At 35.6% G+C, this 72,089-nt stretch overlaps 4 protein-coding genes across 4 annotated transcripts; 1 reads left to right on the top strand and 3 right to left on the bottom strand.

The window, feature by feature from the left end:
- Positions 1–2,156: 2,156 nt before the first annotated feature.
- On the bottom strand, positions 2,157–4,813 carry LOC136777805 (uncharacterized). Its single transcript, XM_066734392.1, has one exon. It carries the CDS (start codon positions 4,420–4,422, stop codon positions 2,641–2,643), a length of 1,782 nt encoding a protein of 593 aa, XP_066590489.1. The 5' UTR covers positions 4,423–4,813; the 3' UTR covers positions 2,157–2,640.
- Positions 4,814–24,688: 19,875 nt separating this feature from the next.
- LOC136777878 (uncharacterized) lies at positions 24,689–25,558 on the bottom strand. The gene has a single exon (XM_066734459.1). It carries the CDS (start codon positions 25,556–25,558, stop codon positions 24,689–24,691), a length of 870 nt encoding a protein of 289 aa, XP_066590556.1.
- Positions 25,559–43,561: 18,003 nt separating this feature from the next.
- LOC136777877 (uncharacterized) lies at positions 43,562–44,783 on the bottom strand. Its single transcript, XM_066734458.1, has 2 exons — positions 44,408–44,783; positions 43,562–44,127 (listed from the first exon to the last, which is right to left on the bottom strand). Exons 1-2 carry the CDS (start codon positions 44,781–44,783, stop codon positions 43,562–43,564), a joined length of 942 nt encoding a protein of 313 aa, XP_066590555.1.
- A 2,202-nt stretch (positions 44,784–46,985) lies between these two features.
- Positions 46,986–50,727, top strand: LOC136777876 (uncharacterized protein MCAP_0864-like). Its single transcript, XM_066734457.1, has 3 exons — positions 46,986–47,188; positions 48,978–49,209; positions 49,387–50,727. Exons 1-3 carry the CDS (start codon positions 46,986–46,988, stop codon positions 50,725–50,727), a joined length of 1,776 nt encoding a protein of 591 aa, XP_066590554.1.
- The last annotated feature ends 21,362 nt before the right edge of the window (positions 50,728–72,089 follow it).

Raw genomic sequence — 72,089 nt, 5'->3', positions numbered from 1 at the left:
ATTTCCTAAATTTGAGTAGCTGGCAACGCTGGACTGTCAAACGTCAGTAAATAGAGTCAGAGGTTATGCACAGTAGAGAAAAATTCTGGATCTGTCAGATAAGTATTTTAAATGAATAAATAAAAATGAATGAATTACTTTATGGGTATTTCTTACATTTTACAGAAGAGCTACGAGAGGAAACATTTAAAATATTATGATGTCATGGAAGATCAGGAGGTATTCAAAGAATTTGCTAAGCAACATATTTTGAAATATTTAATAGCCGAACCACAATAGGATTATTAGTTATCCACACTGGACAGTCTTTGGATAAACGAGAGAGAGAGTGAGAGAGAGAAGGTTATGCTGCTCGAATAATGTTAGGATATTAACGGGAATCCGTATACCGACATTACAGGGCGAAAACTATTTCGCATGCAGCGTCGTCATTTGTTGACGGATTGTTAAGTTATTACAGGTTTTTGGAAATGCCAGAAGCTTATCTACTAAGTTACGTTAGGACAATTAACAAAAAATGAAAAAAAATGTTTGTTTAAACAAATAAATTAACATTATTGAGAAACAATTAAATCGCAAAATCCCCCAACGTACTTTACTAGATAATGTTCATACGTTTTCAAAAAGTCCACAAAAATGCAAATTTGTCAAGAAATGACGATGCTGCATGCGAAATAAATAATGGAAGAATTTCGTGTTCGGGAAGTCGTTAACATGAAATTCTTCCATTATTTATTTCGCATGCAGCATCGTCATTTCTTGACAGATTTGCATTTTTGTGGACTTTTTGGAAACGTATGAACATTATCTAGTAAAGTACGTTGGGGGATTTTGCGATTTAATTGTTGTTTCTCAATAATGTTAATATATTTATTTAAACAAAATTTTTTTTTCATTTTTTGTTAATTTTCCTAACGTAACTTAGTAGATAAGCTTCGGGCATTTCCAAAAACCTGTAATAACTTTACAATCCGTCAACAAATAACGAAGCTGCATGCGAAATAGTTTTTGCTCTGTAATGTCGGTATATGGATTCCCGTTAATACTGTGCCTGGATTGCATATTGCTGCCGAACAGTTTTTGCTTTAGCAGCCTTCGTGTTGAATAATGCCTATAAAGAAGGCATATTTTCAAGAGGTCTAGTATGTAGGGGAGATCGTTTTTCTCGTGTAATTTTGGTAGTGAGTATAAACTTAAAACTTTTCAATCTGGAACAAGCTTATGCAGGATTAACGCAAATTACTTGTATAGTTATTTGAGCAAATAAATTCTTTTTAGAAGCTCTAACAAACATATACCTTTTGCTTGGATATAATGTTATATGTTTTTTGTAGATTTGTTGAGAAGAAAAGATGTGAGATTACCTTTCGAACAGTCTTTGGAAACTGCAGAAGCTACCTGACAAATATGGTTGCAATCTCACTGAGGTAAAAGAATGAGATATCTTGGTGAATTTTGTAAAATACAATTCTACAGAAATGTCTCAGTTACTTTTGATAAGAAGAAAGACCAATTAATTTTATTGAAACAATCTGTGTGTGCTATAATATTTGTTACTTTTCTTAGATACAATGATGAAATAAATTTCTGATTGCCTGGCCTCTATTGTGGAGAACCTGATTCAGAAATTACTACTACTAGACTCGAGGAATCGAATATAAACCTTACTAGAAGAAATTGTAACATTAATGTAAAGCATTGCATGCTTTGCATTTCTCTCAAATATCAACTAATCATTCTATCATGATAAATACTTCATAATTTTAACTGAACTTTGTTAAATGACTGTTTCAATTTTTCATATTATTCTTTAGATTTCACAATTTACCTGATGGAAGAAAAATATGATTAGAGGAATTCTAAACTACTAATAGAAGCATTATAAATTTCCAGTGCTATTATTACACGAATTTCCTGAAATAGCTGCCTATAATGGAGGATATACAGAGTGTCCACATTTTAAATGTTGAAAAATCAGGAATTTTTGGTTCGAAAGTAATGATTTAAAGAGACCCTCGATCAAAAAATACATTTTGTGCATTAAGGGGTTATATCTAGTCAGGACGCTTAAAAAATCGATTTTTTTATAAACAATTCCTAAGAAGAGTTTTAAATTTATTTGCTCACAATTTTTTATACTTAAAATAGAGCTATTCTACATTGCAGACAAATTTTTTTTTAATAGAAATATTAAAAAATAGTGCCACAATCAGCGTTCTCCCAACCGTCCTCGAAAAAAAGGTGTTTTGCGGTGTACATCAGAACTCAGGACTGGATTATCTAAAATGCAAAAATCGAGAAGTTTTCGTTAGTATAATAGATTAGCTAGTAATTAATCGAAGGAATAATCAAAATATTGATTTTTAACAAAATGGCGGCTTCTCAAAAAAATTTTTTACTTTTCGCATGCAAATTTCGACCTTCAATTATTTATAAAATGACAAAAATAAATCAAAACTTCAAATCCTTCGATTAATCACTAGAAAATATATTCACAAAGGTTGTATAAAAATTTGAGAGCAATCGGTTGAGCCGTTTTTGAGTTATCGTGTACACCGACTTTGAAAACATAGTTTTGAGAAAAACGCGTTTGAAGTTTTGAAAAAGTTTGACACATAGTAAAATTCTTTATTCTTTAACTTACACTGAATCATCTATTCCAGGGCCATACAGTAAACCCTCAATTTCTTTGGCAGACTCCAAAACATCGATTTGGTGCTGTCTTCGAGCTATTCTTCCATCTCGAGTCGCTTCCTGCGCTCTATGGTCAGATATCGCGACACGCTCTTCATCCTCTTTTTGGGCATATTCATGTGCGCTCGGTCCAATACACACACCCATTGCATACATAAAATATAATAAAGATGAAGTACCCTCATTGAATATACCAGCCGCGACATTAGCTGCTATTTCAACGATTTTTGATCCGCAGGGAATGATTTTTGGTGAAATTTTCCAAATAAGCTGATTATAACTTTCGTTGTTATTTTGATTAAATCCACCGACACATCTTTCCAATAATTTTTCATTGCTAAGATCTGTATAAATTGGACGAATAGCTTCGATTACATCAGCAGGTAACGGTTCATAATCGTGGTGAAATGCAGCTAATTCATTTGAAGCTGCTGCTCGCTGCCAAGAGCACCAAGAGTCCGGTCCGATCGGGCAATTCTCGTGCAAAGGATTGTCATCGGTTGAGCAATAATGATGAAATGTAGCCCATATAGCATTATGCATTTTCTCAACAGAATCACAATTTCTTCTTATTGCCAAACCATAATAGACTGTGAGTTTGTCAATCATCTTGCCAGTAAGTCGACCTTTGCCACCAAGAGTTTTTCGTTGAACCTTTTTCTTGCCTTTGACAACGGTATCCACATATTTCTTAACAACTTCTCGAAGTCGCGTGCCCATTCGCTTCTGTACATGCCCAATGCACTCTTTTTTACAAATCTCTACAGATTCATATGGTGCAGCTTTTAATATCCCGGAGTATGTTTTGGAGTCACCGTCACCGATGTAGTTTTTATACATGATTCCAAAACTTTTCATTGAACGCTTGAACATTTCAATTATAGCATCCACCTCCATTTTTCCGGAAGAACCTGAATGATTGGCGGAACAACTTTTTTTGTGGTTTTCATACCAATCCTGATAATCTTCAGTATGCAATTTTTTATTCCAAACTTCGCACTGTTTGCAATACGAACTTTTCACACAAACATCCAATATTTTTCCGGAATAATAGCCAATCAATGATGCAACACCGTATAAAGAGCTAAATCCTCGTTTTTTCCAAGTTCCATCGCCAGATACAGTGAGTTCTGTTGAATGAGCTTCGCCTTGATTTGCAGATGTGAACTGTTTTTCTTCAGTACGAGCATTATCTAAAAGCTTATCGGTGGCAATTTGTACACAACCATGTATATTTTTCAGAATCATGTCATATGTACTCTGAGTTAAAAAAGCGGGCATGTCCATTAGACCACAAAACTTTTTTGCACCTTTCAGTCCTAATCCGAGTATTCTCATTACAAAAATAAAACGTCTATTTATTGCATATGAATGCCCAATAAACGGACAAGAATTGATAGTACGCGTTGCACATTCGTCGCACAGCAAAACAATCTTAAAACCAAGACCACGTTCAGATGAAGTTTGGAATTTTATATCTCCACCACAAGATTTGCATTTTACATATTCAGAAATTGCCGCAAAAACCGTGATAAAGTTCAAAATCCTGTATTCGACAGTTGCATCTCGAGGCACAATAACAGAATCTTGATTTGTTATTTTTTTCGCAGATGCACTAAAACTACCTTCGTTGGTTTCAGATGTTTTTGGATTAAAAACATGTCTTCTCTTTTTGTTTCTACCTTTATGTGCACTTGTAGATTTCCGCTTATCCCTATTTACTTTCATTTTAACACACACCAATCAAAAGCTAACTAAAATAAGTATGACAGAAGTGCTGTGAGTAGCAAACAGTTCTACAATATTTGTCAGCTGTGGGACGAAAACCGTTAAATCTAGCTGACAGATATAAGCAGGACAATAATATAAAATCAAATAATGTATAGATATACAAAACAAACATTCATATAAGGACCAACGGTCCAGGTAAACAGCTACCGATCGGGTCATTGCCCTACATGCGTGCCGCTACCTATGATCGCGCAGACGCATCTTCACAAATATACTTATAACTCAAAAGATATTGTTTGGATCGACTTGAAATTTTCTGTGTTCATTCTTGAATTATAGTACATTACGAAAATGAAATAAAAAAAAAATCGATTTTTTGAAAATTCTAACTAGATATAACCCCTTAAGTGGAACTTAGCAGAGTGTTTGCAGATTAAATTTAAAAACGCATGTTCCAATATTTATAATTGCGGTGTGGCAAATTTATGGTCAGATATATATGAAGGTAAAAGACACAAAGGTTCTTATAGCATCTGAATATGAATGCCGTTCTTGGATATATATATATATATATATATATATATAGACAGTAAAACATACCGATCACAAATAAGATGAGAGCGTTTTCCTCTAGTAAGCTGTCCATTTAGCAGTCTGGAAAGGTTCCTGATGCATATAAAATGTGCTGCTGCTCCTTGATGCTCGAGAAGAAGAAGATTACCGTGTCTGGTCCTCTTGAATTTTGTTAATTGTAGAGGTGCTATGATTGTATTCTCATTCCTTTCAGTCTCTTCCACCATAATAAGAATATTAATAGAGACATCATTATCTTCCTCAAATTTCAGAATCTGTTTTAATGTAGTCGGAAACGTTATACTTCTAACGTCGAAAACAGTTGTAAAATGAGGATATGAAGATTTTCGTTGGGGATGAGTATTCGGTTTTGCCGGATAGAATGCAGCCGTTACAGCCCATGCAAAACATGTATTATCAACACTTTGAATGTTTATCACAGCCTGTTTATTCTTAATAGATTCTGGAAGCTCGATTGCACAACCTATATGCAGCGGGTTATAATAATTTATATTTATAATTAAATTCAGAATTTTTTCCAACGCCCATCCACTATCACGCTCTTGAAACTCACTCAATTCTTTTAGAATTTTGTCTATTATATTTGTATTGTACCAATCACTAAAACTATCAGTTTTGTATAAAACTGCATTGCGGGTTGAGATATGATTAATATCACTTATCTCTTTACAAATAAATTGTCCGTGAAAGATTCAATTTATCTTAACTGCGTTCACGTTATTAAACACTTTTTCTGTGTAGGTCTGTATTAAGTCTTTTGCACCTGTTAGAAAATCACGTGGTTCTATATAATTATAATTTACAACCATTCCGCTACATATTCGAGATTTAAATGAGGACTCGAGATCTTTCCAAATAAGCTTTCTCACTCCAATTGATTTCTTATTTTTTGCCGCATGCAGAATTGGACGCTGGATAGTTGTTATTTTAGTCAGATTTTTGTGTACTGTATCGGGAGCTGCAGATCTATTAACATCTCTTAAACTTCAAATATAATCACGACACTTTCTTACCCACTCATGATAATTATGCTGATTTCCTAAATCAGGATTCTTGAGAGCATGATTCAAACAATAACTCTTATCCTTAGCTGCTCTAAGTAAAAGACACTGCATTTGTGCAATTTCTGCAAAATTTTTCTGCAGCGTGCCTATAGGTGCGTTGCGATTAGAGATTCTGAGTTTATGAATATATTCACGACACTCGCGTACCCACTCGCGAAATTCTTCTTGCGTTTTCAAAACTCTCTTTCGTAGAGACATCATTTATTCTTTTCTTCGAGAGGACTAATCAGGAACTGAGGAAAAGTGGGTGGGAAACTGAGCTCTTCAGATAAAGGATTTCTGAAACACTTCAGGGGGTAAGAGAACATTGAGGACAGGTAACGACATGTTAAAAAATAGATGCAAGCGTTTTTCAGTTATACACATATTCCAGATTTTTGCTCATACATATATTTCATATAATAGACATTTTTTAAGGCACATACACCTTCACGATTCAAACATGCTGGAAGATGTGAATTATGCAAGCTATCTTCTAAATCAAAATCCCCCCACATAAAATTATCTACATTAGTTATTTCTAAATTACAAATATCTCTTAACCAATTTGTATTTTCAATTCCTTTCACAAAAATCTCATCCTCATCATCATAAATATACTTCCTTATAATATCTTTATATTTATAGTAGGGTGAGTAGCCATCCGCCCAATTTAAGCCGTGATAATTTAGAAAGAACCAGCTAAGAAAGAAACATTATATTAAACAAAAATAACATATATTTTTTCTTTTTTATATACTTACTCTGTTCGCTTTCGCTCCTCTTCACTTAGCCACGAATATGAATAGGGCGGTGAAAATAAAATATGAAACACTTTTTGTTCGTGTATAACAGCAAATTCTTTGATTATAAATGACTTATCCGTCAAACGGAATCCTTGAAAATCAACGAATAATGGTGCCATTGTGCCTACGTTTTTTATACTAAAATAATTCTATTTAAATATGCATGTTTCATGAAAATTTCTCCCTCTCTTCAAGCTAATTGTTCTTCATCCCTCCTACTATCCTCACCATAGGTCAAAACTATCTCCCACTACACGTAGCATAGGTCATAAATATTTTCTTGAGGACCAATGACGTTTCCGTTCTTCCAAGAGTGGCAGGTCAGTCATTTCCCCACCGTAGGACAAAAGTTTTGTCAACCCTTAAAGCATCTTAGAATTACCGCCCACTACATGTAGCATAGGGCAGAAAACATTCTCTCTTAGAGCCAATGACGTTTCCATTCTTCTAAGAGTAGTATAGGCATCTTCCTACCGTAGATTAAAAAATTTGTTGACACCTCCTTAACAGTGCTTAAAAGCTCGAAGAAATCGTAGGACAGACCTCAGTATTGCTTGAACGTTTTGCTTCGTACGACAAATAACATTCCATTTTAAACATGTTTTCACTGTTACATATTACACATATAATTGATTTTGACGGGTTTATGATAAACAGAAAGTTTGTGTATAAAGAAGTGGCAATTAAAAACTTAACTACGGGAAATACAAAATACGGTGCATTTCGTGTTCATGAGCCGTATAAAAGTTTATCAATTAAGGACCAAAAAAGTGTAAATTTCGTCTTCAAAAATATTCACGGGATAAAATATTGCAACATAGGACATGAACATTATAATCAAGAAGATATTTACAAATTTGTGAATAGCATAACATTGGATTGTGAATACCCCCTAATAGCGTTGTGCGAAACAGTGCCCAAGTAATGTCCAGTCCTATGGTCAGAGAGGAAGGTTTGTTGTTCTTAAAATAAAGTTGGCAAAGACACAGTTAAAGATAAAACGAAGATTTATTCAATAAATAATATCGTACAAAATTTACAAAAAATATATACAAACTAACCGCTATACTTAATTATTGACTTCCTAGGGAATTTGTTCCCGTCAGATCCTAGGGAATTTCTGCGGAAGAAGATTCCCAAGAACCCTAGAAACTAAAATTCACTGGAAAGGAACGCGGAGCAATAAACCCCCGAGCTGAACAATTTCCCTGGGGTTTTCCCCAGATAAATCCCCAGTTACAGGAGGAAGCAAAGGTGGAGAAGCGGTTTTAGGGAAGGGGAAGACCCCTTACCCCGTAGCCTACCTCTCCGCAAGCTATAGTGGCTCCGAGCCATCCAACCCCTAGGGTGATTCTACCCCTCCCACTACCCGACTCTTACGAGAACCCTGGATGCGAGGTTCGGAACACTGGGTACAAGGTAGTCCTCGGAGGCAGTGTGGAGCAGAGATGTTAACTTGTGGGAGTTCGGTATCCCCACCACGCCGCCACTAGCTAGCACGCACACAGTGCCAGCGGTACATCGGTAAGCCAACCCCACTACTGTCGCCGCTCGCTGGTCACGCACACAGCTACATCGATACGTGCGTGTCTTGGCTTTCGCCGTTGAAGTTCGGTTAGCTCCGGTGAGGTATGAGTACGAGAGGGATGAATATACTTTTCTCGGACCTCTTTTTCGCTCTCTATTTCTCCCAAGTTTAGCCAACAACCCGCGCCAAACTCCTTTTCCACGGTATCAGCCGGCTCGATGCAATGGGAAAATAAATTTACATTTTGACAATTATAATTCATGAAAATTTTTAAATGTTATTACAATTTAACAATTATTCTGAAAATGGTAAAAAATTATAATGAAAAAAAAAATAAAAATAACAAATAAATAATATGGTCCGTGACAGTAATTGAAAGAAAAAATCCTTGTTGTATTGCACAAAATGATCACTGAAGTGTGACATTTAAAATTTATAAAATAAAAAAAAAATATACGAAAATACATTAAAGATTGATTAATTTGAAAAAATGGTTAAAAATTAGGTGAAAACTTGACCATTCTCTTACAATATCACTGCACCGATAACAATTCGGATTTGCAAATATGGCCAAATTCATTAATATGTACTATGAAATGTAAAAATCTGACCTAAATTTTATGTTGAGAGCCTAATAACAGAAAATGTGGGGCTTCTCGGAAATTTCTTCTGTTATTTTCCAGTATGGAACACCTAAGCGATCTGAAATATTCTAAAATATATGCAAAAATAATAATAGGAAATAAAAATAGGACTTAATATATCACAATGTGAAATAATGTGAAGATATAGCTCAAACCATCTATTTTAAAACTTTTTTTATGCAAAATTTGAGTGTAGAAGGTACTTCCGCCTTGAAACTTTTGCAAATTCATATATAATTGTTGATAACTAAATAATTATTGCTCCAGAATGTACTTAAAATAAAAGTTTATTGAAATTGAGTTTTACGCTATGATATTGATAAATCTGACTTTATCTCTACATTGAGAAGCAAATAACTCAATTTCTCATGCTTCTTGGATGTTTCTTCGGCTATAATCTGGTATAATATGTCCGAATGAACACAAATAGATGCTATTAATGATCAATAACTTATGTGGGAATAAAAATTGGGAATTCTAAGCTATGCTACAAAATAATAACCAGAAATGGCTAAAATTGTCCAATTTCAAATTGATTTTCTACAAAATTGGAGTATCGTAGGCGCTTTCGGTTTGAATTTTTTGCAATTTCAGTTATGTCCGAAGAATCATCCGAGAAATACGAGAAATTCAGTTATTTGTCTCTGAATATTTGCATAAAGTCAGATTTTTCAATATCATAGGGTAAAACTCAATTTCAATAAACTCACCATTTTATAGCTTTCAGAATTTCGGGCAACTTCAGCTTTAGAAGAAGAGCGACTACCGCTAACCAACCAACACATTTTTATATGTCATCCGTGTAAAGTGATGTAGCGTTTACCAAAAACTCTAAGCAAATCAAAATCCTTTTCCTCATTTAGTTTTTAATTTTTATAAAATGCTTATATGTAGCCATTAATTAATAAGATTTCGTAATAAATACATAAAATGCGTTCTTATTATATCAAATAATAAGTTGAGGTACAATAAATTCAATGTTTTTATATTAATCTGCTAACAAATACATTTTTTTATTTATTATTGAGTCCAATAAGTTAATGGTTATTAAAAAAAAAAATTCTTTGTAATGAAAAAAAAAATGAAAAAATTTTAAACTTCACCAAGACTCGAACACGAGCCCACCGCATGATAAACGGCAACCTTACCGCCTGCGCTACAGCGCTCACTTGATGTACCAAGAGCAAAACAGCCTTTTTAAAGACTGACTACAATTATTTTATTAATTCGTCATAAATGATCAAGAATTAGCTGTAATAATAATTACATTTATCTACATAGCATTATTGTACTAAATTTATTGTTTTTAATTTGAAGCATACATTTTGCATGAAGATATGATAATTTAAGGGTAACCATTCAGTACTCTATACACAAAACTATTCATATGCTCAACTATCATAAATTAATTCAGTAATATTATAATATTTGTTATATGTAGTCGAATAACTATGATAAACGAGCATATGAATAGTTTTGTATTTAGAGTATTGCATGAACACCCTTAAAGTATCGTATCTTCATGTAAAATGTATGCTTCAAATTAAAAACATAATAAATTTAGTGCAATAATGCTGTCGAGATAAATGTATTTATTATTGCAGCTAATTCTTGATCGTTTATGACAAGTTAGTGAAAGAATTGTAGTCAGTCTTTAAAAGGCTGTTTTGCTCTTGGTACATCAAGTGAGCGCTGTAGCGTAGGTGGTAAGGTTGCCGTTTATCATGCGGCGGGCTCGTGTTCGAGTCTTGGTGAAGTTTAAAATTTTTTCATTTTTTTTTTTTAATAACCATTAATTTATTGGACTCAATAAAAAATAAAAAAAGCATTTGTTAACAGATTGATATAAAAACATTGAGTTTATTTTACCTCAACTCATTTGTTATAATAAAACGCATTTTCTGTATTTATTACCAAATCTAATTAATTAATAGCTACATTTGACCATTTTATCAATATTAAAAATCAATTTAGGAAAAGCATTTTATTTGCTTTGAGTTTTTAGGTAAACGCAGCACCACTTCACACGGATGACACGTAAAAATGTCACGGTTAGCGGTAGTCGCTCTTCTTCTAAAGCCAATGTTGCCTGAAGTCCAAATCACCTATGCTCTCCAGGCATAGTTGTGTTTGTACCGCTTCCCTTTAAATTTTCTATACTGCTGCTGGCTAGCGCTTATCTTCATTTTTGTTGCTAAAAGCTTGATTCTGGCATCACTGCCGTGTGGAACTATTAGTTTGCTAATAAAAGCAGAGGCTTAATTTTAAGAGGTTGCAACATATAGTAATTAATATAGATACAATTGTAAAAAGAAAACAAAAATTTTATTTTACATATATTAACTTTAAATAAAATCCCACAAAGTACTGTAAAATATCTTACATGTTATATTATATATCTAATCTGTCAGCTTCTTTATTTTAATATTCATCTCAATTATCACAGTTTGATCCTCAGCGATGACACAGTAACCACATTATGGTGAATCTATTCCTTTTGTTTTAATGTTCAATCCACATAGCTCCATTCTCAGCATTGACATAGTAAACACTTTACTATAATTTAATCTGAAATAAAATCCCAGAAAGTACTATAAAATATCTTACATTTTATATTATATATCTAATTTGTCAGCTTCTTTATTTATTATTGTATTTACCCAGTTTTTTCACTCGTTTATTTTATTATCCGTCTCAATTAACATAGTTTGAATCTCAACGATGACACAATAACCACATTATGTTTAGTCTATTCCTTTATTTTAATTTTGAAAATCCGCATAGCTCCATCCTCAGCACAGTGACATAGTAAACACATTACTATAATTTAATCTGAAATAAAATCCCACAAAGTACCACAAAATATTTATATCTTACATTTTATATTATAAAATTTATTGTTATACTTATCTAAAATGTTCAGTCCTTTATATACTTTTAAAAATTATTTTTATGTACATTTTACAAATTTCGTCACTTTATTTATCCACTTATACCATCAGTATATCCACTGTCAGTAAGATTAAAACTGTCACTTTATTTCTTTATATTACTTTATAACTTGTGGTATGTATGTACGATACAATAAATACTAACATTTGTCTTGGCTCACGGACCATGCATTATGTATTTTGAAATTAGTAATTAGAAATATCTATATTGCGGTCTATCTACAGTCTCTACCCTCTGACGTATTTCCGCCGACCAGTAGTATCAGCAGCGACTATAGCGTAGTACCCAAAATAGTACTACGCTATAGGATATGTCGCTTTTGGGTACTACGGTAGTACCGAAAGTACTACACTTGGCAACCTTGGCTGCTGCGGGCGCTGGCCACCTAGTGGCCAAGCGCGCAAGGAGTGTCGCTGTCGCAGCCGCGACGCGCTAGGGTCTGAAGACGCGCAAGCGCGCCGCGGAGAGATAAAGAGAGATAGAGCGGCTAGACGCTGTAGGTCTAGCCGTCTACTGTGAGTGCAAGAGAGATGGGAGATATAACAGAAAAATGCGGAATCTAGTTCTCAACATTTTGTGCTCCTCCCAATCTCGAACAAGCGTATAAAGGGGGACATGTAGAACGGGATGTTCTATATTACTTGGATATCCCAAATATAAATTTGGAAAGGTTTGGTTGTCCAAAATTTGATAATTTGATAGTCACTATAAAACCTTGCAATACCCCGTGTAAACTACACGTAAAAATGTTTACCGATCATACGAAAAAACCTATACATTGTGAATATCAAGAGGTAAACGTTTTCGAACGATGGGTACAGCAACAAATAGATGTGAGTATCAAATGTTAAACTTACAATTTGTAAAAATATTAACTGGATTTCTCTGTTCCAGATGATGGAATAAAATATATATTAATTTAAGTTTAATTATTAGTTTAATTGTAAAACATTTAATTTTATATATTTGTATAAATTTATGTATATTTGCTTCATTTTTGTATATCCGAACAATTATGAGTTTTTATCATTTATATAAATTTTATGTATATTTGTTTAATTATAAGTTTAATTGTAAAAACATTTTATATATTTGTATATATAAAGAAATTACATCTGGCAGGGATATGCAACTCTTCTACTAATTGTTTCTTCTCCTCACTTCCCATGACTATTCCACTACGTATTATGTTTACACTAGCACATCAATCACTGGTGGTAATATATGTTTCTTTAGAGCATAATTCCAATAATTCTCTCTTTTCTTCTCATTGGCAGTCGTGAATTCCTCTTTTTGGTGCTCATTAGAGATATAATTTGCAACAATTTTCAATCTATCATACATATCTTTCCGTAATGCCTCAACTTTTCGATCCAATTTATTTTCAATATAATCGACTTTATCATTCAATTGATTAATTCTTTCACAAATATCATTAATTTTTTCATCAATTTCATCAGTTCTTTTCAACAGAGTTGTAACTTTTTCCTCAAGGCGGTTACATTTTAGGTATTAGTGAGTTAACTTTTCACTGTATTCAAACAATTCCCTCATTAAGCTATCACGTACAGTCATCGAATTACGTAACAGAGCAGTCATATTCACAGCACTTGTCTCATCAGTAACATCATATTCTAAGTTTGAAATTATTTTCTTCTTGGCATTAAATTCATTCCTTTTTTTATCAAACTTTAACGTATCATTGTCAATTTTGTGGGAATAATTTCTCACTTTACCTGTATTGAAACCAGATCCAAATTTGTTTATCGACATAGTGAAGTAGCACGTTGAACTGAGAAAATCTTGAAACTGCAATCTCTTTTATAAGATACCTAGGTTTAGTAAGAGCTAGGACTTAATAAGTTGCCCTATCAAAATATTAATACAATGGAAAGCCTCCATGCAAAGGGTAAACCTGCCCTGGGTGTAGTAAGAGCTAGGACTAAATAAGTTGTCCTAGCAAAAATGTTAATATTTCTGAAATTGATGTTAAATTGTTATTCTCCCCAATAGGGGAGATTATTAAAATTGTATCCTTTCATTTAAAGGATATTTAGTTATCCTCTGCATAGGTTTAGTTAAAAACCATGCAAAGTTATAATTCCATGCTCGATGGACAGTTAATTCCTTGCATGATATCAGCAACTTATCACAATAGCTATCTACAATTTAACTAACGAGAAAAGGGGAAATAGCGGTAGCCACCTAGCGGCAATTACTGGTACTATCAATTAAATTGAACTAGTTTACCCGTGTGTATAATTACGTAATATTAAAATACCATTAGCGCGAAAGAAGATTAAGGAAGGCAGTCACCTAGCGGTGACTACTGGAACTAGCAATTAACTCAAGCTAGTTTATCTGTGTAGCAGAGTCGGAAATAGTTAGGCTACGTAAGGTAACTAACTATCGACTTCGAAGGGTGAAAAAACCTTCCCTCAACTAGGGTCCCCGTATGATAACTAACCAACTGTGACATAGGGTAAAAAATACCCCCTCCCTAACCAAACTCGGTCCCACTATAAGACCTTCCAACTGTGACATAGGGTGAAAAATGCCCCTCCCTAACCAAACTCGGTCCCACTATAAGACCTTCCAATTGCTATATAGGGTGAAAAATACCCCCTCCCTCCCTAACCAAACTCGATCCCACTATAAGACCCTTTCCTTCCTCAACCCCACCACTACCATACTAAGAGAGTCTTATACCCACCCATCCCCCTTCCACACCACAAAACAGCTTCCCCCACTCCCTGTCATCGGAACCGCATTGCTACACTACTACCTTGGGTTAACCAATGCTTCTAAATTTGAAACATTTGGATCATTATTTTTCACTTCTTGTAGAAGACGACAAACAATACGTAATTTTTGTCTGATTATGTTGCTTTCTTTTTGCCTTGTACATTTATCACTAAAAAAATTTCCAAATAAAATGATTAGTGAATCATGTCTTATTGCATGGACAGTATCGTCGTATTTCATGTATGGCAATATTAATGTTTTCATAGATTGTTTGGCAAATACATGGACTCTTCCAGATTTACGGCGACCTAGTGGTTTGCTTACTCTCATATGATTACAATCTAAATTACTGCACTCTTTAAAATTATGCCACAGATAAGATTTAGTATAGTATCCTTTACAAATTGCACAACTTATATAATCACCGGCCCTTTTATTAAATTCTTTTTTGCATCGCCTTTGAACAACTATTATGATCAAAGTTTCCTATTTTACGAAGTTTGTCTAACTCTCTTTTACATTCCAAACTTTTTAAAGGCATATTCATTAGCCTTTTAACAGATACTTCTTCCATGTGTATAAAATATAGATGTCGAGCATATTTAGTTTGCGATTTTGCACAAAACGGAGAATAATTATATTTTTTTGTTTTATCATCGACGTGAGTGCCAATCATATTCCAGTCATCAGGAACGTTTGTGATGTTTGCGTTTAGATTATTATCAGAAATATTTAATAAAGCTGAGTTACTGCTGTTTTGACCAGACATATTTCCTCGTCCATATATTGTAAGATTTACGAGTTTTTTTGTTTTACTTTCTTCCAAATTATCAGACAAAGAATCATTAGATGGGGTATAAATACTTCCTGAATCATCGTGACCTTAAAAAAAACATATATTAATTAAAATGAATTACATATTTGCAAAAAGAAATAAAAAAATACTAACTATCCGAACTTGAATTTGAATCATTGTAATTATCTTCACGATTTTCTATTTCAGATTCAAGGAAACTTGTATTATCACATACATGTTTTGAAGTGGAAGGCAATACCAAATTTTCCTTGTCTGAATTCAAAATAGCCTCCTGGTGATTACTTATAGACTCATCAATCATGAGTATCTCAGATAAATCTTTATGGTTAAAAAATTAAACTACATTTCACAAAACGTAATAGTAAGACCAAGAAAATAATTATAATATAAAAATGTACATATACATACTTCTACTTCTTTCCTTCACATTCTCATTAGCTAGCATTAAGTCTTCTTTTAAATTGCCTGAATGAAACATATTTGTTTCATTCAAAAAATCAAATTCAACGTTTAACATATCAACCACCATATTACTTTCCTTTAATTCCAAATGTTGTATATCTACAGAATGTATACTTCCATTTAAGGAAATAGATGTATATATAGTTTCTTCTTTTGCTGATGATTTTTCAGAGTTCAAAGCATTACTTTTTATTTCACAATTTGGTAAATTTACATCACGTCTATAAATTTCAGTGCTTTCAGCTTTATTGCTAAAATAGAAAATATCAGTTAGATTTGATTTTTTAATAGTTTCATCACATTAAATTATCAGAATGAAATGATGTAGGGGTTAAAACGGGTGAAAAATGTTTACTAACCCCTTGTCATCTATTAAAATCAAGAGACACGGTAGTGTCTCGACGGCAAGTACATATAAAAGTAGATAATGACATGTCTGTTCCTCCGAGCACTACTGTGTAACTTATACAGCAAGTTTGGCCGTCTCAATTTTTAAACCAATTTATTTCAATGAATGATCAATTGTGATAATTTAAATAAAGCTTTCCTTAAAATGGTTATGAAAAAGCTTTCATTTGAGCCCACGAACATCAAAATCGGTTCACGCAATCCAGAGATCTCATAATCGGTTAGCTATATATATATTGAAAAATGAGATTCTTCTCCATAATCTTCTTCTTTTCCAGCCAGAATGTATATCTCGGGCTGAAGTTAACCGCTATAGAAAATGACGTCATTTTTTCTCAGTGTTGCCAACCGGTTATACTCAACGACAAAACCAGTGTTCTGAACTATCAAATAAAATCGATGTAATCGATATAATTAATCCGGCAAATACTGTTAACTGTCAATTGTAATGTGAGGTTATTTATATATAATACAGTGAGGTTAATTATTGCTATGTTAGTGAATGCGTTAAATTTTCGAAATGATAATTAAATTTGAATAATAATGCCATAAGGGGTCCACAATTATTAGATAAGTATAACATTATATTTTACAATACAGGATGTTAATATACTTTGTGGTACTTTGTGATATTTCTTTTTCAGATAAATTGAGATAGAACATTTCTATTTTCATTGCTGAGGATAATAGACCTGACTGGATGAAATAAGATTAATATTTTCAACACTGAGCCAAGGAGAAGTATACTTTCAACATTTATGTGCATCGGAGATTATCAGGAGCATATTAATTAAATGAAATTTTTAAGATATTTGATAAACATATGCTAAACATCCAGGTATGGAAATCATTAACAAAATTCATGTTTAACCTTTTCTTTTCTGTAAACTAATGTGGATTTCAACTGTCCGATAGGTTATATCATATATATGAACAATTTTCCAGGAGCTAATAAAGTTTCTGTTTACTACGATTAGATATAGAAATGAATTTTACAATATAATATGTCATATATTGTTTGGTATTTGTGAAATTGATTTTTCAGATTAAATTGAGACAGAACATTTCCATTGCCAATTTCATTGCTGATACTACAGCTGACTGGATGAAGTAAGATTAATATTTACATATCTTCAACACTGTGCCAAGGAGAAGTATACTTTCAACATTTACGTGCATCGGTGCTTATCAGGAGCATATTAATTAAAAGATATTGTTAAGATATTTGATAAACATATGCTAAAATCTCAGGTATGGAAATCATTAAAAAAATTCATGTTCAACTTTTTCTTTTTTTTAAATTCATATGGATTTCAACTGCCCGATAGGTTATACCCACAAAACACAGACTTCGCCTGTAAAAAAGGCAGCAAGTACATAAAACATATAGCATAAATAATATAGTAAAATTATCCAATTACAAAAAAGTAGTGAAATCCAAATATTAGGCAAGTGTATTTTTTCACCTTAGCAAAAGTTAAATTTTTGAAAAAAAAAAAAGGAATAAAAAAGTTACTTGCCGGGCCTGTAATGTCCATGCACAGTGGGAAATTGAATCGTGTGTGAGATTCAGCTATAGCGTAGTACAGCAAATTTCATGTTAAAATACAGAGTGAAGTTAGCCGAAACATAGACGATTCTATTTCTCACTGTGCATGGACATTACGGGCTCGGCAAGTAACTTTTTTGTTCCTTTTTACAAAAATTTAACTTTTGCTAAGGTGAAAAAATACACTTGCCTAATATTTGGATTTCACTACTTTTTTGTAATTGGATAATTTTACTATATTATTTATGCTAAATGGTTTATGTACTTGCCGCCTTTTTTTACAGGCGCAGTCTGTTTTTTGTGGGATTTCATAACGTTTTGTAAGAGTATAATATTTAAAAAATTAAATAATTCTATTAATTTTTCTACAAAATTTAAGAAAATTTCCACACTTCTCATTTTTTGAAACAGCAGAGCTTAACTAATAAAATAATTGTAGTGTGGCTAAGGGGATTCTGGGACCGGGTGGCGAGAGGGTCGGGGTCCCGCGGGTGGAAGGGAAGTGGGGGAATTGCCCCCTCTCCTCGTGCGGTTGTGCGCATTGTGTGTCACCCACGTTAAACTCCTTTGGTGTGGGGTACACATGTGAACTCCCCCCCTCTTACGTTAAGCAGTGGACGCTTTAAAGAGAGAAAGAGAAAGAGAGAAAGCTTTAAACGATAAGACGCGTTACTCAATACATTATCGCGCTCTGCAACAATGTATGCGTAATGGACTCGTACGGGAAAGAGAAAGAACATTAGTAGAGAGCGATGCAGTGATCGCTCCCCCTTATTTATGTTACAGTATCTTTGACGATCGTCATATTCATTTGTATATCCATCGTCGGAGATACTTACCATCCGCTCTGTAATAAGAGCGGAGCCTACGTGACCTTACCTACAGAAAAGTGGTTGGGACGTATGTGAAACACTTGAAAACATTCAGAACAGTTTTCAAGCTGTAGATCCCCCTGGAATATCTCAGTCGAAGCATCGTCCGATGTCGGTTGAATGGAAATCTTCAAGGGTTTTATGTTATGATTTGAATATTTTTTTTTCTTTTTTTATTTGCAATATTTATATTACGGGGTACAGTGGATTGGTGGAGAGGTAATTGAAGAAACACCAATGTAAGGGAAAAAGCCTTTCGGCATAAAAAACTCTCTTTATTGAAATACAAATTTACTTATAAAAATATATAAATGAACCAGGAATTGTGCGTCCTGTCGAATCCCAGCCACTTAGCAACAGTATACTTTAATGGAGTAGACTGCATATTTCAGGTCATTCCAGATGACTTCCCAATAAAAACAGCAACAGCATCTATAATTAAAAAAAAAAAAAATTATTCAAGTAGATTCTATGCTACACTAAAAGCACTCTATGTCGAACAAAAGTTGTACTACGATTTAATAAATCGCTGCAAGAGAAAAAGTGAATGCGAGATTCCTTCGCTATTAAGCCATTTTTATATTTTTTATTAGTCTTTGATTTTTATTAACTCTTACCGATTTGGTGATGACTGTCTGTCATACACAACCCACAAGATCACATAGGCTGCATATTACGTAAACGTAATAACAATTGCTGCCTACGCGAGACTGCAGGTTGCTCCCCTGCAGGTTGCTCCGCTGCAGGTTGCACCGCTGCGGGCAGCATCTGCAGGGCTACGGACAGCGAATGTGGTCGCTGCAGTGGCTGCTGCTGTCCAGGTATCAAGCGATACCCTCTTAGCACTACCTGCTGCTGCTGCTCTTCATTATGCCGAAATGGCCTTACTATTGCCATTGGTTTGCAATATTTTTTTTCTAAGTCTTTTAATGTCAGTTTCTTCTCTGGTAAACTTATTGGTCGTGTGGAGCTCATGATGTCTCACTGAAGACTGAAGTGAAGAGTGCTCTCCTCTACGTATTCCTGATGAAGTTTACATATCTTTATCAATACATATTAGCTTTCTCTCTCTCCACTTCGGATGAAGTTTACATCTCATTATCAATGCGGAGAGAAGTTTATATCCATTTCTCAATACGTATTAGGTTTCTTTCCGTTAACTCCAGATGAATTAGTAAAAGGTACATTTACAATAATATTTTTCAATTTATTTGATAAAAGGAATAGTAAAGGTTAATTTACAATGATATTTTTTCAATTTGTTTGATAAAATAATTTAATAGTAAAAGAAAAAGAAATGTGGTGGTTCCTCTTCTTCTCTCTTAGTCTGCTTTGACGCAATATCTTTTTCCTCCTCCTCCTCCTCCTCCTCCTTCTCCTTCTCCTTCTCTACTAGTTTTTTCTCCTCTTCCTTCTTCGTCTCCTTTGACTCAATATCTTTTTCCTCAGTCTGTTTCTCTTCGTCTTTCTTCACTTTATTTAAAAAAACAAACAATAATTATGAAAAAATGTAAAAAATAAATACTCACAGTTTTTATGCAAATAAAGATGCAGTTTCCGTTCATACTCTTCGAAGTAACGATTGAAAAAATCGTTAATTCGATTGACGTATTCCTCTGTCAATTCTCTGGGAAGAGTGGGTGAAAGAGGAACAATATCCTCTTGAATCATTATTAATTTACACTTTTCGCAGCTCATTTTTTTTCCTGTGTGCAGCACCGACGACGGTATAAGATTGAATGAAGATTTGAGGACTTGTCTTCTCCTCTTTATTTCTCTAAATAGTTTTTAAAGAATCACATATTTGCTTTTAACTACTTGGCAAAAACTGACACCTCCTCGTAAGGACAGTGGATACGTTCATTGTCCAAGTTCGTCTCTCGAACGTGTAAATTACACGGTGTTTTTTCAAAATCATATAATTTAATTAAATCCTTAAACTTAGGACAACCATACACTTCTAAATTGATATTTTCCACATTCACCCTATTCAATATATATTTTTCCATATTCCCTCCCTTGTAGGCTACTACGTGATATTCGCAGGTTAAGCAATCTCCAATAAAATCTTCTACATCCTCCTGCTAGTATTTCTCGAATCCCGTATCACTGTATTTTATACCATGCACCATATTGAGCAAATACCACACAGTTTTTGTCTTTCTCACTTAGGTTCTTTATAGTGTCACGCAAACGAAAAGATGCGTAAGAAATTTGGTTACTTATTAAATCAATTATAGCTATATCTTTATATTTAATTTCTTTTTTATAAACTAAGAAACCTTCTATATCTATTATGTGAGTTATTCTATGCATTGTTGCGCTCGCGCTATTCTCGACGAAGAAAAGAACTGAAATGAAGCATCCGAAGAAATATCTTCGTCGAGAGAAAGACTTTATCGTTTCTTTAAAATATAAAGTTACATTTGACAAGGAGTCCATTCTTTCTTAATCACAATGGGAAAAAATCTTAGAAATGATCCCCTCCTCCTCCAAAAAAAAAAAAAAAGAAACATTGAATTTTTATACGTTTAGCCTATCTGTCCCCGTGATGAAGGGGGAAAAGAAATTTCTTAAATGCGATAAAAAAAAGATCGTTCAGTATTGCATGGAGCGACTGACGACAATGACACCGACATTCGTTGATTTTCAAGGTTTTGTATTGACCGACAAAAGTTTTATAGTTAAAGAATTTGCGGTGTTGCGTGATAATGAAGTGTATCACAATGTATTTTCTCCACCATTTCAAGAAGCTTGGTTGAGCGATCTCGAGAGAGAACAAAATGAGTAAGTATTTTTTTTTTTTGAATGTAATGTTTTATATATAATTTTTTTCTTTTTTAAAGTTGGCTTTATTTTAATCGACATGGATTCAATTGGACTGACGGTCATTTTTTTTTTTTTTTTTATTTAATTTCCCTCGTGAGAGGTTTAAAAAGTAATACAGAGATATACAATATTAAAGCTTATAATAGTAGAATACTATAGTTCAGGACCTCTTGAGTGGTTATCAAAATTTCTAGTAGCGCACATGTATAAATAGTTGATACATTATATTTTAAGATTACATTTTTTTAGAAACCAGAAGATAATTTCACAGCCTTTTAGATTTGGCTTTGCTAATAATGAACTAGCAATAAAAGGAGGAAAGAAATTAATTTTGCGAAATTTTTCATACATTTGGATCCTGGGAAGATCATATAGATCACATTGCCATAAGATATGGTTAAGAGTCTCCGGTGTTTTTCCGCATCTGCAGGTATCATCCTTGACAATTCCGACCCGTTTCAGGGAGAAGGCCAGGTTGAAGTGATCAGCTCTGCATCGGTTGATTGTAACTATGAATTCCCTACTCATTCTAAGTCTATGAAACCAGGGTTTTCTCCCAGTCGTGAAGAAGTTTTTGAAGTAATTTTTCCCAATTGTTTTCCCTCTGGATTTAATCACACTCATGGTCCTAGTAAGGGCTGATTTCTTAAATTCTTCATACATGTCTGAGTATGGAATTTTATGGCAGAGTATAGACTTGAATTGTGCAGCCTCCCTAGCAGCCAAATCAGCCATCTCATTTCCAGGAATTCCAATGTGAGATGGGATCCAATAAAATTTCACTGACCATTTGCCAGAGTTGTCCATTACAAAGTCTTTGATTTTTTTTTTAATTTCTAGTATACCCTGATTTATTGAACTACTAGAAGAATTTAATGATTTAAGCACACTTAATGAATCCGAGAATATGGCAAAATTTTGATTATTATTTTTAATAGCAATATCCATAGCTTTGTTTAAAGCAACACTTTCAGCTGTGAATATAGAGGCATTACTGTTTATCTTTCCTTTCCAACATATTCCTAGGTCAGGGCAGATGCAGGCAGATCCTACAAGATTGGAGTCTTTTTTAATAATCTTGCTGCCATCAGTAAATATGTTTATTGTTTCAGGGTTATTAAAAAGTTCTCGGAATAGGTTTATGGGATTATCCGATTTTTTTAGGATATATCCTAACTTTGTATTTATTTCTATTGGGGAGTAAATTGTTTTAAAATCATATAGGTATATACTAACATTTTCATATCGTTCAATGGTTTCTCTGTAATCATAGATTAGAGAGATAATTTGGGGTAAGATTTTATTGCTGCCCAAGTATTTCTTCGCTTTCTTATTTGACAGTACTCTTTTAACTGCACAGTTTGTGGGTGAGTTTAAATTGCTGAAAGTTTTTGCCAGAAATCGACTTCCTAGATATTTTGATCTATCTTCTAAGAGGGTTAATTTGGATTCCGCTATGATTATATTATTAGGAGTGGTGCGACGGTATCCCATGGCCGCTCTAATCGCAATATTTTGTATTTTCTCAAGTTTTTCTATTGATCGTTGAGCGACTGGGAAGTAAATATATGATCCGTAGTCAAGAATAGCTCTAACAAAACTTTTATATAAAATCATGAGTGTGGAAGGATCAGAACCCCACCAAGTGCCACACAAATATTTGATTATATTTAGTGCTTTATTGCTTCTCGCAATTATGGTTTCAATGTGCTTTTTGAATGAAAGTTTGTAATCAAAGATTATTCCTAAAAATCTAACATCAGAAATGGATTTAATTCTTGTGTCATTAATGAAGATCTCTGTCGAACCTGGAGCAATGTTTTTTCTATTGAAATGAATTAGTTTAGACTTTTGAGGAGATAAATGGAGTCCTAACAGTGATAAGTGCTTTTGAATAGTTTCGATAGCTTTTGTTAAAGCTTTCTGGCCCCTTGGTGAAGATTTGCATTTAACAAAAATAGCTAGATCATCTGCAAATTGGGAGATTGTAATATTTTTTTTTAGACCCTCTGTAATGTTAGATGTATAGATAATAAATAGGAGTGGACTAAGAACACCTCCTTGTGGTACACCTTTGCCCACATTTCTATTTATATCATAAGAGTTGTTGAAGAAGAGTGATCTTTCATGCGTTATGAATTTGACAAAATGTAAAAGCAATTTTGAACAGCCTAGTTGAGCCAATTTGGTTAACAAAACGTCAGGAATGACATTGTCAAAAGCGCTTTGCACGTCCAAGAAGGCTGCCAAAACATGTTTTTTCTCTGCAAATGCTTCTTCAATGAGCAGTGACGTAATTGTGAGATTGTCAGCACAGGAACGATTTTTTCTAAATCCTTGTTGAGTTGCAGGTAGCATGTCTTGTTTTTCAACCCACCATTGAAGTCGAGTTTTGAGTATTGTTTCAAAAACTTTACATATACAAGAAGTCAAAGCGATGGGACGAACATTTTTATTATCAGCTTTGGGAATAAATAATAGAAATGAGCGTTTCCAATCCTGTGGATATTCACTGGTTTCAAACAAATTATTGAAAATATCCAGGAGAATTTGTAGAATTTCATTTGGTAATTTCTGCAGTGTTTCGTAGTCTATTCCATCAGGTCCAGGAGCAGAGTTTGGATTCTTTGAACTTAATGCCATACGTAATTCATTTAATTCAAAAGGCTCATCAAAGAACATGTTGTCTGAACATGGAGGAATCCCCATAGGATCACTTATAACCCATGGTGGACACAGTTTGTTTAAAGCAGTGTCTATCATATTTATATGTTGGAAGTTATCAGAAGTGTGATTTCTATTTATCTTAATCCAGCTATGTTTTAATATTTTACTTTTTTCCCAGATGTAATTAATATTTGAATTGGAGTTTAGGCTTTCAGCAAATTTCCGAAAATTGTCCTTTTTCTTTTTCTTTAGAATTTTTTTTGTAATGGCCGCTTGTTTTTTGTATTTAATAAGATCTTCAATGTTTAAAGTGTGTTCCCATTTTTTGTAGTATGCTCGACGTAGTCTCAGGACTTTATCGCATTCAATATCCCACCAGGAGACTGGGTTGGTGTGTGAGCTGTTGAAATTATGACCTTTTTTTTCCGTGGCGTGCATTTCTTTAATGTTTCTGTAATTAGTTCAATCAATTTATTGTATTTAGTGCAAGGAGAAAATTTCTGGTATTCTGGGTTCAAAAATGTTTGGACATTATCGCATAAATCTGATTGAAACATATCCCAGTTTGTTCGTTTCGACTTCAGTTTGAAGGTTTTCTTAGTATAGTTTTGACTTTCTGAATTTATTTGGATTAAAAGTGGAAAATGGTCAGATCCATGAGTGTCGTCTTCTGCAGTGACATTAATAATATCTGCTATATTCATGGTAGACAATACTAAGTCAAGATTGGAATGAGTTTGATGATAAAGGTTAGTGTATGTAATTGTCTTATCATTATGAATATACAAATTGTTTGCTTCTATGGTATTAAAAAATCTTTTACCATTTGTATCAGTATATCTGCAGTTCCACATAATATTATGTGAATTGAAGTCTCCTACGAGTATTTGATTACAGTTGGGTTTAAGATTTTTTTGAATAATCATATCCCATTGAGTTTGAGATAGAGTTGATCCAGGAGGTCTGTAGCATGCGATCAAGTCAAATTGAGGGGAGGTATTGGTGAAACTTATACCACATATTTCTGCTGGGAAGTCAGGAACCCACTGAGTCTTTAGGCCCATAAATGCAATATTCTTACGGATAAGTATAAGGATTCCTCCACCTTTAGAGTGCAATCTATCTTTTCTATACGCAACAAATCCTGAAAAGTAAATATCACTGTTTTCACTAAGCCATGATTCAACAATTACGAACACATCTACGTCCTTGGTCATTTTTTCCATTTCATACCTTCGTTGATTGATACCTCTGGCATTCCAGAGTTTAATTTTCAGCATTGGTTTAAACATAATAATAATAAATAGTAAATATATATATATATATATATAAGTTTAGTATGATTTTAATTAAGCTGATCACTATCTTGTTCATCATATGAGCTAGTATCACCCGGTGTGGAAATACCGTTTACTGATGAATCCAATTTTATGATGATTCGATTTATTCGAGTTTTTAAGTTGCGGTCTACTATATGATCATGGATGTCTACTAGCATGTCAGAAAGAGCATTGAGATCTTTAGTATATGTTAATGCATTGTCTACAATTTTGGAACATCCGTAAGATGTGTATAATAATTTAGTAATAGAGTCAGTATCTAAAGGGTACTGTTTCTCAGATATTTTAATATATTCAATGGCTGGTGAAATTTTAGCCATAACATCGCAAATGTCTATTCCCATATCCACTTTATTCTTCTTTTTTTTGTTGTTTGTGTTTTCGATTGTTGCTTTTTTCGGATCATTAATTAGTTTAACATTATGCTGTGTACAAGAACTGGAAGAAGCAGTTGATGGGGATCGAGCTCTTTTTATACCATAAGTAGGAGGAAGCATGTCATTCTGTATTTGATTTGAAGATTCACCATTCGATGTTATAGTATAACTGTTTTTATCATTATTACTATTATTTACTCTGTGGTTATCTTGACTGTGTAAGTTATCATTGTTTTCATCTATAATATGTAGTACAGGAATGTTGATTGGCGTGGAATTTGATATCTTATTGTTTATTATGGGCACATTAGAATGGTTTGATTCATTAGAAGGTAAGTTCGGTGATATTATAGTGTCTTTATTGTTTGTGTTTTCATAATTGTTTGGTTCCAGCATGTTTGGGCAAAGTTTAGCAAGATGTCCTTCTTCCTTACATATAAAGCATTTAAGAGAATCTGTACTGGGGAAAATATAATATAAGATGTCTTCATAGTTTATTTTGATTATTTCAGGGAGTTTTTTAATATCATCTGGTTCAATATAACATTGTCTTCTTGAGCTCATCACATGTTTATATCCATCTTTAGTGATAGAGGCTTTTAGGGTGTTAACTGGAGAACATTTTTTAATGTTCAGTCGAATCATGATATCTTCCAATACAAAGTCCGGAATCACCGGAGAAACGTTTGAAAAGATTACTCTTTTATTTTTAGCAGCTAAGGGTCTAACTGTTATTTCCGTTTCTTTGATTTTAACAAATTTATGTTTTCCTAAAAAGTTTTCGGTGATTTCTTTGCTCTTTAAATAAATGCATATTCTATTACCTGAGATCCTGGCAGAGTACAAAATATTACATGGTTGAACAATGTCACCAACTGCACACGTGTAATCAGTTAAACTAAAGTCATTAACACAGTCAATTATAAGGCCCTGTTTTCTAGTAGGTTGATTATTTTTTTGTGTAATGTTAGCATAACTAACATTGTCAGAAGCAGAGCCATTAGACTTGTACGAAAAAACGTTTTGCACATTACGAGATATTTCCAGGCTTTTGGTTAGAAAAGCCATGGCTATGTAAATTCCCCTTTTTTTTATTTGATAAGCTGGGATGATCCCAGCTAATTTAAAAGACGCTAATTTATTTAATAAGTATATCTGAATTTGTTCACAATAATATAACTTACTATTACACTTTTATATTATATTAGACACTTACGGACGAGAGAAGTAAACACGTGTGTACACTTCAACGACCTAACGTGAACCCCGACTGACGGTCATTCACCTCATTACAAGTATAAAGATGTAATAAGAAAGTATGTAACGTCATACGAGGAGGATTGGATTTTCGTGAAAGGACGGGAGAAATATGATTGGTTGAGAAAAATTTGCAACTTAGAAAATATATACAATGTGAAGGAGTGTGAGTGGGGTAAATTTAGTCTTGGATGGAGTAAAAATTTCGAACCACCGTTACCCAAGTGTATGAATCATTATGGTATATGTTCACTGCAAAATGTCTACTTTATGAAATCTGTATATGATCAATATATATAGAAATAAAAGACTTAAAAAACAATGTATATCAATGTCAGTATGCATCTCGGACGAAACAATGGGATGTGTAGATACCCCTACTTCCATTCTATGTTCGCTATATATAAGCGTTACTCTTCGCGAGAGACGCATTCGCAATTGTTAATTTATTGTTGTTGTTCACCGTATGATAGAGTCATTTCTTTAAGAAACACAAAATGTCTACTGAATTGCGAAGAAAATTTTTTACAATTAATAGTGCGAATGAATACGATGCGTGGGTACTGGAATGTCGCGAGCATATTCGACGATTGAGCAACGCGGATCGAGCTTTGCCCGTTGGAACGCGTCAAAAGAATTTCGCCGAAATCGCGTGTATAAAGTGTCTATTGCTACGAGCGCAGAGAGAATTGAATTATATTAAATCAGGTGCTGGTTGTAGCAATGACGTACAAGGACTTAAGTGGGAGGAGCATGATTCGACGTTTCGAAGTCGAATATGCAGCGGTATGGTAGTTAATAGTAATTATATAGAGCCTAAGGATTTTTTAGTAGACGCGGAAGTATTAGTGCGTACGCGTATAGATAAGGTATTTGTTAGTGCACAAATAGTGTTAAGGTTAACTCTGTATTTAACGGACAATTCATCTCTAAGGACAATAGTGATGAAAAAAAACATTTGTACGACTAATGCTACATTGTATAAGACTGATAATTTTAGTGATTGGTATAAGAAAAACATATTAGACGTTATTATACAAAAATTAAGTGAATTTCAAGAGAGTGATAGTGGATGGGCTTTACAAAAAATGCATTATTTACTAATTAACATTAATCGTTTTAACCCGTTGCACGCGGGTTGAAGAATTAATCTGCCATCCCCTATCACAAGTAGGAAAGCTCTGATAAATTTAGAAACTAGTGATAATGCATGTTTCGCGTGGTCCGTGACGGCGGCACTCTATCCGGCAAAACCTACGGCTAATCCAAATCGTACGTCCTCTTATCCACATTTTCGGACGGAATTAGACGTCGGTAGCATAACCTTTCCGACTACGCTAAAACAGATCCCGAAATTCGAAACGAAAAATGACGTGTCGGTTAACATCTTTACCTTGGAGAATGAAGAGCAAGATATCGACGCAAAAATCGTACCTCTTCAGGTGACGAAGAAGAAGAGATCGAGACATGCTAATCTTCTTCTCGTCAACGATGAACAGGGAGCTGCACATTTCATGTGCATAAGGAATCTGCGACATGAATTCCTGCCACTGTGGGGAAGGCACAATTTTAACAAGAATCAGTGCAAAGGCACACAGACTTTACTTATAAAGAGCGCCAGGCTCATAAACCTTATATGAGCCAGTCTGAGGCTTGCCGGCTTGAGACTTTTCAAGGACGTGGCATGCTGTGAAATTAAAGTGGATTCTCTTGGAAAATTACTAGGGCACGTTAATAAATATCAAAATAATAATTATATTTTGTAACTGCTCTGTCTATCAATTTTACAAGTATACAAGTTAAGATAATTATATAAATATACATGGGATTTCTCCCCAAATCTACCGTTAACTTCTAAAGACAAGAGCAATGTAGTTATAATTATTTACCAGAGAATAATCATATTTATAAATAAGAAATAAAAGAGTGAATATTAGATAATACTGAGGAGTTGGATCAATCGTATGACTCTCAGGCCAGGCATGAACAAGTCCAACTGGACAAAAGACCCCTTTCCAAGATTATCCAACGCTAGCCCTTCAAGAACCTAATTACTTGCTGCACTATCCCTGTAGGAAATATAAGGCATAAGCAAAAAGGTAACACCAGGTCTAGTAAGGCGTAGCAAAGTCCATCAATATTTAAACCAGTACCAGAAAATTTAATTGGCTAGCGTTGTCCAACGGAGTCTCTAAATCTCCTTTCTTAATGTGCGTATGCACCAAATTCATTAACCTTATGTTAACCACAATATAACTTCAACACCCAGCCAGAAGATATTTGATTGAAAATAAGTTTATGTACAAGTATATAAGTAAGGAAGAAAAATAAAAGTATATATATATATATATATATATGGCATTAAAGCCTAAATCCTGTCCTCGTACAGGCTATGGAATTTATAATCCAACTCATCTCAATGATAGTTCACTTTCCTTATTGGAAATACTAGACTATATGAGTGAAAAGGGGAAAAGCTCTGTATCTGTCTCATGTGATTGGAGTTAGATTCAATAGTACTCCCTACGTAGACCTGCTACACCCCACCAAGCCTGGAGCCACCAAGTTAGTGGCAAAGGAATATTAATAATTAAACGTTGAGTCCTACTATCGGTACTCAACGCTTACCTTCATGCAATAAACAATATAGCAAAGTATAAGCCTGGCATGCACAGTAGAGTCAATTGATAGGTTAGGATTAATGGATGGAGTTGAAGTCCCAATGAACCTCCTGACAGTTCCCAATTTCCTGTCTAACCTCCTTCCTTCCTTCTTGGTATATCAAATCCAGTTTCGTAGTCCACTTACATGGGTAACTTAACCAGATTGAAGCCTTCCTTGGATTTTCCAAAATTCGTCCTGCCCCAATGACGGGTAAAAGTGGTGTGTCTGCGCCAAACCTGCCTCTCGCCCAGGCGGTCGAAGCAGCTGTGCGCGCGGGCGCAGCGCCGCCACCCGGGATCGAGAGAAACCTTGTTTGCGCGCGGTGTTTAAATATAAAAAATAATTCATTTAGCAAGGCAAAAGAATTTGCCTTGTTACAAATCTGTCGAGATTGGTGCGAAGTCAATTCACCAAGAGCAAAATTGCACATTATATATGCGATCGTATGTATTAATAATAATAATAAAGATACAAATATAACTGCATATGATTTATTTTTAGATGTCTCCACTACTTTCGCACAGTGGAGAAGCTCGAGTCGCATGAGCACGACTGCGCGCAGCTCAACTATAATCTCCGCTTGATGCTACCGAGAGAGTCCGAGAATCGCTGGGTTTTCTTCAAGAACCTTAAAAAATGGGGAACGAGTGCCATTCGTCGTATACGCGGATCTCGAGTGCATATTATCAAAAGTTGAACAATCGAACAGTAGTAGTGATATATTTATCAGAAACATGAACCTATAAGTGTTGGTTATTATTTGAAAAGTGCTCGCGATGCGTCACTCTCGAGATACGATGCTCATCGGGGTGCCGACTGCATCGAATGGTTCGTACGCGAGCTCGAGGTGATTGCGCGCATCGCGAACGAGAAACTGGGGACTGTCGTGCCCATGAGTAATCTTAGTATTAGCGAACGATCGCGTCACTATAATGACCCCAATTGTCATATATGCGAAAAGCCGTTTCTTCCGAATCAACTTCGAATTCGCGATCACGATCATCTGGCCCGCAGATACAGAGGACCGGCTCACAATAATTGTAATTTAAATTTTAAAGATTCGCATGTCATTCCAGTTATTTTCCACAATATTTCCGGCTATGCTTCACATTTTATTCTCGAGACGATCGCTAATTTGTACGAGGGATCGGTATATCTGCTGCCTGTACATAAGGAAAAATACATTTCATTCACCAAATATTTGCGAAATTATAATATACGGCTGAGATTTATCGATTCGTTCAAATTTATGGCCTCCAGTCTGGACAAATTGAGCTCGTACTTGGCGGAAACTCAGCTGACAAATTTGTGGTCACAATTTTCGGACTTGAGCGTCGAGCAGTTCAACTTGCTTACGAGGAAAGATATTTTTCCTTACGACTATATACATAGTGCGGCTCGATTGGAAGAGACGGCTTTACCACCGCGCCAGTCGTTTCGCAACAGACTGAACAACAGCGATATCAGCGAGGAAGCATACAATCATGCCGTAGAGGTATGGACCAAATTCCAGATGCGCACACTTGGGGAGTACAGTGATCTGTACTTGAAGACCGATGTCCTATTGTTGACCGACGTTTTCGAAAGTTTTCGCGATAGTTGCATGCTAAATTATGAGTTGGATCCAGCCCATTATTATACGCTTCCAGGCTTCACCTGGGACGCGATGTTGAAGCATACGGGAATCAGGCTGTAGCTTTTCACGGACGTGGATATGTTACTGTTCATAGAGCGCGGTATACGCGGTGGTTTGAGTCAGTGCTCCCATCGCTACGAGAGGGCCAACAATCGGTACATGCGGGACTACGATCCGGCGGAACCGTCGAAGTATCTCATGTATTACGACGTAAACAATCTGTATGGGTGGGCATTGTGTCAGCCGCTGCCCACCCACGGATTCCGATGGATCAAGGACGCTGCCAATCTCGATGTCTCCGCTATACCCTCGGATCATCCCGAGGGTTATATTTTGGAGGTCGATTTGGAGTATCCGCGCGAGCTTCACGACAAACACGCGGACCTACCGTTTTGCATGGTGCGCGAGAAACTGCCGGGCGCGAGCCAGGGGAAGGTGCCGGCCACTTTAAACGATAAGACGCGTTTCGTAATACATTATCGCGCACTGCAACAATGTATGCGTAATTGACTCGTACTGAAGCGTATACATCGCGGTTTGAAGTTTCAGCAGTCCACCTGGCTACGCGATTACATCGAGCTGAACACGCGTTTGCGCACCGCGTCCACTAACGAATTTGAGAGGAATCTCTTCAAGTTGATGAACAACGCGGTTTTCGGTAAAACAATGGAGAACGTGAGGAATAGAGTTGACGTGAGGCTCGCAACCAAGTGGGAGGGAAGATACGGGGCGGAGGCCTTGGTTTCCAAACCGAATTTTCACAGTCTCCCGATTTTCGATAAGAATTTGGTCGCGATTCAATTGTCGAAATTGTCCGCGAAATTTGATAAACCCATTTACGTGGGAATGAGTGTTTTAGATATTTCAAAAATTTGCTTGTATGAATTTCACTATGACTATATGCTTCCTACATTCGGCAGTGAATGTAGAGCGATGTATACCGACACGGACAGTCTGATATACAGTGTCGAGTGCGACGACGTTTACTCGTACATGAAACGTGATCTCGCGCAATTCGACACCAGCGATTATCCTGACGATAATCAGTATGACTTGACACGCGTCAACAAAAAGATACCTGGTCTGATGAAGGATGAGAACAATGGTCGTATCATGACCGAGTTCGTAGGACTGAGGGCAAAGATGTATACTTTCAAGGTGCAGGACTGCACGAGAATTGTTAAAAAAGACAAGGGTGTTAAAGATTACGTTATCGATAGAAATATAACATTTGACGACTACAAGGATTGTTTGGATAATTTCACCGTACAATCTCGCAATCAAAATTTAATTCGATCGAAGCTGCACCAAGTTTTCTCGATCAGTCAGAGAAAGGTCGCCCTCAGTCCGTACGACGACAAGCGTTTCGTTACATCTGGCACCGCGGCGACTCTACCCTGGGGACATTATAGTCTAAAAGAATAATTTATTTATTTATTTTAAGAATACATATATTTTTTGTAATGATACATCTTAATAAAAGTTCCTTTAAGACATTGTTCTTATAAAACATTGTTCTTATTTATCCAGGAATTGTGCGTCCTGTCGAATCCCAGCCATTTAACGAACATTTTTATCGCCCTTTCTGCGCAATACTCTCTCCACCAGATACACATCGGGATTGATAGTTTTCGAAAGCTCGTATTCGTAAAATCCACACAACAGTTCCGTACCTCTGGAATCCTTGAGGAGATACGTAACGGGATTGGTCCTCTGCACTTTCGCCACCTCGAATATTTCGGTCGTCTAATTTGGCGTGTAGCCTTTGGCGAACATCTGCTTGTATTTACTAATTCGTACGAAATCGCCGACTTTTGTTGTTTCCTGATGGGACACTGGGATTATTTTTCCCTCAAGACGACCACACTGGACCACGAGGCCCCAAGCAGCCGGATCACGGGATACACTTACCAAAGGGACTCAGCCCACGGAAATACCTATATCTCAACACCCAGAAGAGATACGAAGATACCAAGTGGACCAACAGGAAGCTGGAAACCTGCAGATTATATAATGTCGAGTTTAAAAATGGATATTGTTTACCGTTTAGAAGTTATAGGCAATAGAAGTCATCCCATTCTTCGGAACTCGGGACTAAGAGATGAGTGGTGGGGGAACTATCCGAAGCCACATCGAAACTTTAAATGTTAATAAATAATTAATTAGTTAAGATATTAAGCTGATACTTGGCAGGGTTAATCAACATTGTTGAAAGATTGTTTATGTTAAATTTCATTAAGTTATAACAATGTTTATGCTCTCGCCTATGATTAGCCCTAAACCAGATGGTGGGGGAATTACTTCACACCATGTCAGAACTTTAGAAGTTAATAAATAATTAATTAGTTAAGATATTAAGCTGATACTTGGCAGGGTTTATCAACATTGTTGAAAGATTTTTATGTTAAATTTCATTAAGTTATAATAATGTTTATGCTCTCGCCTATGATTGGTCCTAAATAGATGGTGGGGGAATTACCTCGAACCATGTCAGAACATTAGATGCTAATAAATAAATATTTAATTAGGATATTAAGTTAATAATTGATGGAGTAGGTATCTATTATAAAAGGATTAGTTATGCCAAATCTCAATTGAATACAAGTATGTAAAGACGATACATAAAGCTACTTTGGCAGCTAATAATTAATAAATAATTAATAATTAAGACAGACCATGTAAATTAACATTAAGTTAGAAACTTCTTATGTAAATTAGAATACGCAAACAATGCAAAACCAAAGGAAATACCTTGAGAGAAGATCCCTGCTTCCTGATTGGTGCGGCTATTGAACGTGCAAATTCTTGAGCGGTCTCTCTCCATGGTCCGTCCTCGGGTATCTAAGGCGATGCCACATCGCTGCCAGTTGAGTTGTATCATCTCCTACGTTACCCATACGACTGGGTACGAAATAAAGGATCTTAGCAGAGAAAAGGGAATTTTACTGAGACAGTGCGGACCACCGCGAACTCTTTAACCTTCCGGGGAGGAGACGGTGCGGACTACCGCAAATCTCAATTAGGCCCACACTCTGGACAGTGCGGACCACCGCAGCCTAACCTGAATCAAGGACAGTACGGGCCACCGTAACCCTCTATTCTTTGGGAGGGAACCAAACCATAGACCCTGGACCCCCCACCAGCCAATTTCGGAAGGAGGAAGCGCAAGAGGAGGGGAGGCCGGAAGAACCAATTGAGGAAGCTTCAAAGACTCCACGCTACCTCCGGAGTTTCCCCATTCGACTACCACGGGCCTGGACCACGTTCAGAAGGACTCCCTCTTTCATCGGAATTATCAACCGGCGGGGAATCTTTCATCAAAGGACCCCCTACCACTTCACTCGAGATCAACGGGATATCGGAGAACCCCATCGTTTGGAGGCTCATCCCCATTGATCTCCCGCCCCCAAGATACATCCCGATCAATCTGAGAGTACCCCCAGCTTTCCCATCACTTCCATGTCTCTGCAATTCCCACGGGTCCAGGACCTCACCTGCGTCACGGACATCAAGCATTTCGATCCCGAGACCGGCCACTATTTCTGCAACTGGTGTTGCGATGAATTGGAATCAACCGGGACCGTCAAGATAACCGGACACTGGATATATCGTACCGGCCTGCCACAGGGAGACAGATGTGTTGTATGTCGGGACGAGACAACCGACATCCGTCCTCTCGCTAAATGCATTTTCTGTAGAATAGCGTAACGGGATTATTCGGTTTATTTCAATAATCAGACCCATAATACAAAAGAAAGGATTGTACAAATCTATAAAATGTATCCTGTACCCTTCAAACCTTTATTGTAAAATAAAATTATGTTAACATAAATAAGTTTGTTAATTCTTTTAAAAATTAACTGGTGACAGCGGCCCGAAAAAACCCATGTTATCGTACTGAGGGATATCTCCATTACCAAATCGTGGGATTTCCCCCTTAGACACAACACTTTGAACTTGGCAAGACCTGCGACCTTGATGTGACTGTATACTGTTTGAGTAGCTTATCTGCATGCTCGGGTTTCACATCCACGGGACGCATTCCCGTGGTACGATGCTTTCGCGCATTGTACGCATCCACCAACTCTTGCAGCATAGGGCGCCACTTGTAATTGCCGTTCAGCGTAAATCGTTTCCACATTTCCGTCTTCAAGGTACGATTCCAGCGCTCGACTATCGACGCTTTCATCACGCTGTAAGTCGAGTAGTGATTTATTCCGCGTTTCTTCATCAACGCCTGAAAGTCACTGTTGTAAAATTCCTTGGCGTTGTCGGTCTGTAAATTTTTCGGACATCTGCCGGTCTTTAGGATTCCCGTCATTGCCGTCGTCACTTCTCTGCCGCTCTTGGTCTTGAATGCTACCGACCAAGCGTATTTCGAGAGGGTATCGATTACAGTGAGAATGTACTGGTAACCCGCATCGACGTAATTGCGCATATTAACAAGATCGGCCTGCCAGAGATCGTCGAAGCCGCGCACGATGACTCTTCTGCGTGGAAAATTTATCCTCGCCGGTGCATGGAGCTCCTCCACCATCTGTATCTTTTCTTTGCTCATTTTTTTTTCAAAAATGGACAGATTCTTAGAATTTATAATGATTGCTAAGTGTTTCACGTATCAGATCTTGCTTACTCACTTTATCATCCAATTTTTCACAAATTGTTTGCAAAATTTGGTCCATCTTTTTCTCAAATTGTTCATTATGTTTATTCAATGTCATTGTCAAATATTGTTTAAATTCAAGCAATAAATTGTCTAAATTTGGTTCGTGAAAGTGTTTCCTACTCTCACCATCCAGTCCAATTCTAAATTTATTTATCGACATTTCAAAATAAATGCACTACTGTCACTTTTTTCTCAAAAATCAGTCTCTTGTTCCTCGTTATTATTATTCCTCTTTTTGATGGCTCGTAATGTCGAGAGTATACAGTCGTAGTAGAGCTAGACAGGACCTGGATGAAGTGTAGGTGAGGGGAGGTGAAAAGAGGTGAGGGGTTATTCCAAATATGGTTCGAGCCATATATGGGCATGTTCAAAAAAAAGTTTCGATCCAAATATGGTTATGTCCAAATATGGTTCGTGTCCGTTTTTGGGTAGGTGGGTGGGGGTCCCCCTGGCCACGCCCCTAAAAAAAGGCCCCGCCCCCCCCACCGCCACCCCTTTTTCAAAATCCCGCTCGTTTTTTCCCGCCGCCGAGGGGGGAAAGGGTGTAAGAGGATGCGCACCTGGATGCGCGCCGCCGACAAGGCCCCGACCCCGTCGGCAAGGCAGTGAGTATCTTTATCAGCATGAAAGAGGTAAAATAGTGAGTATCTTTATCGACATGAAAAAGTATCATGTGTATTGGCATGCACAGTAGCATCACTAATAACGTGTGGATGCGTGACTCATCAATTTTTTTGTTGCAACGTTAGCAGGACACGTGTCTCATGAAAAAAAAATTTTCGTAACTTTTCCCCTCCACTTTAAGAGAATATAATTGTCTGCACGAATAAATTTCGATGAGCTGTGTGTGTGTGTATTGTAAGGTTATTCCCGTCAGTGTGAGGGGCCACTCACACTACGGGTTTTTCCATTACCTTCGCCCGTCCTTTTCTATCGGTATCAGGGCGCCAGTTGGTCAGTTGGGTGGCCAACAACCCTACGTTATCAGTTGGGTCCTTCGACCCCATTCTTTATGCATCTCATACGGCCCTGCGGCCATGCATTTGGACGGTAGCGGTAGCCATGGTCGCTCAGTATGCTAGGTCGTGGAGAGAGGGGAGGGTTCCTTGCGGAAGTCCGAGCCTCGCAGACCTGCCTGCTGAGGGGCATACATTTCTCCCTCACCACCCACACACAGGTGGTGGCGAGGAGTGCGGGAACATGCGGTATCAATTGCCAAAGCATAGCGTTTTGCCAGGAGCGGACCACCACGGAGGCAATGTTCACGGCCCGTCCAGCCATAGCGCAAGCCTATGGGATTACGGAGGGCACCGGGACACATTCCAACGGGCTAACTACGCCCCTGCGCAACCCACCATGCATTGGCCGGTATCGAGTCGTGACGTACGTGCAGGCTGGCCTATAGCACACGCCTCACGTACGCGAACCGACCCATGGCTGTCTGAGTGCCGCGTCACGCGCTCACCAGCACGCACGGACACATCAGCACAGTCCCATGGTCGCGTTCCGACTGCCTGCTATGGCAGTCTGCGCACGACATTCGCGCAGCCTGCTTGACGCGCGTAACCAGCGTTCAAGCCAGACTCGATGTTCTATTTCCCCTCCTCGTGGGGACTTATAGACACTGTCATTGTTTTAGGACTTCCCGAGGCCGCTTCTCCTTATCTCAGGTTGCCTGGGTTGGTTGGCATGGCCCTGCCTTACTTCTCAGGACAACCTGGACATCGTTTACTGGAGCGCCGGTCTTTTCATCCGGGCCTCTGCCTGTCAACGGGGTCTATCCTTGACGTTAGCTATAATCCACTCGTGAGCCTATCTCACGAGTCGGTAACGTAGGGATTAATAATGTCCACTGTTCGGTAGCTTTTATGTTCTTTATTCGGTATCTCGTATACGTAACGGGGAACTTCGTTACAGTATGTATGTAAGCGCACATGCATGCATGAATAATGTAATCGCTTATGCATCAAAATGCATTTGCTGATGCATCGATACACGAACTTCAAAGACTTCTTATAAGGAATAATGTATTCATTTAGTCGTCAGCGTATGAACTTCCATCCGTTAATAAAGTCTAATTGGTTGGATATTGATGCAATTTTATCGTCGGCACGTGTAGAAAAAGAACTATATTTAACTGAATGAGGTCTAACAAAGTCTGCTTTATCAATATCAATAAGTTATATCCCCATTGTGTTGGGGTTTTGAAAATTTTTAAACGTCTCTTCCTTCAAAGTCGTGATATTATATTTTAATGTTAAAGAGCTTCAAAAAAAAGGGTGTGTGTATATATAGTGAAACTTTCTACGAGAGTAATGTTGTTATTGTTCTGTCAATCATCACGACAGTTTGTTCTTCAGCGAAAGAAAGTTTTTATTTAATCATAAAATTTAGTGTCTGAGTGTGTAAAACAAAAAATGGATAAGCTACAAATAATAAATCAAGACATAAATGCTCCTGTTAAGTATATACCTATAATTAATATAAAACAATTCAAATTGAAAAAATTGTATAAAGTTTCAAAAATTAAAAAAGTTAACACAACTTATGGATTGAGAATAGTTATAGAAATAGATTCAAAAAGGAGTATGTTTTTAACTGGATCTATTAGTGCTAAAATTATTGATATATCTGACAGATTTTTTTATTTTGAGAATCTGGCGAAAAATTCGAATCTTTATATAAAAATGTATGATGCAGATAAATTTGTTTTTGAAAGAAGAATTGTAGATGAATGTGAAAAAAAATCAATCAATAAAGGCAAAAAGTAAGTTAACAATTTTTTTTTGATTATCAAGAATATATGTATTGTCTTTTTTCTAATTATACAGTATTTTATTATAGAAGGAAACTCTGTAAAGAAGACGAAGAAGAGGTAGAAGGAGAAGATTTGCTGGAGGAAGAGGAGGAAGAGGAAGAGGAAGAGGAGGAGGAGGTGATTGAATTGAAAGATTCATCGGAATAGTGCATTGATTATTCATTTTATAGAAAAACTTATACACTTTCTATGTATTAATTGCTAATTCTCGTAGATGTGGGTTGTATAAAAGCTACAGACCAGTCTCATTCGTTTTAAGCTTAAAGCGTAACGCACTATCTGGTTTACAATATACAGATTTTTGAATAAGAAAAGAAAAGAGACCAGAAAACAAAAGAATTTGAATAACAGTATCAGTAAAGTGTTGCTATTGTTGTTGTGCTGAAAAATTTCGAAGAATATTAAAAATGTACGTTGACTTTCAAGGATTCAGATTAGCAGATAAATCATTTATTATTAAGGAGTTTGCTATTTTGGATAAAAATAAAGTGGGGTGTTATGTATTTTCACCTCCCTTTCCATTTAATAATCTAAGTGTTGAAGAAAAAAAAACAGCTAGATGGTTAACAAAAAACCATCATGGTTTTAATTGGTCTGACGGATACATTGATTACAAATACCATAAAAATATAATAACCAAGTATATCAAAGAAAACAGTGGAGTTGATGTTTATATGAAAGGATCTGAAAAAGTTACATATTTGAAACACATTGTAGGTAATGTAAACGTTTATGATCTAGACGATTATAAGGATTATCGAGTGAAAGATTATGTCAAAGAAAATCTTCCACAATGTATAACTCATTCTGGTATTTGTGCTTTAAGAAATGTATATTTGTTTAAACAAAAGCATAATTAAAATTTTGTATTTATATATATATATATGTTATAATTATCATAATAAATACTAAATAACTTAGTCTTAAAATGATAATAATAATTTTTCCTTTACCACGTGTATAGAGGATATTGTTCTTTCTCATTTACATTTTTACTCATAGATATAAGTATACAAGATGTAGTAGACTTAACTGAAATCACGAGTTTTTTTACTTTTTTCTATCAGTTAACAACCTTCAACTTCTTTATTCATGCTTGTTTAGACAGTAATTTAATAAGATGTAATAGACTTATTTGGAGTCAATGAGTTACTCTATTTAATTTTATTTTTTTTCTGGCAGGTGTATAGAAGATAATAGTTTGTCAATTACCAGTTTTTTTCTTTTTCCTATCAACACGTCTCTACAGTTTTTTGTTTTGTTTTTTTGAAGTCAATGATTTCATAAATTCAAATTTTCATTTTTTTTCTGGCACGTGTATAGAAGATACTAGTTTGTTAATTAACATTTTCCTTTTTCTTTCAACACGGGTGTATCTCTACAGATTTTTGTAGAGGGGAACTCACCGTATAAAACAAGATGTTTGGTAGATTCGATAATTTTTAGTTTTGCTTCACGCAAACAGTTTACATTTTAGCAAGTGATAGTACATTTTCAACGAAAATGCAGTGCGGACACATTATGTTCTTACTTGCTGGATTTATTTCAATTATAATAAACGAAAGTAGTCAATATGATAAATTTATGATAGATTTTTTGATAAAATTTGGATACGTTAATAAAATTAATAATAGTTCTAAAGCAGATGAATTAAATTGGATGAAATATACTAATGAAGAAATAGAAACTGGTATAACGTTATTTAAACAATACTATAATTTACCGCATGAGAGTTCATTTAATGAAATAGTTAAATCTATGAAAGATGACAGATGTGGTGTAAAAGACGGTGTTTTAAATCTTAATCAAGAACAATTGAAATGGAATAAAAAGAAATTATATTGGCATTTTATTTTGGGATTACTAGACCATATTGCTACTACTGTTGAAGTATTTAAAATATGGAGTAATATGACAGGTTTAGAATTTAATCACACTAATGAAAAACAATACGCTGATATAGTTATATCGTTTGAATATGATAATCACTATTATAAATTAGAACCAAACATCAAATGTATTGGTCATTTAGCAGATAATGTTTTAGGTCATGCTTTTCTTCCTGATACAGAAAATAGTCTGAGAGAGATTCATTTACGAAAACGTGTAAACTGATTTTATGGTTTGGGAGAAATACCAGAAGAAAAACCTGGTCTTTTTTATGTTTTAATGCATGAAGTTGGTCATACATTAGGGCTTTCTCATAATAATGAGGGTAAACTAATGTTTCCTACTTATTTATATTTTAAAAATACTAATGATAACTTATTTAATAATTATGACATATTAGATATACAAAGTTTATACAATATTGAAAATAATGATAATGACAATCAAGAGGTTGATAGAAATAAAATTTCTACTACTATTGCTCCTTCTGTTGGCACTACTAAATCAACTACTATTGCTCCTCCTGCTATAACAGCTAAACCAACAACTAGAGTAATTAAAAAATCTTATTATCATCCTAAAAATGAAATACCACCAAAATTTGATGATGTATGTGAAACATCGTCTAAAGATTTTGTTTAATTAATTACTGATGGTACACTATTCATTATGTATGGGAAATGGTTTTGGCACTTTGAAGTTCATAGAAATAAAAAAAAAAGATATTATAGAAATGGAAAATTAATTAGAGATTTTTTAACATTTTTACCGAGTAATTTTACTAGAATAACGGCAATACATGAAATAGGTGTTGGTAAAATAGTATTATATTCAGATAATAATATATATATATATTTGATGCTCTTACTAGAGAATTAGATTCAGGATATCCAAGATCATATCAACAATTATTAGGTAATTATGTTAAATATGATGGTGTTAAAGCAGCTGTTTTAACAAATTCTGGAAAAGTTTATATTTTTTATACTCCTAATTATGTAATGGAATTGTCCAGTTGTGAAGTATTAAAACCCAACAAATTCACCACAGTTGAATCAGTTTTCCAAACTGAAATAAATTTTTATCAAAACTTTACATTATTCAAATATACAAATGGAAAAATTTATATAATACAAAATGATATGTATAAAGCCTGTGATGAATTCTTGGGTATAATTGTAAAGTCAGATAAATTTGATTTATCATTATTTAATATTGAATGTTCAAGTATCACTTTAGGTGAAAAATTAAAAACTCTTATGGTGAGGATGTTAACATTTTATGGAGATGATATCAACCATTATCATAATGTTAAAGGAAATTATTTAAACGATGATGCTAATAATGATAATAATGATGATGAATATAATAATGATTTTAATGATGAATCATATCAAAGTATGAAAGGAGTATCCTTCGATTCTGGACGTGTTAAGAGATTTAATTCATTTGCCGAAGTGCAAAAGTATAAAATTAATCAGATTAAGAAAAATCAATTATAAGACAACAAAATTTCATTAAAAAAATTAGTCAGTAATCGTTTAATCGTCAAGCATGAACGCTGTTCCTCGAGAGTAAGTAGAAAAAAATTAAAAATTGTCTCTTTTATTATTAATTACACATATATTTGTTTAAAGGAAACCGATTCTTATTCTAGGAAGGCGATATCCATTAACTTCAAATGATTATGAATATTTGGAAATTGGTATTAAAATTTCAAATATTCAAAAAGCTACTATATCAATCATCCTTAGTCATATTGCAACAAATGACTTCATTGAATTTTCCGAAGAAACATGGAACGAGGTCTATAATTATCGTGAATATATTTATAAATTTTTTGATAATATACCTACACCCACTCTTCATCTACTTAGTGATGATACATCAATAGAATTGTTGGATAAAATTGATGGAATTGGAAAAAAAGTTAAATTTAATCAAGTAAATAGTGTTATTTATGTATCAAGTAAAATTTGTAAAAATATGTTATCTCTTTATCGTTGTATTAATATTACAACTCAATGGTTACAATTTAATTTGGATACAGTTTTACAAACATTTCAGGATTTTGTAAAAATTACTCGTTCTGCTAAGTTTAAAAATTGTATTCTTGAATTGATTGAAAAACATACAATTTTTAACAAATATTCTCTTGTACAAAACGAAATTTTATATTTTTATTTAAAATCAATTGTATTATATTCCAGAACAAATTATATGTAAACAATTTTTAAGTGAACAATGATTTTAGTGTATTTAATAACAATTGTTTTATATAAATATTGTAGTATTATAAAATAGTATACGTTATAAACTATGGGGTAATTTGTAATAAAAACTATTATTTTACAATTAAAAAAAAAATCTTAATTTATTTATTCATTTTTTGAAAATATACAAAATATATTCAAAAATTACATTTTTTTACAATTATTTTTTTATAATTTTTATTTAAAATCTCTCAGGTACTAGACAATACACATTCTACGAAGATGTTTTCCTTATTCTTAATCTTATTGTTAGTAATTTTTTATTTTTCATTAATTTTATTGTGTAAAATTATAATTTATTATGTAATTTTTCTAACAATATTAGTTAGTGGACTGTATTCAACTATACGATCGTGTAAAATTAAAGAATAAGCGCTAGTATTCAAAGGTATATCTTTTTTACATTCAAAATCTATTCTAATGTCAACAGTACCATTTTTAATGGATTCAACTTGACGTGAACAATCAATGACAATTAAAGGCGCTATATTCTTAAATTTATTAAGAGTTAATAAATTATCCTCTTGTAATCCATAATAAACAGATTTAAATTTTGAATACATTAAATATAACAAACTAAAGTTATTTTTATCAAAATCTATGTTTAAGTTGTCGTAAGGATATGATTCAGAGTTAAGATAGAGACGAACGTTTGATATATCACAATGATCAAAAATATGAGATTGATTTGATATTTGATCTTTTCGATTTGTTTGTAATGCTAATATTATAAAACGTGGTTTTTCCAGTTGAGTAGATGCTTTCACAGCCCAAGTATGTTTGGTTGATGATTGTAAAAAAGGATATTCATATAAATCCCAAGTTCGATAGTTCATAGTAACAACATTTCCATTTTCAACAAAACCTAGAATTGCTAATTTATTCATTTCCTCCAATGTAATATGCGGTATTTTCCATTGAATTTTAGTTAATTCAATCGATGCGTTAACTTTGGGTTTATCATACCCAGAAAAGAGAGAATTCAAATCGTTTCGAGATCGAATTAGTATTAATTCGTGTCGAGCATTTATTACAATATGATTGTAATCTTCCCAAAATCCCAATAACATTCGTAAATGGTACACAAAAATTAAAAAATAATTTTTTATCACTCGTTGTATATTTTAAAGCATCATGACACCAACCTGCATTTTCTATATAATTTTTATTAATACTGCCAACTGATAGATAATTTTTAATAGATGTTGTAATCCCAACATTTCTACATTGATCTATTTCAACACCATCCAATTCATATCTAATCTCATCGAATAGAAATGCCATACAATTATTATCAAGAAATACTTCATCTTTACCTTCGTCAGTTCTTGTTACTTTTCCTTCTATGTAGAGAAAACTTTGACTTGGTAATATATATAGATCTTGATGTTGGATTGGAATTCTAATTTCATCATTATTTCTCAAATTTGTATTGGCATAAGGATTATATCCATGAATTTCAATTTTTGTTATTCGATTGTCCAACACGGGTGATTCTTGAATGTCTAGTATGTCGATCATTTTTCACAATGTAACCTAATGATTGTAGAAATTTAATATTTGATAGATTTAAACCTCTTCTACTAAGTTATACTTCCGATTCACGAGTTGCTCCAGGAATGAGAGTTGAAAGATGATGTTTTTGATTATATATAAGCATTTTACTTATGCTTCTTTTTAATATGTAATCGAACAGTAATTTCTTCACCACGAAAATTAACTAAATTATCATTTTGGTCCAAAATACGTATAATTAAATGATTTATAATTTTTTGAGTTACCGGGAGATGTATTACCTTTGGTGGTACCTCAACAATTTTATACCCAGGTGGTACAATTGGTGCAAATTCATGAATTGTGTGCACTAACGATTCATTGCTATAGGCTCCTGTTGTAATACTACAGCTTATTCGCAAAATGTTCACTTTATTAACTTAAGTAGGAAAGTCTGATTTATGCCATTTGTTTGCCAAAATTGTACGTTTAGTAAATCCAAGTAAAGATCCGATAGTGTTGAATTTTTCAAAATGTATATCATAAATGCAGAAGATTTCACTTTTTAAAGTTGTATTATTACCACGTATTGTAATTGGATAATTCTCAATATTGTCTGGATTTACTTCATTTGCTGACAGTGATTCACGTAAAAAATCATTCAATGCTTCTATTTCGTACGAACCATGAGAAATATCTATATTCAAATTATCGAAATAAAATTTATCGTTAGTTGCGTCAATATTTGGTATAGAATTAAAAGCTTCAAAACTAATTAAACCAAGTTCATAATCTTCATCATTTTCCAATTCAATAGATGGAAAATAATAAGATTCTAGCTGTGAGTTTGTATCGTTTAATGTTAACGTTATGGACATTTTAAAGAGACTGAAGAAATATATTATGATAGTTCTATATATTTTCACGAAGAAACTTAATACAAAGATGACCACAATTTTTTTCAGAATAATGCTGATATTGTTTATAATTATATACGATTTTTGTATTTTCACCAAAATAATCTATTAATTCTTTCGGTGGTTTTAAATTTCCAAACGAATCAAAATATTTAATATTATCTCCATTTTTTATATATGCCACCCAATGAGTACCAGATCCTTCTTTATTATCCAAATTTACAATTGCACATTCTTTCTTACGAATTTTTTTAGGTAAATTTGTACGCATATAAACACCTCGAAATCCTGGTAAATTTTTTAACATTTTCTCCAGATATATATTGGTTGTTACGTCATTTATTTTTTTTTCTTCTTCCTCTGTTTTTTTATTTGTTTTCTTAATCCACGACCTCTTTTATAAGGAGCCAAATAAAGCCCTTGTCCTTCAATTGATTTATTATGACGCTTTAATTCTTCCAATCGTTCTCGTGCTGCATTAGCATCATTCACTGCTTTACTAATACTAGCAGCACCACCAGCTAATGATCCAACGGCTGAATGACCTGATAAAATAGGTGCTAAAAATGGTAAAAATCCTCCTCGTTTTGCACTTGGAATAATTCTCTTCTTTTTCTTCCTCTTTACAACACCCATACCAAATTTTCTTTTTGTTTTCATTGCTCCATAGACAGCTAAAGCAGCTGCACGTTCTGAAAATTTAGTGTCTTTAGCAGTTATACGTTTTTTTCACTTTCAGCAAGAATTCGATCAGCTTCGTGTCGCTCTTTCAGATCACTGTTTTTTGAATATGCAATGTCATGCTCTTTACAAGCAGGATCAAGTTGATTAACACCACTGTCTCCTCTTGTCAATCTTTTGTTTAAATGTATACCTGGTCCACAAAATTGATATCCAAGTATATGTAATTCAAATGGAAGAGCATTAATAATACTATTAACTAGTCCTCTACCTCTTTTTCCTTTTGTTTTAAAATTTGACATTCATGACAATCTTTTACAGCTGGTGTAGGACCATCAATATGACTTCGTGACCACGGTTGATTATAATGTTTTGTACACGTACGATATTCTATAATTTCATTATCATATTTTATATGGTCAGGTAATCGATTCCACAAATATTTTATTTCATGTGAATAATATTTTGTAAGAATCACCTTTGGTACATACTTTAATTCCTCTTCTGTCAAATCACCAATACGAGAATCAATCACTATTATGATCATGATTTAAACTGACTGACTCACTCTCTTGAGTGCATTCTCTATATATATCCCTCAACTAACCTTGAATTGTAGTATAAAGTAAAAATGAATTTTATAAAGCAAAATCTACGAATACCAGTTTATAATTTAGATAATAAATATTCAACAAGTGCAGAAGAACAACGAAGACATGGAATATTATTACCTAATACTATCAGAGCATTAGTATGTGGTCCATCAATTTGTGGTAAAACTAATGCAGTTCTTGCACTTCTTCTCAGTCTTCACAGATTACGCTTTGAGCATGTGTATGTTTATTCTAAATCATTAAATCAACCAAAATATTGTATCATACAAAATGTTTTTAATAATCTAAAGGATATAACTAATTATTATACTTTTACCAACAATATAGATGTTATTCCTGTTAATGATAGTATGTAAAATTCTATTTTTATCTTTGACGATGTACCCTGTGATAACCAATCAATAATTCGGGAATATTTTTCGATGGGTAGACATTCTCAAATTGATTGTTTTTATCTTTGTCAGACTTATGCTAAAATTCCTAAACATTTAATTCGTGACAATGCAAATTTTATACTAATATTCAATCAGGATAATACAAATTTACGTCATATTTATAATGAACATGTAAATAATGATATGTCGTTTGAAAATTTTTGTGATTTATGCTCAATATGTTGGAAACCAAAATGTGGATTTTTGGTAATTGACAAGGATAGTCAATTCAATAGTGGAAGATATCGTAAAGGTTTTGATGAATTTATAATTATCAAATAAAAAAAATGGAGAGAGAGAGAGAATAGAGAGTGTCACATGACAAAAATATTAAAACGTACATGATGTGGTTAATTGAAGTTAGTTATATTGTATGTGGCAAAGACAACACATCATGGAAAAACAAACCAACAAAAGTGGTAGTGAAAATATGAGAAGTTTAAAACAGGTAGAGAAAGTGAATAAAGCAATTGTAAATGCTAGTAAATCAATACGAAAATAACATCGAGCACTCAAGATGGGTTAACAAGAAGATAGGATGAAAGTTATTAAAAGTTGAGAACCTATTATTCAACCAATACAGAAAATAGTTAATACAACAGATGAAGATAAAATATTAATGAAAATGGAACCGAAAAAAAATACGTTTATTAAAGAGAATCCATTCGGAAACATCTACTCCAATAAAAGAAGGTCCGTTGAAGAGAATTCATCCAGAGTCATTTACTCCAATAAAGGAAGTTCCGTTGAAAAAAATACGTGAAATTAATTTTAATCCAGAAGAAATAAATACAAATCGTCATACTTCAGCAAATAACGCAATTTAATTAAATCGATATTTACATAATACATCTCCTACAAATGATAATATAATTAATTTAAATGAAAGTTTTAACAATCAAACGATTGAAGAAGAAACATCATTGCCCATGGAATATATATCAATGGATGAGTCACCTGTTTCAAAACAATATGCTACAATATAATCAGCTTATGCAAGAGAACTGCTTCTAGGAAAACATGAAACAATTGATGATGTTTTTGGTATATACACTGATCCTCTTGATAATAAATTATATTTGGGAAATAAAATCTTTCATATTGATTCCAATGATGTTATAACAGTAGGTTGAAAAAAAGTATCAAGGTACTAAAGGATTATTTGAACTTTTGTTAATAAAAAAACCTAATGAGACACTCTATAACGATGAAGATTTAAAACAATATAAAGATATATTACAGTATACAAGTGCACATAGACGAGGTCATATACCCGGTGAACACATTAAAAGTAGTAGAGGAGATAAATATATGTTTATTATAAAACCACTCTTTTCTAAAATAAAAGGTCAAGGTTTATGGGTTACTTCTCCCAGTATGCTGCTCAATAGAAACAATAACATTGATTATGTTCATTGGGATGATCCTAATGAACTTGTTGATCGACTACGATTACTCTTTGCATCACAAACTGCAGGAAACAATTCACATCAAAATGAAATAATATCTATTATTGAGGAGCTTAAAGAGGCTGGATTTATAATAAATTAAAATAATTTTCACATTTTCAATCAGTATCACGATGACCATCGATGTGTTTGGTAAATCTCTAAATGAACGATACCGTTATCGTTCAGTGTCAAGAAAAAGACCTAGAATAGATAATCCTATTGTAGGAACAGTAAATCAAAATGAATCTTTAAACATTAATGGAGGTGAATATGATGCACGCAAAAGACGAATTATAAATTTAGGTGAACCATTAAACCATACAGATGCAGTGACAAAATTATATGTTGATACAGAAGTTAAAAAAAAGAAAATAACGAAGATCCAAAAAAAATTGATAAAGTATTTTTACAGAAGGAAATTTCAAATAATATTCAAAAAATTGATTTGGATACAAAAATAAAAGATTTCAATGAAAATTTGCAAAAAAAAATTAGATGATTTTAATAAAATAACTACTAATGTACAATTACAGAATGATAAAGTAAAAAATGAAATAGAAGAACTTGATTTGAAAAATAAAGCCAAACAATTTGAGGAAGATTTTGACAGGAAAAAGAGTGAAATTAAAAAAATGGAGAGTAATGTGAAATTGTTGAGTGATAGTGTTTTAAATGAAATTAAAAAATTAAATTTGGGTGAGAAGAAGAAAAAATTCGAGGAGGATTTTGACAGGAAGAAGAGTGAAATTGAAAGGTTGGAAATTAATGTGAAAACGTTAGGCGATAATATCAAGAGTGAAATTAAGAAATTAAATTTGGATGATAGAGTGAAGAAGTTTGAGGAGGATTTTAATAGGAAAAAGAGTGAAATTGAAAAATTGGAGAGTAGTGTAAAATCGTTGAGCGAGAAGCTTCAAGATGAAATTAAAAACCTAAATTTAGAGAATAGAGGAAAAAGATTCGAAGAAGATTTTGACAATAGGAAGAGCGAAATTGAAAAATTGGGAAGTAATGTAAAATCACTGAGCGAGAGTGTTAAGAGTGAAATTAAAAATTTAAACTTGAACGATAAAAGGAAGAAATTTGAGGAGGATTTTTACAGGATGAAGAGTGAAATTGAAAAGTTGGAGATTGGTGTGAAATCTTTGAGTGACAGTGTCAAAAGTGACATTAAAAAATTAAATTTAGATGATAGAATAAAGAGGTTTGAGGAGGACTTTGGTAAGAAAAAAAGCAAAATTCCAAAGTTGGAGAGTAATGTAAAATTGTTAAGTGAGAGTGTAAAGAGTAAAATTAAAAATTTCAATTTTGACGATAAAAGGAAGAAATTCGAAGAAGACTTTAACGGGATGAAAAATGAAATTGAAAAATTGGAAAATAGTGTAAAATCATTGAGCGAAAAGCTTCAAGGTGACATTAAAAATTTGAATTTAGACAATAAGAGGAACAAATTTGTAGAAGATTTTAGCAAGAAGAAGAGTGAAATTGAAAAGTTGGAGAAAAGTGTGAAATTATTGAGCGAGAGTGTGAAGACTGAAATTAAGAAGTTGAATTTGAATGATAGAATGAAAAAACTCGAAGAGGACTTTGACAGAAAGAAGAGTGAAATTGAAAAATTAGAGAATAATGTTAAATATTTGAGCCAGAATGTTAAGGATGAAATTAAAAAAGTGGATTTAGGCAATCAAATTAATGAATTTAACAAATATTTTGAACAGAAAAAAAATAATTTTGAAAATTTGGAAAATAAAATGAAAACTATAAACGATTATGTTAATAATGAAATAAAAAAAATAGATTTATTACATGATACTTTTAATAAGGATACAAATAAAAGTTTGAAAGATATTAATAAATTAAAAACTGACATTTAAGCTCTAAATGATGATATCAAAGGTGAAATTAAGAAACAAATAGACTTTGGTGTAAGTATGATAAATACATTAGCCGAGGAAATTAAACGAATGAAAGACCAAAAAAACCTTACTATAAAACCTAATTTCCCACCAATTCCTACAGTACCTTCAGTTACTCCAGAGAATGAACCTGGAAATTTTGAAGAATTATTGAAAATATTACACGAACTGTTGTTTAAGGGAAAACAGAAATGAGTAAAGAAAAAAAACAACTTGTTGATGAATTACATGCTCCAGCATGAAAAAATTGTATTAGAAGACGAGTTATTGTTCATGGATATGACGATTTGTGGCAAGCTGATTTAGTGGATATGCGATTGTATTCAAAAATTAATAAAAATCATCAATATATATTGACAATTATCGATGTATTTTCAAAATATGCTTGGGCTATACCAATTAAAACTAAAAGTGGGAAAAATGTAACTTATGCATTTTCCTAAGTTTTAGAAGAGAGAAAACCAAAAAATTTGCAAACTGACGATGGAACAGAATTTTACAATACAAATTTTCAGCAACTAATGAAATATCATAGAATTAATCATTATTCAACGTATAGTATACTTAAAGCATCAGTAGTTGAATGTTTCAATACAACATTGAAGAGCAGTATGTGGAAAATGTTTACGCCTAATGGAAATTATCAATGGCTGAACAAACTGTTAAATCTAGTTAAAGATTACAACAATCGTAAGCATAGAACTATTGGTATGTCTCCACAAAGTGTAACAATTGAACGAGAAAAAGATTTATTGAAAAATGTGTATAATTTCATAAAAATAGCTGCACAGGCAAAGTATAAAGTTGGTGATGCTGTTCGTATAGGTAAATATAAACATTTATTTAATAAGGGTTATACACCGAATTGGACAACAGAAGTATTTAGAATAAAAAAAGTTCAAAGAACAAATCCAATAACATATTTATTAAAGGATTCTACTGGTCAATCAATAGCAGGTGGATTTTACAAGTATGAACTACATAGTGTTGCAAATCCTGATGTATACTTAGTAGAAAAAGTTGTAACGTAGTTCCCCGTTACGTATACGAGATACCGAATAAAGAACATAAAAGCTACCGAACAGTGGATATTATTAATCCCTACGTTACCGACTCGTGAGATAGGCTCACGAGTGGATTATAGCTAACGTCAAGGATAGACCCCGTTGACAGGCAGAGGCCCGGATGAAAAGACCGGCGCTCCAGTAAACGATGTCCAGGTTGTCCTGAGAAGTAAGGCAGGGCCATGCCAACCAACCCAGGCAACCTGAGATAAGGAGAAGCGGCCTCGGGGCAAGGTTGCCAAGTCCGCCATCTTGAATAGTACTACGCTCTATAGTAAGTGAATTTTGATATAAGGAATGCAGACTGCACAAAGTATACTGCCAGCGGAAATACGTCAGTAGCCATCTTAAATGCAGACGTAATATATCAAAAATTATATATATTATATTCATAGCCTGTCACCGTGAACGGCGTGAACGAAGACAAATGTTAGTATACGGAAAAGTAAAGTGTAATAAAGAAATAAGGAGTAGTGACAGCTTTGATCTAACTGACAGTTGATGTACTTATGGTATAAGTGAATAAATAAAATAAAAATGCTTTTCCTAAATTGATTTTTAATTTTGATAAAATGGTCAAATGTAGCCATTAATTAATTAGATTTGGTAATAAATACAAAAAATGCGTTTTATTATAACAAATGAGTTGAGGTAAAATAAACTCAATGTTTTTATATTAATTTGTTAACAAATGCATTTTTTTATTTATTATTGAGTCCAATAAGCTAACGGTTATTAAAAAAAAAATTCTTTGTAATGAAACAAAAAATGAAAAAATTTTAATCTTCACCAAGACTCGAACACGAGCCCACCACATCATAAACGGCAACCTTACCGCCTGCGCTACAGCGCTCACTTGATGTACCAAGAGCAAAACAGGCTTTTTAAAAACTGACTACAATTCTTTTATTAATTCGTCATAAATGATCAAGAATTAGCTGTAATAATAAATACATTTATCTACATAGCATTATTGTACTAAATTTATTGTTTTTAATTTGAAGCATACATTTTGCATGAAGATATGTTAATTTAAGGGTAACCATTCAGTACTTTATATAAAAACTATTCATATGCTCAACTATCATAAATTAATTAAGTAATATTATAATATTTGTTATATGTAGTCGAATAACTATGATAAACGAGCATATGAATAGTTTTGTATTTAGAGTATTGCATGAACACCCTTAAAATATCGTATCTTCATGTAAAATATATGGTTCAAATTAAAAACATAATAAATTTAGTGCAATAATGCTGTGGAGATAAATGTATTTATTATTGCAGCTAATTCTTGATCGTTTATGACGAGTTAGTGAAAAAATTGTAGTCAGTCTTTAAAAGGCTGTTTTGCTCTTGGTACATCAAGTGAGCGCTGTAGCGCAGGCGGTAAGGTTGCCGTTTATCATGCGGTGGGCTCGTGTTCGAGTCATGGTGAAGTTTAAAATTTTTTCATTTTTTTTTTCATTACAAGGATTTTTTTTTTAATAACCATTAATTTATTGGACTCAATAATAAATAAATAAATGCATTTGTTTACAGATTAATATAAAAACATTGAGTTTATTTTACCTCAACTCATTTGTTATAATAAAACGCATTTTCTGTATTTAGTACCAAATCTAATTAATTAATGGCTACATTTGACCATTTTATCAAAATTAAAAATCAATTTAGGAAAAGCATTTTTATTTGCTTTGAGTTTTTAGGTAAACGCAGCACCACCTCACACGGATGACACGTAAAAATGTCACGGTTAGCGATAGTCGCTCTTCTTCTAAAGCCAATGTTGCCTGAAGTCCAAATCACACCTATGCTCTCCAGGCATAGTTATGTTTGTACCGCTTCCCTTTAAATTTTCTATACTGCTGCTTGCTAGCGCTTATCTCCATTTTTGTTGCTAAAAGCTTGATTCTGGCATCACTGCCGTGTGGAACTATTAGTTTGCTAATAAAAGCAGAGGCTTAATTTTAAGAGATTGCAACATATAGTAATTAATATAGACACAATTGTAAAAAGAAAACAAAAATTTTATTTTACATATATTAACTTTAAATAAAATCCCACAAAGTACTGTAAAATATCTTACATGTTATACTATATATCTAATCTGTCAGCTTCTTTATTTTAATATTCATCTCAATTATCACAGTTTGATCCTCAGCGATGACACAGTAACCACATTATGGTCAATCTATTCTTTTTTTTTAATGTTCGATCCACATAGCTTCATCCTCAGCAGTGATACAGTAAACACACGTACATTACTATAATTTAATCTGAAACAAAATCCCACAAAGTACTATAAAAAATCTTACATTTTATATTATATATCTATTCTGTCATTTTCTTTATTTATTATTGTATTTACCCAAATTGCTGACTCATTTATTTTAATGTCTGTCTCAATTAACACAGTTTGATCCTCATCAGCGATGAAACAGAAATAACATTATGGTGAATCTATTCCTTTTGTTTTAATGTTCAAACCACATAGCTCCATTCTCAGCATTGATATAGTAAACACTTTACAATAATTTAATCTGAAACAAAATCTCAAAAAGTACTATATAAAATCTTACATTTGAAATTACAAATGTAATCTGTCAGCTTCTTTATTTGTATCGTACTTACCCATTGTGTTGACTTGTTTACTTTAATATTCATCTCAATTAACACAGTTTGATCCTCAGCGATGACACAGTAACCATAATATGGTGAATCTATTCCTTTCATTTTAATGTTCAATCCACATAGCTCCATCCTCAGTAGTCACATAGTAAACACATTACTATAATTTAATCTGAAATAAAATCCCAGAAAGTACTATAAAATATCTTACATTTTATATTATATATCTAAGTTGTCAGCTTCTTTATTTATTATTGTATTTACACAGTTTTTTCACTCGTTTATTTTATTATCCGTCTCAATTAACATAGTTTGAATCTCAACGATGACACAATAACCACATTATGTTTAGTCTATTCCTTTATTTTAATTTTGAAAATCCGTATAGCTCCATCCTCAGCACAGTGAAATAGTAAACACATTACTATAATTTAATCTGAAATAAAATCCCACAAAGTACCACAAAATATTTATATCTTACATTTTATATTATAAAATTTATTGTTATACTTATCTAAAATGTTCAGTCCTTCATATACTTTTAAAAATTATTTTTATGTACATTTTATAAATTTCGTCACTTTATTTATTCACTTATACCATCAGTATATCAGCTGTCAGTAAGATTAAAACTGTCACTTTATTTCTTTATATTACTTTATAACTTGTGGTATGTATGTACGATACAATAAATACTAACATTTGTCTTGGCTCACGGACCATGCATTATGTATTTTGAAATTAGTAATTAGAAATATCTATATTGCGGTCCCTCTACAGTCTCTACCCTCTGACGTATTTCCGCCGACCAGTAGTATCAGCAGCGACTATAGCGTAGTACCCAAAATAGTACTACGCTATAGGATATGTCGCTTTTGGGTACTATGGTAGTACCGAAAGTACTACACTTGGCAACCTTGCCTCGGGGAGTCCTAAAATAATGACAGTGTCTATAAGTCCCCACGAGGAGGGGAAATAGAACATCGAGTCTGGCTTGAACGCTGGTTACGCGCGTCAAGCAGGCTGCGCGAATGTCGTGCGCAGACTGCCATAGCAGGCAGTCGGAACGCGACCATGGGACTGTGCTGATGTGTCCGTGCGTGCTGGTGAGCGCGTGACGCGGCACTCAGACAGCCATGGGTCGATTCGCGTACGTGAGGCGTGTGCTATAGGCCAGCCTGCACGTACGTCACGACTGGATACCGGCCAATGCATAGTGGGTTGTGCAGGGGCGTAGTTAGCCCGTATGGAATGTGTCCCGTTGCCCTCCGTAATCCCATAGGCTTGCGCTATGGCTGGACGGGCCGTGAACATTGCCTCCGTGGTGGTCCGCTCCTGGCAAAACTCTATGCTTTGGCAATTGATACCGCATGTTCCCGCACTCCTCACCACCACCTGTGTGTGGGTGGTGAGGAAGAACTGTATGCCCCTCAGCAGGCAGGTCTGCGAGGCTCGGACTTCCGTAAGGAACCCTCCCCTCTCTCCACGACCTAGCATACTGAGCGACCCTGGCTACCGCTACCGTCCATATGCATGGCCGCAGGGCCGTATGAGATGCATAAAGGATGGGGTCGAAGAACCCAACTGATAACGTAGGGTTGTTGGCCACCCAACTGACCAACTGGCGCCCTGATACCGATAGAAAAGGACGGGCGAAGGTAATGGGAAAACCCGTAGTGTGAGTGGTCCCTCACACTGACGGAAATACCGTTACAAATGGCGCCCAACGTGGTTTCTGAGTATAGATTAATTATTCGGCAAACGAATAATCCACAAGTCCGAGAAGTTACCGGAAGTGTTGGAGTTTTTCAGGGAATAGGTGGCCCACTATTTTCTGGAGGCTCGGAAACGCTGAAAAAGCATGAAAAGATCATCTGGTTGGAAAAGGGATCAAGTTCTGTTAAGAATTGATAGCCTGATCGAATTGACGTGTTCACGTAGAATTCGAGCAACCAATGCTAAGCTAACGAAAAATTGGATGAGAACCACGGGCGCAAATATAATTTAATATTATATTCGCTCGTGTTAAAATCTAACGCTACCGAAAAGGCTTCTTGATTTGGCAAGTGACAGCTGAGCGCTTGTTTGTAAACAAGTCGACCGGCTGAGCTGAGCCATGCTGCCTGGCGGAGCCCGACCGGCTAACTGTCGGAGCAGTTCAATTAGCCAGCTATCGAGATGTTGCCAAACATAATTACCGAATTAAGCGCAGAATCGGAGATTTGGCAACAGATGATAGCGCCTCGCTAACGTCCCGCGAGCCGGCAAGTCGCCTCACACCTCATCCTACCCTGGATCCCGGCAGAACTATTGTTCTCTCCGTCTCTCACTCAGCCTTCCTCGCTCTCTCTCTCTCCGCCGTATACAATGGCATCCCCGAACGCCTCGCCCTCGGCTACGACTGTCGCCGCTCGCGACGCTCTCGCTCCTCCTGTGCCTATGGCACAGGATTCCTTCGATGAGGATGCCCTCCTGGCATCCCCATCTCCTGCGGGCCCTATTGAGGGTCCCGCATCCGATCCCGCACCTGTTCCCGTGGCGCAGGTTGACGTTCCGGCGGCAACCTGCGTTGCTGTTACCGAGGTGGGCGGTAGCCCACCTGTTACCGAGGGGTTGGCGAAACACCCTGCGGAGTCTGGGCATGAGGAGCTGGGTACGCATGTACTCAGCGAATTAATGCAGCGACACTGCAGGATGCGTTCGGTAACCCCGACGCCTAAGGAGGGGAGCAATCAGGGTCTTCCTAGACGTAGTCTAGTGGAGTTGCTGGCTGCTCTCTTCCGAGCGGACCTAGGCCTCTACCACGAAGTCGTGGCAGCGGTCGAGGTGGCCGAGGCACCTGGGTTGAGCACCCCTGTCCGCAAGCTCTCCCGAGTGGAGCGTAAGCGGGCCAGGGAGGCCCAACGGGAGACAGCGGTAGCTGTTCCGGAGACGAAGCGGCCGTCGTACGCAGCGATGGCGACCGCTAAGCCTCCAAAAGGAGCAAAGCAACTGTTGCCGCTTAAGGTGACTCCGGCACCACCGGTGAAGAAGGCGAAGCCTTCCGATCCAGTGGCCACGCGCGCTACCGGCAATTTCGGCATACGTGTATGCTGGAATTGCAAGGGTAAGGGCCATCGGTTTTCCGAGTGTCCTACGCCAATTACAGAGGCTTTCTGTAAGGGGTGTGGGCGCACCGGGAAAACGTTGCGCACCTGCCCTGTCTGTGGGCCGCATTGGGAGACAATCGGTCCATACGTGGCGAAAGCGGGTACGAACGTACCACGTAAGGTGATAGCGGCAAAACGCAGATCCGAGCGTGGGAAAGTACACGCCCAACCACGGCCTTCCGAGGCGACTCCGAAGGGAGTTCCCCAGGTGGTGACCCCACTGAAGGAAAAACCTTCGAAGTCGCTAAAGACGAAGGCGGCTCGTAAGGAGGTTTGTATGGAAAGGATCTCGCAGGTAGTCGAGCCCTAGAAATACTCCTCCTGCAAGTTACCGAATTGTTACCGGTACGAGAAATCGTACGATTCCGCACACTACCGTACACCTCGGTGAATTTCCCATCAATTTCCATCCTATTTTCCTTCCTTTTCATTCCTTTCCTACCCATCCAGAAAAAAAAAAGAAAACAGAAATTGATGAGCTTGAGCCAGTAAAGGCCAATGTTTTCAGGACGAGGTGAGACAGAGACCACACGTGGACCCTCTGTCGAGAAGTGATACCGGTACTGCCATCTAGCGGTAATCGACGGCAAGACGAATCAATAATTCGTCGAAGTGCTGCCGTCGGTCGGGATCGACGGTACTAGATGTCGATGAACTCGATCCTAGTGCTGCCATCTAGCGGCCCGTAGATGAAGCAGGGCTATCGAAAGCCTAGATCGAAATTCGATTAATCGAAAGGCGATTTTTATCGAGCAGAAGCGATAAGTGAGAATACGAGAATCACTTAGATCGTCTGCGCATGCCCAAAGCTCGGGTGGGGGTAACCTATCCGACGGACGGCTCACGGGGCAAAACAAAATTTTGCCGGATCACTCCAGCGACAACCCTTGGACCAGACAGAACGAACAGCACTATTATATTGATACGTAGATGGCTGAGTCCACGGGACGGAAGAGGAGTACCGGGTCGGGCGACTCTGATGAGTTCGCAGAACCGACGGCTACCGATGCTTCCCAGGCAAACCTGGAGAAGAAGATCTCGAGTCTAGACGAGAGAATGGAAAAACTGGAAGGGTCTTTCCAGGATTTCATATCTCAAGTCCAGCAGGCTTTCGACAAGCTGCTGAAAAATAAGACAGTTCCCGATGAAGCAGCAGTGGCAGCTGCTTCTGCTACCGAAAAGCGCGCTAGAGGCCGACCGCGAAAGACCGCGGCCGCTCTACCGGCATCGGCCAATCAGGGTCAACCTTTGTTGACAGTGACAAGGCCGAGTGATGATCCCGAATCCCAACCGACATCAGACGATGCTTCGGCTGAGATATTCCAGGGGGCCTACAGGACGAGGGTCCTGAAGGGAAAACCTGGAAAAGTTACTGGCCAAGGGGATGACTGTATGCCCCGTTGGCGTGTTCTCGAATCTCTCCAGAGGTCAAACTTAACCTTTGCGGGCGATGGAACGGAGGCGGTTGAGAGTTTTATTTCTCGAACCGATGCCGTCCTTAACCTTCTCAGGGTAAGAGATTCCGACCTTGTTGACGTCTTTCCCCACATCCTAACAGGTGTGGCGAGGATGTGGTTTGAGGATAATGAATTCTCAACCTGGTCTGACATTAAGTCCGCCTTAAGGTCTTATTTCAGATCACAAACATGGGAAGAAGAACTGGAGACTGAGCTTCTAACAAGAACTCAGGGTGCTAACGAATCTGTGCGAGCCTATTTGCAGACTATACAGTCGTATATTCGGAAAATAGGCAGAGAAAGATCGGATTGGAGCCGAATCGCTATCGCGCACAAGAATATGCTACCGGTGTATAGAAGAGGCATTGCTATACACAAATATATGACGTATCGAGAATTCGAGCGTTTGGCGCTCAATTTCGAAGCCGCTTATAGGCCGTCATTAAAATACCGTCCAACTGCCGCGCCTGAGGAAAGCTTAGTTCCTGAGTTGGCGTATACCGGCAGTCATGGAAGATCCCGAGAGTCTAGACGACACGGTGTGCGTGCCCTAGAAGTGGATAAAACATCCAGCTCTGATACCGACGAATCAACAACGGAAGATTCGAATGATAACGAAGAGCATTTGAATGCCTTCAAATCAACAAGGAGCCGACAAGGAACCAGTTCCAAGTCGAAACCTTCGTTAGATAAGGCAGCTGGCAACAATAACAGCCGGCAGGGCTCAAAACGTAAACAACCGGGCCCGAGCGCTACCTGCTTTAATTGCGGGAAAGCTGGACACGGTTGGAGTGCGTGTAAAGAGCAGAGAACAATGTTCTGTTACCGATGTGGCAGCAAAGGGGTTTCTACAGCGGAGTGCCCTAAATGCTGTTCAAAAAACGCCAAGAGGAGTTAGTAAAATTTCCCGAGAATGTTACGACACTCCAAGAGCGGAAAAACATGATACCGAAAATCTTGGGTGAAAACCAAGATAATATATTCCCGGATAATTATGTCGAAGAATATTCAGTACAGCAATGTGTGAATATTAACCATATTTATCGCTCCCGCGACTTCTCAGACCAACATGTTATGTTGGAGACGGAGAAGGTAAACAAACACTCAGAGGACACAAGCGCTCGAGTGGTTGCTACCGAAAATTCGAACGATGATCAATCAGTCGATAAGTTACCGGTCGGTGATATTACTGATATAGTAATTACGACGTTTGGCGATAGATCTAGGAAACTAGCATTCTACACCACGATCACCGTACAAGGGGAAAAGCTGCGTGCGCTGGTGGACTCGGGAGCCTCACGCACGTTTGCAGGCAAAGTAGCCATTGAATTGTTTAATTCAAATGGTATACAAGCCAATAAAATAGAACCCTTAAGAGTTACCGTTGGCAACAATTACACATGTAAAGTAATTGAGTCCGCCAAGATCCCGATATTTCTTGAGGGGAAGATAACTATAGTGGACACACTATGGATGCCTTCTTTATCAAGTGATTTTATTTTGGGACTTGATTTCCTTCAAGATGCTCATGTTGTCGTGGACTTCTCCACGGGAGAATGGGCTTACAAGGAAAAACCTCAAAATAAACATTGGTTCTCGAATGCCGAATCACTAAACTGTGTAGTGGTGAATAACGGCTTAATGGTTCCCGATAATGATAACGCTAAGAAATTACAAGAGTTTCTAGAAATTAAACTGCCCCCCATTTCTGGAAAACCTGGAATTTCAAAGTTACCGGCAGTCATAATTGACGTGCAAGATCACGAGCCAATCAGACAGCGAGCTCATAGGTGCACGGATAAAATCCGCCAAGCTATGTGGCAAGAGGTTGACGATATGCTAACCAATGGCATTATCGAACCGTCGCAAAGTGATTGGGCGAGCCCGGTAGTCATGGCGAAGAAAGCCAATGGCAAGCTCCGCTTTTGTGTGGATCTCCGGCGCGTTAACGCTGTAACTAAAAAGGATGCGTACCCATTACCGAACATGGCTGCGATCCTAGATGAGTTACGACAGGCCAATTATTTAACAACGCTCAACTTGAGTCAAGCGTATTGGCAGGTACCGCTAGCAGAAAAGTCACGTGGTATCACGGCTTTTATTGTTCCAGGCAGAGGCTTATTTCAATTTAAGCGAATTCCTTATGGATTAACTAATGCTCCCGCAATATTCCAGCGTGCTCTGGATAAATTATTGGGTCCCGAATTTTATCCACATGTATTCGTTTATTTGGATGACATTATCATTGTCACCAAAACATTTGACGAACACTTAATATGGTTGGATAAAGTTATCGAAACGTTAAGGCAAACTGAGCTGACGATAAATAGGGAGAAAAGTTTCTTCTGTAGAACGGAAGTAAAATATCTCGGATTTATCGTAGACAGTCAAGGTCTTCGCGTGGATTCGGCGAAAACAGAAGCCGTAATCACGTTCCCGATACCGAAGAATTTAAAGCAAATTCGTAGATTCTTGGGAATGGCATCTTGGTATAGAAGATTCATTCCAGAATTTGCGACAGTTGCTGAACCGCTAACGAAATTGACAAAGAAAAATCAGTCATGTGAATGGACAGCCAATCAGCAGTCAGCATTCGACGCGCTGAAAGGATGTTTAACAAGCGCGCCAACGCTTGCCTGTCCAGATTGTTCGATCCCGTTTGCATTACAGACCGATGCTAGCAATGTTGGCTTAGGTGCTGTTTTGACGCAAGTTATCGAAGGTCAAGAAAGAGTAATCGCCTACGCGAGTAGAGCGCTTACGGATCCCGAAAGAAAGTATACCGTATCCGAGCAGGAATGCTTGGCAGTGGTGTGGTCGATAAGGAAGTTTCGATGTTACCTTGAGGGTTATCCCACAAAAAACAGACTTCGCCTGTATAATAAGGCGGCAAGTACATAAACCATTTAGCATAAATAATATAGTAAAATTATCCAATTAAAAAAAGTAGTGAAATCCAAATATTAGGCAAGTGTATTTTTTCACCTTAGCAAAAGTTAAATTTTTGAAAAAAAAGGAACAACAAAGTTACTTGCCGGGCCCGTAATGTCCATGCACAGTGAGAAATAGAATCGTCTGTGGTTCGGCTAACATCACTCTGTATTTCAACATGAAATTTGCTGTACTACGCTATAGCTGAATCTCACACACGATTCAATTTCCCACTGTGCATGGACATTACGGGCCCGGCAAGTAACTTTGTTGTTCCTTTTTTTTCAAAAATTTAACTTTTGCTAAGGTGAAAAAATACACTTGCCTAATATTTGGATTTCACTACTTTTTTAATTGGATAATTTTACTATATTATTTATGCTAAATGGTTTATGTACTTGCCGCCTTATTATACAGGCGAAGTCTGTTTTTTGTGGGATTTCATAACGTTTTGTAAGAGTATAATATTTAAAAAATTAAATAATTCTTTTAATTTTTCTACAGAATTTAAAGAAAATTTCCACACTTCTCGTTTTTTGAAACAGCAGAGCTTAACTAATAAAATAATATATATTAATATTGAAAAAATATCACAGTCAACGCATTGAGTTTATTGATATTTGTAATGCATTCTGCATAAATGAACTTCATAATTAATGCCCCGGCTACTTGTTTAATGTTTTCAGTTTCACTATAATAAATGTTTGATTAAATTTTTCATAATCAATAAACATACTTTCAACATATAAAAATAATTAAGTAAAATGTATGTTTTAATTAATTTACATTTTCTGTTTATCAACATTTGACTTTTACCACCATCTGACCTTGCCAGACTTCACTAGTTTCATCAACTACTTGAGTTGATACTGGGGCAAGACTAGACAAGCAATTCGCAAAGCTTTGAATAAGCTACAATCAAGCATATATTCAAAGCTGACTATGTCGTTTTGCATACCACGTTTCTTTTTAGCAGCAGTTACTATCACATTTATGCTGCTAATTCTTGACAAAGGTGATATAGGAGATATATTAGCGAGTCGTCCTTATAACATTTCCTGTGGCAGAGTCCTCAAATGCTCGTTTCGCTAATTTCTATACACTGTTGAAACTGGTCGGATTTCTGGTGCTGCAAAATGGAGTGGAAACCATTAATTTTTGGACTGAGTTTCAATTGAGAGTAACCGTGCATTTTTTCACCATACCAACGACTAGTATACTGCCTTTGGCCTAGAATACTAGCATAGGTAACAGAGGAAAACTATCAACAGTTATTAACTCAATATTACAGAATTTCATCCAATGAATCTCATCCTTAAATTATGGCTGAGCAATGGATGACGATTATCTGAATATTGGCTTATTCTTACTTTGCCAATCTTTCAATGCTTTCATCCTTGCCTGTTTCAAATACCAGAATGCAGGAATGAAAAGCCCAATGTTTGATTCAACTCCAATAGTCAGTATGTGAGCGAACCTTCTTCCTTGGTTTTCTAATTCAATTGTACCAAATGTATTTAAGTCAAAGCACAAGTATTACTATTTGCTATAATAAACTTGCACAGTGACTGTAAAATACTAAATGATAACACTATGCGTAAGCCTGAAATCAAATTCATCATTTAACAATCTTAATCTTCAAAGAAAATAAATATTTGAAGGAACATGAAACATCTCAGTTACTTACCAGTATTTGATTTTGCCCCATCTCCATTTTCTTTATTGCTTGTTGACCTAACTTCTGTAATATTTGGTTGTCTTCGCATCTTTTGTAAACATCTACTATCGTATAATTTGTTCAAATCCAAATACTGGTAAACTTGTATTTTACGTAAATAAAGATTTTTTGGAATGTTTCATATCTTTCAAATTAGCATTGCCATAATTTAATCTGAAATATTTGTTTATATATATATGATATAACCTATCAGATAATTACAATCAATATCAGTTTAAAGAAAACAAAAAGCAAAACATGCATTTGATTAATGATTTCAATACCTGAAAGTTTAGCATATGATTATTAAGTACCTTAACAATTTCTTTCAATTAATATCCTCCTGATAATGACCGATGCACATTACTGTTGAAAGTATATTTCTCATTGGCACAGACTTGTAAATATTAATTTTATTTAATCCAGTCAGCTCTATCCTCATCAATGAATATGAAAATATTCTGTCTTAATTTATCTGCAAAAAGAAATACCACAAAGTACCACAAAGTATATACTACATCCTGTATTGTAAAATATAATATTATACTTATCTAATTCGCGAATCCTTCAGTCACTGTTAATTGAATTATTTGTGATTGTAGAAATTAACAGATGCAATATCGCAACACGATGAATAACCTCACTGCATTAAAATAAAAATAACCTCACATTACAATTTACACAGTTCAATATAGTCGCCGAATTGACAGTTCACAACCATACATAGTTTGATCGTTGAGTATATTATGTTGGAAGCGTTGTGAAAATGACGTCATTTTTCTTAGCGACCAACTTCAGCCCGAGACATACACTCTGGCTGGAGAAGAAGAAGATGACGGAAAGAAATTAAATTCGTTATATATATAGCTAACAGATTATGAGATCTCTGGATTGCGTGAACCAATTTTGATGTTTATGGGCTCAAATAAAAGCTTGTTCTAATCCATTTCAAGAAAAGCTTTACTGAAATCATGACAGTGTTTCATTTACGGAAAAAAATCGATTTAAAAATTGAGACGGCCAATCTTGCTGTATAAGATACAGTAGTGCCTGGACGGCGGTATAGACACGTCTATACCTACTTTTATGTACTTGGCGTCGAGACACTACCGTGTCTCTTGATCACTTCACTGTAATTACCGACCACAGCAGTCTCCGATGGTTGCATAATTTAAAAGATCCATCTGGAAGACTTGCTCGTTGGGCTCTCGCCTTAATGGAATACGATTTTACGATCGTACATCGTAAAGGAGCTTTAAATCAAGTTCCTGATACTTTGTCAAGAGCACCGGAAAGTTTAAATGCTTTGCTACCGTCTTACGCCGATACCAAGGATGCGTGGTATTTAAAGCGCGTAAAGGATATCGAAAGAACGCCAGAAAAATTTCTTGATTGGAAATTAGATGGAGAGTTGATGTATCATCAACGACGTTCAGATTTGGCAGATGCTGAGCTCGAAGATCTTGATGCTTGGAAACTGGTGATACCCAGGGAGTACAGGCAGAAAGTGCTCGAAGAATGCCATAAGCTACCGCAAGCCGGCCATCAAGGTATCGATCGTACATATCGACGCCTTTCGATAAATTACTTCTGGCCAGGTATGTTCAAAGATGTAACGGCTTACGTCAGTCACTGCGACGAATGTCAGCGTTGCAAGGTAGAACAACAAGCTCCCGTCGGCTTCATGGGACGTCGAATTGTTGAACAGCCGTGGACTGTAATATCGGCAGATATTATGGGCTTACTGACGCCAAGTAAACAAGGGTTCTCGTACGTGTTGGTAATCCAAGACCTATACACAAAATGGATCGAAGTAGCTCCACTTCGACGCGCTAACGGCAAAAAGATTGCAGAAGCTATCGAAAACTTGGTGATTCATAGATGGGGTACACCAAAAGTTTTAGTTACCGACAATGGTACCGAATTTGTAAATAAAGACATAACTGCTTTATTACAATTAACGGGTATGAGGCAAACCATGACACCTCCATATCATCCCCAGGCAAACCCCACCGAAAGGGTGAATAGAAGCCTGAAGATGATGATAAGGGCCTTTCTCGATTCTGATCATTGAGAGTGGGATCAGCATTTGGATGCATTTAGATTTGCATTTAATACTGCCCACCATGGTTCACTGCAAGCTACACCTGCATTTGCTAATCTGGGTAGAGAACCAGAATCGGCAAGGTCGATGCGACGTGAATTAGAAGGCGATACCGAAATCATGCAGCAACCGACAGAAAAGTGGTTGGCACGCATGAAACGCTTGGAAACACTCAGAACAGTTTTCAAGTATGCTCTCGAAGAAGCGCACGAACGACAGGCAAGACCGTATAATCTACGTCGTCGTGAAAAGCACTATGAGGTTGGCGAGTTAGTCTTAGTTCGCAACCGACAGCTCTCGAATGCCGCAAAACACATATCGGCTGCACTGAACAAACCATTCGGTGGACCGTTTATGATTGCGAAGAAGTTATCGGAGACAGTTGTAGAATTGTCTGATTTGGCAGGAAACGTCACTGGCAAAATGTCTACGGCAGACATCAAGCCATACAAGCCTGAGCTACCGCAAGAGTAAACCCAGACTGAAGTGCATCACTGCACGCTTGGGCGTGGCAGCGAAAAACGAACTCGTGTTCCGGCGCTTTCGGTTTCGGGTCGAAACCTCCGTTACGGAGGGGGGTATGTAACGAAGTTCCCCGTTACGTATACGAGATACCGAATAAAGAACATAAAAGGGTGGGTAGGAAAATGACCTAAAGATAAAATGTCCTAATGATAAAATGACCTAAAAACGCAAACTTCACATTGGTCAAAAGCCGGTATTGCAGATTACCGACCGAATCGTCTGAATTTCCTACTTTAGAGTAGCTGGCAACGCTGGACTGTCAAACGTCAGTAAATAGTGTCAGAGGTTATGCACAGTAGAGAAAATTTCTGAATATGTCAGATAAGTATTTGAAATGAATAAATAAAAATGAATGAATTACTTTGTGGGTACTTTTTATTTTCTACAGATGTATCACGAGAAGGGACGTTTTTTAAATTTATTATATTATATGTGGAATATTAGGAGGTACTCAAAGAATTTGTTCAACCCAATATTTTTGAAGATTTAAGAGCCGAATCACAAGAAGATTATTTGTCATTGACTGGACACCCTTTGGATAAACAAGAAAGCAGAGGATGTGCTGTTTGAATAATGATCTGATGTTTATCACATGCCAGGATTGCATATTATTGTTCAAACAGTTTTCCTCTTTAGTAGCTTGTGTAGAAAACAAAGTCAATAAAGAAGAGACGTTTTGAAGATATTTAGTTAATTTTGGAGATGATGTTACTCATGAAATTCCTGTAGTGAGTATAAATTAAATAATTTTCAATCTGCAACAAGACATATACAGGATTAATATAAATTGGTTTTTACTAATTTTGGCAAAAGGCTTCTTTTTAGGAAGTCCTATTAAACTTCTACCTTTTGTATGTATATAAAACTATTTTTTATTTTAAGGGTTCGTTGAAAGAAAAAGAAGTGGAAATACTTTCCGAACAATCTATGGAGGCTACAAAAGCTACCTACTAAAATATGATAGCAATCCCATTGGCGTAAAGGAGCAGGATCTCTTGGTGAAGTTGGAAAAATAGATTTTTACAGAAATATCTTAGATGCCTTTGATAGAAAGAACGATCATTTAATTCCACTGATGTAATCTGCTATAATATTTATAGTTTTTCTTAGATATAGCAATGAAACAATTTCATTGATTGCCTCGGCTCTGTTGCGGAGAACCTGATTTAGGATCTAGGAATTAACTACAAATCTTATTCGAAGAGATATCAATATTAATTGAAGGTATTGTGCATGCTGTGCGTTTCCTTTGAATTTTATTTCATCATGATATTTTTTATTTGTTTACTAAATTTTGTTAAATGATTGCTTTAGTTCTTCATATTGTTCTTTAGGTTTCACAATTTATATGATGGAGTAAAAACGTAATTAGAAGATTTCTAAGTTTGAAACACCATGATGGACAATTTGAATTCTTGCAATATGCAAATGCTCCAACACATTCTGTAAGACCTTCAGCACTGTTTGCTGATAATGACTGTTGATGAGAGTGAACTGGTAAAGAAACTATGAAGTATCATTAATTCTTTTCCACTGGTAGTTCCAGTGAAGTCTGATTTATTATTCATGTGACAGAACGTGATAATATCATCGCGTCAATGCATATAAAATATGATCTCAGGAAACAAAAAGTGCTAATAGATAATTAGACAAGCATCTAATAGCCCTTTTGAATGAGTTATATCCAGACGTTAATACAAATGTATATCAGATGATGAAAAGCTATTCTAAAGGTACAAACTCTGAAACCATTGGCGGTGAAACATTGAAAGTACAAAATACCTGAAGTTATAGCTTGTGACGAAGCATCCGCTCGTCAAATCCTAGTCATTAAGCTCTGCCTCCTCCTTGCCCTGTAAAAGGGAGGGGCAGGCGCCACCTGTGTGACCCCGCGATCACTACGCGTAATGGGTTCGATCGCGGGTCGATAGGGGGTCGATCAGCGCACGCGCGACGGTAACCATCTCGCGTGCCACTGTCCCCCGAGTTACTCGTAATTGGGGAATCCTTGAGCCCGGACGTGCTCCCCGTTTTCTTTTGTTTCTTCGTCGTCGAGACACCTTTTTCGGTAAGGGCAGTGCCCTGTAGTCGATTGCCTGGAGGTGATAGTGCGTAGTGAGTGCATGAATCTGTGGAGCTGGAACTAGCAGCATCGCATGAGGCGTAGCCGTCAATCTGGCGGTGGAGGACACGCACGGGAGCATGCTACACCACCTATCCTGTTCCTATCACCTAAGTAGCACTAGATTTCAGGTAAACCTGGTTTCTTCTTAAGAGAAATCAGGACCTATTATTTGCCTTTGTTCTATTTCTTTTCTCGAGCTTCGTCCGGCGCGGGTAGCCGTTCCGTGTTCGGCTGCGCGACAATCCCTCAAATCGGGAGGGACGTATTAGTCCGAACATTGATTCTTTCCATGGATTATTATTATTACGTAATTCTTCCGGGGTCGGTTTGAGAAGTAGTAAGTCGGTGTAACAGGCCGCGAATCGAGTAGGGGACCCCTTTGTATTTCCAGAATACACGTTAAGACGGGGTGTAGTCCCTCGTCAGAGGAACGCGGCATCGAGCTTCCTCGGAGTCCTCCCGACGCATACCTGTGCGAATCGCACTGCCCTAGCCGCCCCTATATTATTTTCAGAGTATCACGTGAAGCGTCTTGGTCCATACCCAGAGAAAGCCTCAGGCCGGTCAGCCGCGGAGGACCACAGTAACGGATCTAGCAAGCTGGCGCCCAACTCCTCATAAACGATCGACCATATTTGATCTCCTCCCCTTTATGGAGTATTTGAGATAATTGCTATTTTATCTAATCATCTTTTATCATTGTAATACAACTTAGGGAATACCCTATTGTAATTATGAGAACGCTTGCTGACCCGTAATAATTGAAGTACACCGTATTTTTTTTTTAAGCTGATCATTTACTTATTCGATTACCCGGCCAATAACTCCCTCCGCGTGCATTGTGCGTCGATTTTGGTCACTGCCTATCCCCTGGCAAACCAAGGCCCTAAAAGAGTGACGATACAAATCTCTCCTCAGGCAATAACCTCAGTGAACGCACTCGTAAGGCCAGGCCGCAAATACGACGTTACAAGCTATAGTTATGCAGCATTGAGAAAGTTAAGAAAAGTTAATAGATATTCATTTTGTGAACCCCCCAGTACAAGTGTTAATAAAATTTTGAAAATCTGGAAACTGGCAGGAGCAAACGTTGTTGCCTGAAATGATAGTTGACCAAATTTGAGAAATGGCGACTGTTACATGGCTTCTATGATTTAGGCGATGTTCATTGAAGAGAAGAAAAATGTATGTCGATTACAACAGGAGAACTGCTGGCTCCAAGAAATTGTAAAAATATGTAGCTGTACATTTGGTGAAATAAAAGAAGCATATCATATTCAAAATATTACAGTTTCAGTTAAAGTTTATTAATAAATTTACACGTCGTCCTCTAATTCCGAATCATTAATTTCTTCCACTACAATACTCTCTTCTTCATTACCGGAATGACAATAATCCATCCCATTATATACAGATTGTTCCAAAAATTCGATGATTTTTGTTTTAACGCATGGATCATCAACATTTAACATTGTATATATATTTAAGCTCTCCCATGCAGGGAATATCCACTTATCTAATTTGTTTCTTTGTTTCCTGCTCTTGTATACTCCTCTCTTCAGTTGGTCGAATATAACAATATAATTTTTAATAATTGACACCATACCACCTGTAACATTGTTTTTTTCATGATTTTAGGATTTTTAAGTGAAAATAGGGTATTATTATATATATATATATATATTGTTAAGAGAAAACAAAATATTAGAATGATATGGAATATTTAATATTGGCAAATTAATATTAGAAATGAAGAGCCTTCTGCTGATTGAATAGTAAAATCTATATTTTTTTAAATGTACCAAAAGATTTTAAGGCTAAGTAGAAACAAAAAATAAACTTACAAAAGAAGGGAATAATCGTTGGATGAATTCCCAGAACTTGTTTTGTATATAAATGGTACCTCTCTTGTGCATTGTTGGATCGGTTAATTTGCTGGTAAACTGATATCATGCTGGCTCCAGTCTTAACGATCCATTGCTTATTAAAATAATTTAAAAGAGGTGATAGCATCTCAAACATTTCCTCATCTTCTTCTATTTTATCAACAATTTGCAGAAATGCACTTTTAATAAATTTAGTAGGCAACAGACATATGTTGGCCATCATTTTTATAAAAATTATTGCCTGTAGCCTCTTTGGTGGATCCAAATCTTTCCGAATACACTCATCTATTTTCAATTTCTTCACCTGCTTCATGACGCTCTGCAAAAAATCATAAAGATATGTTGTTATCCGAAAATTTAAAGCGGAACTCTTAAAAATTTGAAAACAGTATTACTATAATTTTCTAATCACGATAACTTAGTAAAAAATGAAAATAGAGAATAGCCAGTAAAACAAGTAAATATAAAGCTTGAAATCTTCACTTAAAGAAATAATTTATTTCAAATGGCAAATGACAAACCGAGAGCATGCACAATTGAAAAATATAAAATGTTGTTTTAATTTTTCGACGCTGAAAAATTAAAGGCAAGTACTATATATATCTGAATGGGATAAGAAGCATGTGTTGGTATAAATTTTCTGTGTTTAAATGATTTTTTAAAAGCTTCTCAATATGAGGATTTTTAGGAAGAAACTATACGGTACCACATGCTTCTTATCCATTTAGTGATAGCACTTATTACTTTCATTTGGCATAGTCGCAAACTTGGAACAACTTTCTAGATATGTCATTTATCCTGCATTTGTTTTCCTATTTTTCTACAATATTGTTAAACGTAAAAAATAAATTACTTGGTGCAAATGAAAATAGCAACCATGGACTTGACTTTGTGGAAAAATATACTGAAGGGCTCTGTATAATGCCACTTCGTAATCACTAACAAAAATTTGAGGTCTCATTCTTGGAGCTATTTCTCTTTTTATCAATGTTAGTGTTTCCACATAATTTTCATAACATTTGGATTTCATCAGTGCCCATGCAAATGGAATTATCTGAAATTAAATTTAAATACTTAAAAAAATATTGTTGATCATATCTATTTATATTTAAAAGGTATTAATGCAGCTGCAATAATTTACTTTATTATATCTATCCACCATAATTGTTAAAATTTGGTGCACTCCCTCTATTTGGGGTGTTGTTTTAAATGTAGCATCAATAAAAAATTCTGTAGCACCTTCCGTTACATCATTTGCGAATGTTGAGTCACCAAAAATTACAGCCAGTGTTTGACCACTGTGACTGTTGCACGTGTAAAATTTTATTTCGTGCACATAATTGTCATAATTAAATTTAAGTAATTTCTGCCACTTGCCATCTTTTAATATCTTCTCTAAATTTTCTAGGTTTCTCGTTTGAGGAGGGTTGTAAATTTGCAGCCATTTTCTTAAGGAACTTTTAATTTCATTGTAAGACAAATATTTAATTTCATCTGGAAAACTGTAATAACTTTAATTAGTCCTTTGATATTCAAAAATTTGTATATGTATTACATTTTTACGCATTCGTCGTAAATCTCCTTTCCAGTTTTTAATGAATTTTTGGAAAGATTATGAGCAAATTCTCGAATATTTGCTCTTGCCAAATATTCATCATCAGGTGAATGCATGTGGCCACTCGTTTCTTCAAACCTGCCCTCCTTCAACAACCCTTTCCCAGAGCATTC

Source organism: Prorops nasuta, unplaced genomic scaffold, assembly GCF_024137725.1.
Source record: "Prorops nasuta isolate Cenicafe-Biocafe unplaced genomic scaffold, Cenicafe_Pnas_1.2 PNAS00012, whole genome shotgun sequence".
Taxonomy (NCBI): Eukaryota; Metazoa; Arthropoda; class Insecta; order Hymenoptera; family Bethylidae; genus Prorops; species Prorops nasuta.
This window is presented reverse-complemented; position numbering and strand designations above follow the sequence as displayed.

Excerpts from the sequence above, each read along its gene's own strand:
- LOC136777805 (XM_066734392.1), bottom strand. The coding sequence starts at position 4,422 with ATGAAAGTAAATAGGGATAAGCGGAAATCTACAAGTGCACATAAAGGT.
- LOC136777878 (XM_066734459.1), bottom strand. The coding sequence starts at position 25,558 with ATGACCAAGGACGTAGATGTGTTCGTAATTGTTGAATCATGGCTTAGT.
- LOC136777877 (XM_066734458.1), bottom strand. The coding sequence starts at position 44,783 with ATGATCGACATACTAGACATTCAAGAATCACCCGTGTTGGACAATCGA. Across the intron at positions 44,128-44,407 it reads AAATTATATAGAAAATGCAG|GTTTTGTTGAAAATGGAAAT; the intron begins GTTGGTGTCATG and ends TAGCAATTCTAG.
- LOC136777876 (XM_066734457.1), top strand. The coding sequence starts at position 46,986 with ATGAATTTTATAAAGCAAAATCTACGAATACCAGTTTATAATTTAGAT. Across the intron at positions 47,189-48,977 it reads AGATTACGCTTTGAGCATGT|TATCACGATGACCATCGATG; the intron begins GTATGTTTATTC and ends ATTTTCAATCAG. Across the intron at positions 49,210-49,386 it reads AATTATATGTTGATACAGAA|AATGATAAAGTAAAAAATGA; the intron begins GTTAAAAAAAAG and ends GTACAATTACAG.